Source organism: Schistocerca nitens, chromosome 5 (assembly GCF_023898315.1).
Source record: "Schistocerca nitens isolate TAMUIC-IGC-003100 chromosome 5, iqSchNite1.1, whole genome shotgun sequence".
Taxonomy (NCBI): Eukaryota; Metazoa; Arthropoda; class Insecta; order Orthoptera; family Acrididae; genus Schistocerca; species Schistocerca nitens.
Window position 1 is genome coordinate 32,306,592 of NC_064618.1, and position 60,948 is coordinate 32,367,539.

Genomic DNA, 60,948 nt, shown 5'->3' on the forward strand with positions numbered 1-60,948 from the left:
TATAAGAACGGACCCTGAATGCATTTTACTGAGAGCCTTGATTTCCCCGAAGATGTCCTCGATGTGCTGGACAAAGAACATGGGCTTGGAGGTGGCAAACGTCCCCCCATCGGTCCGAGAACAGACTAAATAGCGGGGGAAGTATATCGCCCCAAGCCGGCAGGCCTGACCTTCCTCCCAGGGAGTGGCCAAGGGGGAAAGGGTAGGAGAACCAGAACCAGAGACAGTACCTTTCTTTTGAAAAGACTGGGCCACAGATCGACCTGATACATTTTGACATTTCATCTGCAAAACTTCCGCCCCAATACGACCCACTCCAACCAGGGGCTCTCCCCACGGGTGCCACCCAGCCTCAGCAAGGGCCACCTGGCAGGATGACCGTTGCCGGGAGTCCTGATGCCCCAAGGAGACGGGCATCTACTCCTTGGCTGACATGGGGTGGGTGCAGTTCAGGTATCGGCAGTACGATCCCTGTGTTGTCAGGGGGCTACAACCTAGAGGGTACATGACGACCCCACCACAACGAGCTGCCTACCGTGCTGGATTTTGGGTGCCATGGAAAGTCCATCATGATCATAGGTGCAGATGGGGACGCACTATGGGCATAACTTGTGCAACCCATCAGGCGTTTAGGCCAAATTTGAGGAATAGTGGGTGTGGTTACAACACAGTTACAATGCTGAGTGCCAAGGTCTTAGTGCACTGAGGACCAGTGATACACCACATAAGGTGTCCTTCCCCACAAGGCTCGTACTTCTGTAGAATTTGGAAAATGGAGGTCAAACCCCAAGGGGGACCATCACATGGAAGGCCGAAAGGGTTGAAACTCCTTTTAGTCGCCTCTTACGACAGGCAGGAATACCTCGGGCCTATTCATACCCCACACCCACAGGGGGAAGACTACTTGATTGTGGGGAGTTATTACTATGTGCAGTAGCACACCAGATGTCATTCAGATTCTGGGCAGAGAGAGATTTTGCATAGATCCGCACATCCACAGTTGGAATAATGAAAGGAAATGGCAGTAAGTATCTGCTTCTCTAGCCAAACGGTCAGCCAGTCCATTCCCTGGATTGCTGAAATGACTTGGGACCCAGAGAAAGACATCTGAACAGGTGGCACACTCGTGGGCCTAGAGAAGGGCACGTATAGCAGAGACCAAAGGATGAGGTCGATGGCCAGCAGGCTGCTCGTTAGATCTGAACAGATTAAAACACTGTGGAGGGAGGCCTGAGACAAAAAAGGAGGGCTCTGTGAATTTCCAGAAACTCTGCTGTGAACACACTAATTGATCCTGGCAAAAAATGGTGTTCTAAGCAGTAGGAGACATGAAAGTGTATCCCACCTTATCTACTGCCTTAGAACTATCAGTGTGAAAAATTGTGGCACCCAAGAACACTCCAAGGATGGCACATACAAGACGGTGGAGAATTAAAGAGTTGACACGAATCTTAGGACCCTGGAATAGATCAGTCATAATTCATGGTCTAGTTACCATCCATGGGTGGGAGGAGTATGGGAGGAAAGATGTGAAGTACATTACAGCGAGTGGAGATGGGGATCCCGACATAAGGAAGTGATACGCATGCCAATCGGCAACCCCACACAAGAACGGGTGTCAGGAGGGAGACAGTCCTCAATGGCGAAGAGTGCAGGATACATCGGATGGTCAGGGAATTGGCGAATGATGACTGATTAAGAAAGTAGTAGTTTGCTCAGTCATGTGTGTAGAGGGGAATCCCCACTTCTGTGAGGAGACTATCAGTGGGACTACTGAGAAAGCCACCAATAGCCAGATGAACCCCACAATGGTGAAGAGGGTCAAGCAGTTTCAAAGTGGAAGGAGCTGCTGAGCCATAAACCTGACCACCACAACAGTCTGGAGAAGACCAGGCCACAGTAAAGATGGAGAAAAGTGACACAGTCTGCACCCCAAGATGCAAGGGCCAGGAGGTGGAGAGCATTAAGCTTCCATATACATACAGTATTTAGGTGGCAAATGAAGGGCAGCCATGTCAGCTGGTTATCAAAAGTAAGGCCCAAGAAACAGGACTGTGCTACAACATCAAGAAGTTGTTCACCTAAATAAAATTCTGAGTTGGGGTGTACTGTGAATCAGCGATAAAAGTGCATTACGCACATTTTTGAGGGAGAAACCTGGAAGCAATAGGAAGTGGCCCATGCAGAGGCCCAGGGGATGGCATCTTGGAGCAGACACTCACCAGATGCTACTTAGTGGGGGCTGCATCAGATGCAAAAATCATCGACGTACAATGCCAGAGTAACCAGAGGCCCAACAGAGGTCACAAGCCCATGGACTGTAAGGAGGAAGAGTGTGACACTTACCACAGAACCATGTGGGATACCATTCTGCAGAATTCCAGGGGTGCTGAGGGAAGTTCCAACTTGAAACCAGAAGAGCCGCTCAGAGGAAAACTCATGGATAAAAATCTGAAGGGGCACATGGAAGTCTCAGTCATGGTTGGTAACTAAAATGTGATGGCACCAAGCCATGTTGTGTGCCCCATGTAGGTAAAAAGAAGACCACAACTAGGCGCTGGTGGTGAGTAAAAGCCTGTTGCGTAACTTTTTTCAACCCAAGTAAATGATCAGAGTTGGAGATCATTTCACTTGGAAGCCACAGAGATACAGGGACAAAAGGCCCGGAGATTCTAGTACCTAACATAGTGTGTAGCTAACTATCCTCTCGAAAAGTTTACGTAGTACATTTGTCAGGTTAATTGGGTGGTAGCTGTCGAGGCCATTGGGTTCTTCTGGCCTTAAGGACAGGGAGAACTATACTGTTTCATCATTGTGACAGAAAAGCAGCTGTGAACCTAATGCAGTTGAAGATAATAGACCTACTGGTTGCGGACAGAATATGGGCCAGCTGCCATGTCCCATGAAGAGGTAAGAGCCTGCTTGACTATAGCACACAGTGTTATGTGTTATGAATAGATTGGTTTGGTGGGGGGGGGGGGGGGCATAGTGAACACTGCATTTCTGCTGGAGAAATGTAGGAGGACAGAAAGATTATGCCAATACCGTCCCAAAGTGTGCAGCAAGGTGTTCAGCGAGGACCGATGGATCAGTGCACAAATCACCATTAAGGTTAAGGCTATGGAATACTGACTGTCGCTGGCAGCCAAGAACAGTACGGAGCTTGGACCGAACTTGCAATGAAGAGACGTATTTCCCTGGAGAGGCACGTAGTGCTCCCAGCATTCCTTTTTACACTGCTTAATAAGGTAATGAGCCTTCGCATGAACACACTTAAAAGCGAAGAGGTTCGTCTTTGAAATGTGTTGCTTAAAATGCTGCAGTGCATGTCAGCAGTTATAGACAGTGACTGTGACATCCTTGGCCCACCAAAGTACCCATCAACGATGAGGGGCATGTTGATGGGGGGGGGGGGGGGGGCGGCAGCAGTGTGAAGAATAGTGGCAGAGATGCCTTGCAGACTGCATCAATGCAATTCGACAGGGAGGTGTAGAGGTGCACAGCAGATGTATACAAAGGGCAATTGGCCCTGCGGAATTCGTAACTTGGGGGCCTGTCTTCCTGGTGGCGGCAGGGGAACAATAGAACTCTGGAAAGTGGTCACTGTCACAAACATCATCATGGGCTGACAAATGTAGGGAAGCAATGAGAGCAGGAGAGGTGATCGTGAGATTGATAGTGGTAAAGGTGCCATTAAGAGCATTGAATTGGGTAGGGGAACCCTCATTGAGGAGACACAAATTCAGGTCCGTAATAAGGTGGTCAATTAGGAGACCCCTACCCATTGAAGTGTCACTCTCCCACACTGGGTGGTGGCTATTGAAGTCCCAAGGATGAGAAACGGGTTGTGAATTGCTGGATTAAGGTAGACAGTGCAAAGTAAGGAATTACTGTACCTGGAGGGAGGTCGACACTGCAAATGGTGATTGCCAGAGACATTTACACTCTAACCACTATAGCTTCCATGTAGGTACTTAGTGGGATCCGGTCACTACGACATTGGAGTGAACCAAAGTGCAGATCCCACCAGATGCTTCCCTGGGGCCAGTACAGTTCCGACAGAAGGTTGCATTTCTGGTAGGTGATGATAGTAACTTTGGCAATTTAAGTGGATGACTGTGTGGCCAGAATCAAGATTACATAAAAAAAATGAGGATACCATGTCACTTGGTCAGTAGCCTTCGCCTACAAGGGTGAGGTGACATCTGTAAATAAGATAAGATCTCAGGCACAGGTTGCAAGGCAGGAGATGGCATTACTGGGGACAGCAGATGGGGGGGGGGGGGGGGGGAGGGGCACCTTGTCTTAGGATTTATGTTTCTTCCTGTCCGTTTTCTCCTCCTCCTCCTCCTCCTCCTCCTGTTTCAGAGCTGGAGGAGGGTAGAGCACAGAGGGAGTACAGGTGACTGAAAGAGAGCGGGTGACCTTCGGATGAACAAACGCACTGTCTGAGTGATGGTAGGAGTCTTCCAGCCTGAGCTGAGCTGGGCAAAGGGGCCTTGTGAGGGAGCCCAATCACTGGCAGGTGCCAAAGAAGGGGCGCACTTCTTCGGCTGGAGAGAGGAAGCAGACCCAGACAGGAGGTTGTGGCAACTGCAGGTGTAGGGGGAGGGAGAGGGGATAGGTGGATGGGGCTGGGCAAGGGAGAGGTAGGAGGAGGAAATGAAGTAAAAGAGAGATAAGTTGAAGATAGTGACACTGGATGGAGTATCTCATACTTTTAGTAACCCTCAGTATAAGACAGGCGATTCGATGACTTGTATTCTTGGATCTCCTGCCCCTCTTTTACGCCGGGCAAATTTGGCAAGTGAGGGGAGTGGCTTTCAGTACATTTGTCACACACAGGTGTCAGAACACAGGGGCTTCCCTCATGGAATGGGTGTCCACAGTGAGTGTACAGAGGGTCTACCATACACCAGGAAAACATATGCCCAAATTGCAGCCACCAGAAGCCCCACATAGGTGGTGGGGTGTATGGCTTCACGTCACAACTTCAGCACATAACCTTGACTTTCTCTGGGAGGGTATCCCCCAGAAAAGCTAGAATGAAGGCACCAGTATGGATGCAGTTGTCTTTGTGGCCCTTCTCCACATGCCAAACCAAATTAATGCACACCTCTCCAGATTAGCCCAGAGTTCCTAATCATTTTGCAGAGTGAGATCCCAATGAAAAATCACACTCTACACCATATTCAGAGATTGGTGAGGGATAAAAGACACTGGCACATTGCCAATATGATCACAGGTGCAAAGAGCTGCCGATTGAGTGGCAGAAGATGCTCTGATCAAGAAAGTTTTCCTCAATATTTTCCACAAAAACAATGGCATTGTGGCAATGAATGTGTCCCCGTCTGTCCTCGTACAGATGAGGTAATGGGGGAAGTGTATCATCCAAAGATGGCTAGCCTGGCCATCCTCCCATGGTGTAGCCAGGGAAGCAGAGGTTGCTGGGTAACATGAAGCACCATTCAATGATTGTTCACCATTCAAAGAAGCAGCCATTTGAGATCAGCCAGATCTTTGCAGCTCCATCCGCTTCATGCATCAAGCATCCCCCAAATAACAGCCATTCTGACCATGGGCTCTCCCGAAGGGTGCCACCCACCCAAACCAAGGGCCATCTAGCACGGTGGCTATAGGTGGGAGTTCTGATGCTCCAAGAAGGCAAGCAACCACTCCTTGGCATACATGGGGAGTGAACAATTCAGGAATCAGGAGAGTGATTCCTGTGTTGTCAGGGATCTCAGCCAGATGGGTACATAACAGACCCATCACACACACTGGCTATGTGTGCTGGTGACCTAGCTGGGTTGAAGGGGGCAACAGGGGGAAGGCAAGAGGAATCCACACCGCAGATGCCAGGGAGCGAGTTGTTCCCCAAACGGCTCACATTAAACAAAAAACAGGAAATTTTGAAGTGAAGGTAAAACTCAATTGGGGACCTAAAAACCAAAAAAGAGACAGAACTGTGTTGGATTATGTATGTGAAGGAGTATCAAATGGTAGAGCACAAAATGTTTTCAAGGTGGCCATTCATATTATGCTTTGTGAAAACTGACACTGACTTTCTTGAACAAACTGTGGAAGACAGAAGGATTAAATCGTGTCTGAGTCGTAGCAACACCTGCACATGTGTGTTGGTTTGGTGGGTCCTGAAGAACAATTGGCCTGTGGGCATGTGGCTGGCAAGTTGTTGCTTTTGGCAGACTCCCACTGTCCGGTGCAGGTCCCGAGATGCTGCTGAAGGTTGAATCAGTCACGTCAAGCTGGGCTGGCTCTGATAAGGCCAGATAGCGGTGAGCTGCATGAAGACATACGGACATTGCAAGCAACCTGATTGGCAAGTAACTGGCTCACTCTACAAGCTTAAATTTTATGGCTCCTCAATGATCACCTGAGTGTGTAGGATGCAATAATACCCTGGCTGGAATCCTGCAATGTATGGCTCCTTCACAACTGAGTGGAGTAAAGTGTTGTTCTTTTATATTTGAGTAAGGTCATGTCTGTGTTATCTAAAATTGCATCTGTTGTATTAATGCACCTATGAGTGACTGAGTGCATGATCATCAGTCAGTGTTATTAATTGCAATTTGTGTTCCAGGTAATATGTCATGCAAGTGTAAGAGTATTCCCTGTTGTAAGTCTCATGAAGGGAATCAATTGTAATGTGATCTATGTCAGAGGCAAAGTGATCTTGGTACATGTGTACACTTGAGTTATTTTATCAGCAGGTGCTGATATTTTCAATTCTGAATAACAGAAAGTTTAAACAGTGTTAATTACATTGCTAGTCACTTGTGCGTTTTGTTCACATTTTCTACTTCCTGCCCCTTCTTGTGTGAAGCTTTATTTGTGCAGAATTCTGTTCCCATTGGTGTGTGTTGGCAGGGTAGCTTTGGCAGGAAATGATGTGTTCTTGTTCCCTGTGCCCAGAGCAGAGGCATGTTTGCCTTTTGCCATGGTGGCACCTCTGTCGTCGCACGGTGTCTGAGTTGACTGGCAGTCTGCTGCCCCTACCAGTCGCTCGAGTGAAGCGAAGTTGCTCATCTGACATGCTCCATGGCAGAGTGCCACAATTTGGGCAGGAACCAGTAGTCTGCTCTATTCGGTGAATTTATTGAGCTCAGGAGGATAAGGTACATTTACCAAGCCTGAGGTTCCTGCTCATTATAACTAACTACACGCTTAAATGTTGCATCCTTATTACCAATTCTAAATACATTAAGTTTAAAACCTGTTAGTTACCAGTGTAAACTGTCGACATTTACCTTGGTGCATAGTCATTAGCTAACTCCACTTGGGGAATTTGGCTGCTCATTCCTAGTTGACTGTGATAGCTCTCTGCTCTAGCTCTCAGCCTGCTCTGAATTTTTGACAAATGTATGTTTATTAAATGTCTTTTACTTCTCACAGCACAACCTGTGATATATGAGCTATCAAATATGACGTTAGGTTTATTGAATTACTAAGCAACACAAGTTAAACATATGATACCCAAAGACAAGAAGACCTCTCTATGAAGTGCACGAAAAATCTATTTAAGGGTTCGGATAGTATTCTAATAAGATTTTTTTCAAGTTCATCTGGCTATGATAATAGCAAGAAGAGTGACTCCATTATAGGTTTAAAAAGGTAATTGGCATGTAATTGCAATAACTAAATATTTTAGACAACTGTAGGTGGTAATTATCATGTTTACTGAATATCAACTGTGGTGTAACCTATCTCTTGGGTAATGTTACATATTACCCAATGTCTATAGTACCAATGAATGATGGTTGCTGCCAGAAAGTCATATTCCAGTTGAAATAGTGGGTTTAAACTTTTATTCACTTTCAGAATTTTTTCTCTTGCATGAAATCTGCTGCAAATATATGAACAGTTTCAGCAGAGTGTGACAATGATAGTTCCTTCATCAGGCTTCAATGTACCTGCTGATTTGAGTGGTTCATTCCATGCTATCTCATTCTTCCTCAGTGAAGTGCCATGCCCTAGATCTGTTGCACCCATTACTGTCATTAGCCAGTATGCGAGTATTCTTTGATAAATTTTTGTGACTGTTCAGTAGGTAATTACATTGTAATAATCGACTTGAGTTACCAGTGCAAATGGAGTTAAGAAGGTTGTGGTGTCAGGAAAGATTTGAGTGAAAAAAATAGTAAGTATGAAGTGAAGATATATAGGATATTTAGAAAGGAGTTGATTAATTAAAATGGGGTGTGCAGGGCAGCCCACAGAAGGGCTAAAAACGATGGGCTAATGAAAACTGTGAGCACCCTGGAAGGAGGCCAGGAAACAGAGGGGGGGTGGGGGGGTTTCATTACATGCCAAAAAGCCAAACTTCTTTGCTGCTGGTGAAACTCACCCTCTCTGACAGTCTCAGGGGTGCTTCCTCTACTTTCACTCACCTGAGCTATAGGACATAGGGCTTCGTCGACAACAGGGCCTGATTGACAAAAAAGGAAATTGTGTGTTAATATAAAAAATACTTAATCTGCAAAAGTCAAACAAACAGTTGAGAAATGAAGACTGTTTAAACATGACATTCTAAAGAACACAATCAATTATTTCAATCTTTTAGAGTGCCTAGTGATCAATGAATAACTGAGCATCTAATCTAGTCAATTATGTACAACAGTGAACATTACTAACCGAGTTCCACAAAGCCGGAACTTTATTCCAGTTGCAAGCTGGCTATCTGAATACTGCCAGGGGCAAATAAACTTTTATTGTCAACATTTCAAATAATTATTGACGAAATTTTATGATGTAAAATCCTGTAGTAATCTGCTTATTAAAACATACAATTTTATGTTACAGGGTTAACTCACTGTGGCAAGTTTAACAGTTAGGAACTGTGTGTATGACTGTATATGCAGCCTCACTCACTGCAAGCATATGCTGACATTCTATTCATCCAGTATTTGACAATGAGAGCACTTGGTGACTTGCAGAAATCTTCACCAAGAATTTCAAATTATCATCAACTTTTCTCAGGGGTACCCCACATAAGGTAATAGCAAAAATGTTATCACTTACCACATTTTTGCTGTTCATGCAGTAAAATTGCACATCAAACACATACAATGTAATCCTCCTTTCTTTTCTTACAGATTGATACACATAGCCAGGAGCCTGTGTATCAGATGATGTGGGTTGTTTCTCAGGTGCATTCTTCGTAAAGGTGAGGCAGGAAGAAATTTTATGAGTATGGGAACAGGATGGAGTAGAAGACATCATAGGAATGAGGTGGAAGTGTACCATATGACTGGTACCTTACAATGCTGTCTTGTGACATTCAACAGAGCGCTGCCCATTGCTGGCATGTTAATAAACCTGAAACAAACTCGGAGCAGATCATCTTGCCCATGACAGCCATTGCATAGTTTCTGTATAGGGACCACATGACACTGGACAATTTTCCAGTATTCCTGTGCTCTTCACAGCCTTCATAGACCACTGCACAATGGCTCACAAGCCAACCCTAGTCCCAGACTTGCCATCGTCTATCTAATTCCGAGTGCCATGTCTATATTAGTAAGAATGCAGCCCACAATATTGGCATCATTAGTGCAACCTACTCTTTAGATACCTACAGCAGTGCCTCTCAGTTGTTACAAACAGAGTGCTGAACTGGAGTTTCAAGAATAGTTCTCATATTATCAAACATCTTTCATTGGATCAGGGCATTCTTTACCTTGCCTTGCTATAACATTCACAACTATTCCTCTGAGCACAACAACATTGGAACCTAGGAAATCACCAGTGTAGCATGTAATGCTCAGCTTAGCTCATATTAGTGACAACCTTACAGCATAACAGGACTATTGTCATGTTTTTTTTTGCACTAGGAAGCCATTTAACATGCCCAACATTATAATGTGCTTTCTGTGTTGCAATGAAGTTCTGATGTTCATGACAACCTGAGCACATTTCTCATCTTGTGCATGGATCATCCACAATAGGTGGGATGAATGACCATGAGAGTGGGTGGCAGATGGGGCAATGCAGCTCCCTACTGGACTCCCTGTAGAGAAGTGAGGCAGGAAGACAAACACATTGGTTTGGGAACAGACTGTAGTGAAAGTCTTAATGGGAAATATATTAATAGCAAAGGAACAGTGATACCGTACGTACATTATCTTCGGATACTTATTAGAAATTCTCTCCTAATGTGTGTGCACATTCCTCCTATGTGTTTCAGTTGTTTCTACTACACTATTTACTCCTAGCCTCTTCATTTCAGAGGTAATCAGCTCTCTTGTGTCTTAAGTAAAGCATAGAAACCTTATTCTTGCTGACTATTCTTCATAAATCCCCCTCTCCCCCAGTATTCAAAACACAGCTCCATAAATAATTGTAAACACTTAAATTATGCGAAGAAACTACTAAGACAGCCAAGACAAAATAAGGAAAACAATGCAATTGTCTCCAGTACACTATCTCATGAGGAGGAAGAAAAATAGTACATCGAAAAACAGTATCTGTACATTTGTGATGGCTAATCTCCAACTACAGTCAGGATTTTGACAGAGTCAGGATTAATAGATACATGCATTAATTAGCAAAGCTGTTTTGTAAGCTCTATTACTGCAATGCCAGTCATGTCATCCAGCCATAGATATTTAGCCTTAGCTGTGGTAGCTATTATAAAAGTAGAAACTTCGCTTTGAATATGGAAGGAGTGATCAAAACACTAATTTTTCTGAACACACTAGTTACAAGACACAGACATCACTTCTCTTCAAGAATAAGTTATCAGTAAAAATATATGTCTAATAGTATATACCTAGCAAATAATGTCAAAGATAAATAATATCTTCACTGACTTTGCCATCCACAAAAAAGCAAAATCCTGGAAGTTCTTTCTACAAAAGGAGTTCAGAAGATTTCTTGTGTTGGTGATATGAGGGCAATGTAGCACTCGAATGGAGACAGGGAAGGGTCTGAATGGGTGAGAAATTTGACTAATCAAGGTTGAAGCAAGGAGGGTTATAGGAACAATGGATATACTGCAGGGAGAGTTCCTGGCCACAGTTTATCACTGGTCATTCATGCAGACAGACAGCTTGTTGCTTGTCATTCCCATGCTGAAATCAGCAAATTGGTTGCAGCTCAGCTTGTATATCACATGACTGGTTTCCCACATATCCCTGCCTTTGGTGGGATATAATATGTTTGTGACCAGACTGGAGTGGATGGTGGTGGAAGGATGTATGGGACAGGTCTTGCATTTACTTCTATTACAGTGATATGAGCCGTGAAGTAAGGGTTTGTGAGCAGGGATTGCGCTGGGATGGACGAGTATATTGTGTAGGTTTGGTGGACAGAGGAATACCACTGTGGGATGGGTGTGAAGGATAGTAGGCAGGACATTTCTGATTTCAGAGCACAATGACAGTTTGTAAGAACCCTGGCAGAGGATGTAATTCAGTTGTTCCAGTCCTGGGTGGTACTGAGTTACGAGGGGAATAATCCTCTGTGGCCAGATTGTGCGACTTTGTGGGTCATGGGAAACTGCAAAGATAAGGCACTGAAGATTTGTTTTTGTACAAGGTTTGGAGGATAATTATTGTCTGAACACTTCATTGAGTCCCCCAGTATATTTCGAGGAGGGCCCCTCATCACTGCAGATGTGGCAACCATGGGTGGATAGGCTGTATGGGAGGGACTTCTTGGTATGGACTGGGTGGTAGTTGTCAAAATGGAGGTATTACTTGTAGTTAGTTTGATATAGGCACAAACAGTGATGTAGCCATCTTTGAAGTGTACATCAACACCTACGAAGGTGGCTTGTTGGCTTGAGAAGGTCCTGGTGAAGCAAAGGAGGAGAAGCTGTTGAGGTGAGGGGTTTTAGGATTCTGGGTGTTTAGGAAGAACTTTTAACCCATACTTAATCACTCATATCCCTGTAATAGACCTAGATGCAAGACCTGTCCCATACATCCTACCACCACCACCACCACCCACCCACCACCACCACCACCACCACCACCACCACCACCACCACCACCACCACCACCACCACCACCACCAGCCTGGTCACAAAGATCACTTATCCCATTGAAGGCATCGCTACCTGTGAAACCAGTCATGTGCTATATAAGCTAAGATGCAGCCATTGTGCTGCATTATATGTGGGCATGACAACAAACAAACTGACTGTCCACATAAATGGCCACATACAAACTGTGGCAAGAAACAAGTTGATACCCTGCTGCTAAGCATGCTGCCCAACTCGACATCCTTCATTTCAACTCTACTATATAGTGAGTAGCGACTCTGTTTCATAATATTCTTTGTTTCAATTCAGTTTTATGAGTCATTCACCTCAGTTGCGTCTGATTCTATTTCATGTTTAATTTTAAATGAGCTATTTCTTCTTTACAATTTAATTATTTGATAGATTAAAAAATCTACTTGCCAAGCAGCAGCAGAAACACACACACACACACACACACACACACACACACACACACACACACACACACACACACACACACACACACACACACACAAAAGAATGTGATGGGTGATTTGATTAGATGTTTTTATCTATCCAATTAAATTACACTAGGAATGTTTCCCTCTATTATATTACAATTAAATTACACTGTTTGACAAGAGTGTGAACTTAGCAAGGGCTCATCACATGGGCATGCTACTGTTTTCTTGCTGTGAAATTATCATAATTAATTACAGTGGAAATTGCGAATACATTTAAATGTTATTCAAATCTGTAGATAATAGCAAAATCTAATTCTGACTGAAAATGTGTGTTGGTACCAGTAGCATGGATTCAGAAAATGTGCTTTGAAAAAAAGAAAAAAAAAATACCTATTGGAGGCAGCAAATTTAGTTTTCAGTGTCAGTTCTGTAATTAGGAAGCCTGTCTTTCCATACTATGAAAAGAAAGTTGCTACTCACCATGTAGCGGAGATGCTGAGTTGCAGAGAGACTATTGTTGATGAAGGTCTTAATGGCAGTCTTTTTGTTGTGCCTATCTGCAACTCAGCATCTCTGCTATATGGTGAGTAGCAACCTCCCTTCCCATAATACTGTTACATTCCATCCTGGATTTTTGACTTTCCACACTCTCATAGAAAAACACTTATGCATTTTTATGCCTGAAATGAAATAAGAAAATTTTACACAAGATACTAATTTACCTGATGCTTTGTTCCTGTGGGAAGAAATACAGATGAAGCAAAAGCATCTAAAATCAGAGTGATGAACATTACCTTTTGTACAGAAAATGAAGCATTAGCAGACACTGTATTACTGATAAGTAATGTTTATTACATCCCTGTCCTCTACTCAATGAGAAGATTATGCACTTCAGTGTCCACATGTTCCACAATACAGGTTAACTTTCCATGCAACATGCAACCGAAGGTAGTGCACTCAATAGTGGCTCGACAATATGCTTTTTTAAACTACCACATTCTCTGATTCAACCTACTACATCACCAACAACAAAAAAACAAACTCTAGTTCCACCAGCAGTATCTCATGCAACACATAGTACCATAGGGCAAACAACTGGTAAAATGCCCCTATTGGAGCACATGAAAGATGAATATGTTCCTCTTTAAAATACTGACAGTAGAGTGAGGAACCAGCTGCCCCAGTCTACATTTTGCTTTGCTCACCAAACGTTTTTGCAATGTGAACATATTCCCACTGTTTTAACACGCAATCACCTAAATTCATTCATCTGGTCTCTCCCTCTAGTGAAGCCTTCATACTCAGCACCTCCCCGTCACTGTCTATGTATATGGCTCTCCCCCACTGTCATTTTTCTCCTACTGATTTACAGTATATCCCACTAACAATGACACCTCTCTCAATTACACTGTCTGTTTTTGTCTTTCTTTGATAAGCTCACTGACTCCACAACTCCTTAACAGCTCAAAAATAATTCTGGGGCATCCAAGTTAGTTGTTTTTCCTTATACACTAGAGTGTAAGACCTCAGACCAAAATTTTCTCTCTCCTACACTTATGTGTTCATGTATACCAAGAAGCTGATTTATGGTGTCCCTAAGTCTTCCTTTTTGGCTACACAGGCTCCTATCTCTTTTCCTTCCACTGATTCTATCTTCACAAATCTCTCCTCCTCTTTTACTAACACTGTCTCACTGACTACCAGTATCTCATTTACCTTTCTTTTTAAAGAAATTTCCGTGATTTGAATATTACTTGTTCATTTGTTTACACAGTCATGATTTCAGCTTTATACCCATTCTGAAGATCATGTTGAAATATTAAGATTGTTTGACCAGTCTGTGAGTTACCGAAAAAATATATTTTTGGTCTTGTAAGGTGTGTTCTATTGCAGGATATGAGTATGTGTGAAAGATATGTGATGTGGCTGATATTGTGCACAGTTGAAAACTACAAATGGGTCTATAAAGTTAGAAACATGTTTTTTTTCCAATAACAGAACAACACAGCATGACATACATATTAACATTTCAACAGGCATTCAAGAATGGCTATGAAGCCAATGGCATTATTGTGCAAAATAAAAGCACACTCTTAAGTCAATTGATGGAAATTGGTTTTAAAACATCCCCCACCCCCGCGATTGTGTCCCTCATGCTCATTCCCTCATTGTGGAGCATTTGAATGCAATGGAGATGGTTCAACAATGAAGAATATGAGAACCACAAGCCAAATCAGAAAAATTACTGGTTGGCCTTATGTGCATCATCCACTTGCTTATCATCGATTAGTGTGTGAACACCACTGATCATTCCTATCCTGCACCATTACTGATGACTAGAAAATGTGTCTTTGTGCTAATGCAAGGGAAGGAATAGAATGGAATGCTTTTGTCTAAACAAGGCAGCAATGCTACAAAACCACATGATTTCTACTGTTGTGGATTCAGAAAGTTACCCCAACATTGGCAGACTGCAGTGATTAGTGGAGCAGATTATATTATTTATGACGACTTAAGTCTCCATTATGTATAGTGTGTGTTTTTTGAACTTACAGAAAACATTACAGTCTTATGCACCAGCCTAAGATGTTCTGTTTGTCATGTTACTATGGAAATAAGTAGTGAAAGGCTAAGCCTTGAATAACATTTGCCACACTCTGTCCCTTTCTCAATCAGATAGATTTTCTTAAACCTGCAGGACAACTGTGTGAGGTGTTGTGGTGGACAGATTGAGTGAGAATGTCAGTGAGGGGATGGGGTAGCACAGGATGTAATATAGGAGGCACAGGGACAGATACGGGGATATGGACGGAGCTATGCTTGAGGAAGGGCAGCACACGGGTAATGAGTAATGAGGGAAGGAGTATTGTGGAACTTACGGATGAGTTAAGGGGAACTCCCATATGTTTAAATTAGGGAAGCTGATACGGGAGTGGACGGGGTGACATAATTGGAGATGGGTATCGAGAATGCAGTACACAGGTTGTGAAGCTACAACCAAGTCAGGCATTTTGTACTCAGTAGCATATTGGCAGGCGAGGGATAACTGAGGCATCCAGGCTATTTCACACGTCACATCAGTGAGGTTGCAAAATACTGCTTCAGGAGAGGAGGAGGATTACAGGGACAATATTCTTCATTTTGAGACATGATGATGAGGTTTCAAATCACTGGATGTGGTTAACTTGATCCAGTCCCCAATAACATTGGCAATTTTTCTCTTTAAGAAGCTCAACTATGCTGAGTGATTGTTTTATACATAAATATATTTATCTCAAGGTGATTATTTTAATATGAGCCACGACTACGGAATAAGGGGACTGTGATCTTAACATTACTACTTATCGTAGTGTGCCAATTTGTAATGTTAGCTCACCTTTACAATGACTTATTTTAAAATGTCAATTTGGTACTTAGAAATTTGTCTTCTTTCTCTTTCATCACATACATTTTAAACACAACTGCACATTTGTGACCAATCTTTTGTAGTTGCAAAGGCACTGCCAATTTTCAGTATGAATTATGTACCATGTAATTAACATCGAGTGTCAAATTCAAGTATAAAATTTTGAACAACTGTTTCACTGAAATACTTTAGCAAGAAAAATATGGAAAAAAATACCACATAAGAAAATATTAAAGTGATCACTTTAGCATGTAATTAAGCTACTGAAGAAAGCAAAAATCTCACCTGCCAGTACCTCCTCTGGGTATACCTCTTCCTGCTCCTGCAAAAAAAAATTAAAAAGCTGAATAACTTTACATGAACTGAATTTAAGCATAAATCAAACACCTTCAAATGTGTCAGTGGTATGTTATCTCACTGCACATGCTCATCTCAGTGTTAGTAAGTTGGTAAATTATATAATGACAGATTACGAATCAGGTGCAGTGACAAGTAGATACATGTGAAATTTTATTAAAGTGCAATTGACAAAAACTTCATAATAATATAAATGAAGAATCACAAAATATTTCTATTTCAATTGAGCGTAACTGTCTGAATTCACTAGAGCTGCCAGCTGCCACATACAGCAACCGTCACAGAGCAGGACAAAGAAGCCCACAAAACACAAGTCAACATGGTGGGAATGTAGACTACAGTTGCTAGATTCATGAAGGCTGGTGTAAGGATAATGCCAGTGACTGAAATAGAAGTACAGCATGGTTTGCTGGAATGAACACCCCTCAACTATGACCTGGTGGAGTAGTCTAAAGCAGCATGGAAGGGTTGGGTTATTTGGGGAAGGAGACCAGACAGCAAGGTCATCAGTCTCATCGGATTAGGGAAGGATGGGGAAATAAGTCGGCCGTGCCCTTTGAGAGGAACCATCCCATCATGGAAGGGGAAATGAACAACAGACCATTATAAAATTACAGATTATAGAGATAGTGATAGGGTCCATTATGACTGCATCTGCTGCTACCAGGGCAGAAATTTGAAAATGATTTTCGGTCCCAGAGAGCCACCTGAGGTTGGCCCACACAACAGAAGAGGGAGTGGAACAGTTAAAAGAACTAGTTAATTTAATCCAACCAATTTCTTGCTATCCTGAAGGGGGTGACGACACTGTTCAAGCAACAGTTTGCAATGTCTGCAGTTTGCTTTCATAGAATGTTAAAAACATGTAGAGCACATCTCTGCATATGAGTTGAGTCACAACATGGCTCAGTCAGACAAGGGTCTGGGACACAGCACGGTAAAGATGAAGTGCGAGAATGGAACATTGTGTGGTGGTAATGATAGAATTTTTAAGATTTTCTACTTGGGCATCACAACTGGGGAAACAATGTTTTCTGAAGGGTGCCAGGGAACAGCAAATCTCTAGAAATCCTTAGAGAGCTGCCATTTGGGTGGGCACATAGGTGGGGTAGGAGTCAGAAAATGGATAGCTAATGGGAAATGGTCGCTTGAGTGCATAACAAAGACAATGATGAGTTGATGGGTAAATTGGGCAGTGCACGAGAGGTCCAGATGGTGGTAGGAGTGCATGGAGTGTGAAAGGCAGGTGGGTACTCCAACAATAAAGCAAATGAGGTTATGGTGACTGAGAAGGTCAGCCAAGATGCACCTCTCCAACAGGTTCTGGGAGAGTCCCAAAGGGAATGGTGTGCATTACAGTCAACGAGCAGCCAAAAGGGGTGAGGGAGTTGGCCAGTAAGCATGAAGAAGAATGTCCAGTGACACAGAATGAGTGAGGTATGCAAACAGTACATATGGAAAAGTTTAGGATAGGAAGTAAAATGCGGACTGGAATAGCTTGAAGCTGGGTTTCCAAGAAGACTATGAACATCATCCTTGATGAGCAGCATCACTCCACCCAATTACATTGAATCGGTCCTTGGATGATGCTGTGAGGTTGGGAGGATGTCACAGACTGGAAATACATGCGAGAGCTCAAAGCAGGTCATGAGGATTCAATTTTGTTTCCTGGAGGCAGAGAACAAGCAGAGGCTGTGATTACAACAGCAGCCATAAATCCTCTTTGTTGGATCAAAGGCAGCAAACATTCCATTGGTGGATTGTCATGATTAGGAGAGGGGAGAAGGGAAAAATGCAGGGGTGTCGCCTCAATGACTATTGAGTGGCAGCTTTTGAAGGCTCACTGCTACAGGGCAGAAGGGCTGGAGAATCAGCCTCTGTAAGATCTACAGAGGTGTTGGCATTCTCATTCTGTCTGTCCTTGAGGTCCAGAGCAGAAAGACGCCTGGAGATGCATACCAGCTACAAGGTGGTCAGTCAGCAAAGGGTATCATTTGGACACACTATCGAGGAGGAACTGTGAGCCAATACAGAAGCACATTGTTTGCCTTTGTTTGATTTCTTGGATTCTTTATGGTTGGCATAGGAAGACTGAAATCTTTGTTGGCTGAAGGGACATAGAAAGTCTTTGTGGGAGTATTCATTCCATCCCTCCTGGGCTTTCAGTTGTGTAGCAGGTGACGTTGTCCCATGAGACCAAAGTTTGAGGCTTCTTGCACAGCTGGAGTAGTAGTACTAGTAGGAAGAGTAGGGGTAGGGGTAGGAAGAGTAGGGGTAGGGGTAGGAAGAGTAGGGGTAGGGGTAGGAAGAGTAGGGGTGGTAGGAAGAGTAGGGGTAGTAGGAGTAGTAGGAGTAGTAGGGGTAGTAGGAGTAGTAGGGGTAGTAGGAGTAGTAGGGGTAGTAGGAGTAGTAGGGGTAGTAGGGGTAGTAGGGGTAGTAGGGGTAGTAGGAGTAGTAGGGGTAGTAGGAGTAGTAGTGGTAGTAGGAGTAGTAGTGGTAGTAGGAGTAGTAGTGGTAGTGGTAGTAGGAGTAGTAGTGGTAGTAGGAGTAGTAGTGGTAGTAGGAGTAGTAGTGGTAGTAGGAGTAGTAGTGGTAGTAGGAGTAGTAGTGGTGGTGGGAGTAGTAGTGGTGGTGGGAGTAGTAGTGGTGGTGGGAGTAGTAGTGGTGGTGGGAGTAGTAGTGGTGGTGGGAGTAGTAGTGGTGGTGGGAGTAGTAGTGGTGGTGGGAGTAGTAGTGGTGGTGGGAGTAGTAGTGGTGGTGGGAGTGGTAGTGGGAGTAGTAGTGGTAGTGGGAGTAGTAGTGGTAGTGGGAGTAGTAGTGGTAGTGGGAGTAGTAGTGGTAGTGGGAGTAGTAGTGGTAGTAGGAGTAGTAGTGGTAGTAGGAGTAGTAGTGGTAGTAGGAGTAGTAGTGGTAGTAGGAGTAGTAGTGGTAGTAGGAGTAGTAGTGGTAGTAGGAGTAGTAGTGGTAGTAGGAGTAGTAGTGGTAGTAGGAGTAGTAGTGGTAGTAGGAGTAGTAGTGGTAGTAGGAGTAGTAGTGGTAGTAGGAGTAGTAGTGGTAGTAGGAGTAGTAGTGGTAGTAGGAGTAGTAGTGGTAGTAGGAGTAGTAGTGGTAGTAGGAGTAGTAGTGGTAGTTGGAGTAGTAGTAGTAGTTGGAGTAGTAGTAGTAGTTGGAGTAGTAGTAGTAGTAGTAGTTGGAGTAGTAGTAGTAGTAGTAGTTGGAGTAGTAGTAGTAGTAGTAGTTGGAGTAGTAGTAGTAGTAGTAGTTGGAGTAGTAGTAGTAGTAGTAGTTGGAGTAGTAGTAGTAGTAGTAGTTGAAGTAGTAGTAGTAGTTGAAGTAGTAGTAGTAGTTGAAGTAGTAGTAGTAGTTGAAGTAGTAGTAGTAGTTGAAGTAGTAGTAGTAGTTGAAGTAGTAGTAGTAGTTGAAGTAGTAGTAGTAGTTGAAGTAGTAGTAGTAGTTGAAGTAGTAGTAGTAGTTGAAGTAGTAGGAGTAGGAGTAGTAGGAGTAGGAGTAGTAGGAGTAGGAGTAGGAGGAGTAGGAGTAGGAGGAGTAGGAGTAGTAGGAGTAGTAGGAGTAGTAGGAGTAGTAGGAGTAGGAGTAGTAGAAGTAGACCTATTGATTTGGTAAATTGTTTACCTCACCATGTCTATAGTACTGATGAATAGTGGTCACCACCATAAAGTCTTTTTAGTTCAAATGGTGGCTTTAAACTTTTATACACTTTAGGAGCTTTCTGTGCTGCACATGAGAACTGGTGCAGATTGATGTAGGATTTCTGCAGGGTGAGATAACAATAGTTGCTTTGTCATTCTTCACAGTACATGATGATTTGAGTGGTTTACTCCATACTGATGATATCTCTCATTGGGTTGATTCCTTGCTGTTTCATTCTGGTTCAGCATTGTGGATTCCCCCTAAATCTGTGAGCACCGTGACAACTACCATTACACAGGAGAACAAAGATGAAGTTGAGCTGTCATTAAGATTCTGCATACTAACCAATGACACACAACTTGACATTAATTATTAAAGAGAGTTACTTGTTTTAAATTAAGAGCCAGTATATGATTGGTCTTTGAGAAATGTTTTGGATCATTCAGCAGATAATTTAGACTTGAGTTAGCATTTCAGTTTCCATTGGAAAAGAAGTTGTGATGTTTGTAAGTGTGTAGAGTGCATGGTAGTACAGAAGAGGAGGAAGTATTGTAATGGCTAAAAGCCCAAATGTAATGATCTTTGTGAGCACCTGATAGGAGGCCAGGAAGTAGTGTGGTGTTAATTACAGGCCACAAAATCAAACTTTCTGCTACTGGCGAAACATACCATGGCTCCATCAGTTGTACCGGTGCTCTTTCCACTTTCACTCTCCTCAGCAATAGGAGATAGATCGCTTTGAATTGTACCTGATTGACAGAAAACATTTTGAGTTAATATAAAAAACTCAATCTGCAAAAGTAAAACAAATAATTGATTAACTAATAGTGTTTCAACATGGCATGATAAAGAACAGAATCAATTATTTCAGTCTTGTAGAGTGCCTACTAATCAGTGAATAACTGAGCATCTAATCTACTCAACTATGTACAACAGTGAACATTAATAAAACCCTGTCTTCCTGGAACTCAGTGAAGTTGCAGGCTGCTATCTGAAGACAATCAGGGGAAAATAAACTTTCATTGTCAACACTTCACATAATTGCTGATCAAAATTTAAAATGCTGTAATAATCTGCTACTTAAAACATATAATCTTATGTTACATGGTTAACACACTGTGGCAAGTTTAACAGTTAGGAACTGTGTCTATGCCTGTGTATGCAGCTTCACTCATTGCAGGCATATACCGACATTATATTCATCTGATATTTGACAATGAGAGCACTTAGTGACTTCCAAAAAACTTCACCCATAATTTCAAATTATCATGAATTTTTCTCAGAGAGAGCCCACAGAAAGCAATAGCAAAAATGCTTACCAATTACTATATTTTCATTGTTCTACATTAAAATTGCCACATCACATGCATACAATGTAACACGCCTTTCTTTACTTACAGATGGGTACAAGTAGCCAGGAGAATGAGTGGCAGATGAGGTGGGGTACTTCTCAGGAGGATTCTTTGTTGAGGTGAGTCAGAAAGGAAAGATGATGAGTATGGCAACAGGATGGAGAAGGAGACATAACAGGAATGAGGTTGAAATGTGTGGTGTAGCATCTGGCTGGTGCTTCACAATCCCACCTTATGCCCCACAATGGAGGGCTTTCAGTTGCTGGCATGCTAACAGGGCTGAAACTGAAACTCACACTCAGTGCAGCTCATCTTTCCCATGACAGCCACTGCATAGTTTCCACATTTGAGCCATGTGACACTGGGCTTTACAGCATTTCTCCATTCCACAGACTTTGTAGGTCAATTCACAGTGGCTCACTTGCCATTCAAAGTTCCAGACTCGATATCAACTATCTGCTTCTGAGTGCCATGACTATATTAATAAGAATGCAGTCCACAATATTGGCATTGCCAGTCCAACCTACACTGTAGGTGCCTACAGGAGTGTTTGTGACTTATTACAGACAGAGGGCTCAAGTGAAAGCTTAAAGAATAGTTTTTGTATTAGCGACATCTTTTAGTGGATCAGGGCATTCTCTACCTTGCCTTCACCAGAGAGCTGTTTCATTTGCTGCATGTTGGCTTGAGCAATCTGTGTCGCAATTAAAGACTATTCATTTTGGCTATTCAGGAACATATCTCTTTTTGGCTTTTTTTAATTACTTTTTTGTCTCTGGAAACTTCTTACCAGTGTCTTGTGTTTCATTAGGTAGAATTCATCTCTGTGTTCAAGTGCTTCTTGACAGTGGTCGAATGGTTTTGCTCTGTGTTCAAAACACATTCTTCACATTTCCTTTGGGTTGCAGATGACTCTGCACAATTGTTTTCCCATGTTCTGTGATTATTTGCCTTATAATTACTTGTTCTAACTTGTCTCTGTCTTGTGTCACTTCATTCCTTCATTCTCATGTTTTTCTGCCTGCACCATTCCACCACACCGTTCCTCCCTAATGATGTCCTGGCCATTTCCTGTATTTTTCTTCCAGGTCTATGCCTCCTGGATGGCATTGCTATCTCCTCCATGGGGATGAGAGTTGTCATATTTTTGCTGTTGTTACAGTATCAATTTTTCCTCTGAGTGCAACATCATTGGAATCTAGGACATCACCAGCGTAGCTTGCAGTGCTCAACTCACACCTTACAGAGTGGGTCTCATATTAGTGAGAACCTGAAAGTGTATCAGCACTGTTTCTAGGTTGCTTTCACTGGAAATCTGTTGCACTTGCCCAACATTATCATGCGTCTTCTTTGTAGCAATGAGGTTCTTATATTTGTGACAAACTCAGCACATTTCTCTCCTTGTGCATAGATCATCCACAATAGGTGAGATGTATGACCACGAGTGTGGGTGGTAGACGGGGCAAGGGAGTTCCCCGCTGGACTCCCTGTAAAGAGGTGAGGCAGGAACACAAACAGATTGGTCTGGGAACAGACTGTAGTGAAAGTCCTGATGGGAAATATTTTATGAGCAAGGCACTGGCACCAGAGATAAATCAAGAGAACAAGATGTTAAGATAAGTTTAGTGTTTAGTAAGAAATTACATTTACTCTACATTCTATCTCAATGAGTATTTTTTCTGTATCACCAATAATTCCTGACTATGCTATGTTTCATATCAAACTTTCTGTAAGATAAAAATTAAATTGAATTAGTATAACAACAAAAAATAATCCATTTTTACAACATAATGTAATTGGATAGGAAAAAATCTACTCACCAAGCAGTTTTGATTTGTTTGTTTCATTTGGCTTTCGGACACAAAAAACAACTGGGGTCATACGCACCCAAGTCAAGACTATGGACCATGAACACAGAGAGGAGTTAAACAACTTCACATCTGTCCCAATTGGCAGAATAGGAGACAGCTAAAACCAGGCACATGGAAACAGGGCAAAAAATACAGAAATGGAGGTCCGAAACTAAAAATCTAAAAATTAATTGGCCTTCGCCATAGTGCTTCGGCGGATGAAAAGTAAAACGCAGTTGACAGCTCTCGCATCATTCTCTAAAATGGCTGACAAATCAGATGGCAAACCCAGGCTGGAATATAAATTGTTAAAAAGGGCATTCCAGCAGGACGTGGTGGACAGTTAAAATTTGGGGGTGATGAGTACAAAGTGGTGGGGTAGCTCCACTTAGCAAATGACAATGGCTAAAAAGGCAGTGCCCAATATGCAGCCCAATTAAAATAATCTCCACCTGGTGGGAGGCGGCCATTCAAGGCACTGGCAGAGGCTTAATAAGCAAAAGCTTATTCTTGTGAAGGGAGGAACACTGGCGATGCCAAAGGGACAGCACCTCCTGACAGGTGGCAATACAGAGATCATTGGAAAGAATATAGGTAATTGCAGGCTGAGGTACAAGGACTGCAACCTTGGCAGCAGCATCAGCAGCCTTGTTTCCTGGCAGACTGACATGACCAGGGACCCACAGGAACATGACACTGCTTCCACCAATAGTGATCAAGTGACAGTTTACCTGGAACTGCTGCACTAAGAGATGAGCAGTGTACAGTGCACATAGACTTTGGAAGGCAGTGAGTGAGTCTGAGCGAGGGACACAATTGTGAAGGCTGTGTCCCCTATGTACTCCGTGGCCTGATACAAGGCGAAAAGTTTGGCTGTAAATACTGAGGAGTGTGCCGGCAGCCGATATCAAAAGACACGGGTGCCAATGATGAAGGCATACCTGACCCCACGATTAGTCAGACCCATCAGTGTATACAAAAGTACTATAGCGACATTCCATTCAAAGGTCATGAAACTGAAGGCAACAGATCAAGGCTGGAGTAGTGTTCTTTGGAAATGAAGGAAGGCCAAGATTAACATGGGCCACTTTGCAAAGGAAAGGTGATTAACAGTTCATACCTACCAGGAAAGTTGCCGGTAGTGTGAAGTTAAATCGCCATAGCATGTGGCGAAAGTGGACTCCAGGAGGTAACAGAAGGGGACGAGTCCCGTACTGATGATCAAAGGTATCATCGAAGAAGGATGCATAGGCAGAGTGGCCATGCTTGGCAGACAAATGGCATGCGTAATTGCCGAGGAGAAAGTAATGACAGTAGGACAGTTGTAGTTCAGCAGTGTCAGCATACAGACCCTAAACTGGGCTGGTGTAAAAGGTGTCCTTGGCCAAACAGATGCCATGATGGTGGATAGTGTTGAGACAGCATAAGAGGGATGGGTGTGCAAACTCCTAAACAAAGCACCCATAGTCGAGTTTCGAATGGACAAGGGTCTGCAACAAACTGAGGAGAGTGGTTTGATCGGCACCCCACGAAGTATCATTGAGGACATGTAGGAGATTGGGGAACCTCATACAGCTGTGGGCTGCCAGGTAAGACAAATGGGAGGACCAATAGAGTTTCCTATTGATCATGAGCCCCAAAAATTTCGTAGTTTCAATGAATGGAAGAGCAACAGGACGAAGGTTAGAGATGGTGGGAGAAATCATTTTTGCCGCCAGAAATTCATACAGATGGTTTTATCAGGGGAAAAGCGTAAGCCATTGTCAATGCTCCAGTAGTAAAGACTATCAAGACAGTGCTGAAGACACTGCTCAGTGAGACAGGTCTATGGAGAACTGCAATAGATGGCAAAGTCGTCTACAAAAAGAGAACCGGAGATGCCTGGCGGGATACGGGCCATTGCAGGGTTAATGGCGATAAGAAAGAGGATGACACTCAGGGTGGGATCCTGAGGCACACCATTTTCCTGGATAAAGATGTCCAACAAGGCAGAACCCACATGCAACTTGAAGACTCGGTCTTGTAAAAATACCTGAAGAAATCAGGGTTGGTGCCTATGGAAGCCCAACATTTTATGAGTACAGAGGATACCACTTCTCTAGCAGGTGTTTTAGGCCTTCTCCAAATCAAAAAACACAGCCCAGTCTAGAATTTTCACAGAAAACCATTCATAAAATGGGTGGACAACGTAATGAGATGGTCAACTGCAGAACGCCACACTCTAAATCCACATTGAGCATCCATCAGTAAATTGTGAGATTCAAGCCACCACACCAGCCAGTCATGAATCATACAAATTCCATCACCTTGCAAATGCATCTGGTAAGATATATGGGGAGGGGGGGGGGGGGGGGTAGCCAGAAGGGATGTTTTTAGTGGAAAGCACTTGCCCACAAGAGAAAGGTGCTGCAACATCTGAATGTGGATGGTGTGTGGCCCTGAGGCGGAGGATCAGGATGAGCTGAGAGTATGATCTAGCTCTGTCATAGTGAAGACAGGTTTGTAGCAGTCATGATTCAGAGAAGGGAAGGGTCTCACCTGAGCCCCCTCAACTTGTTTCTGATGAAGGAAGGTAGGGTGGTGGTAGGAAGAGCTGGAAACTTCTGCAAAATGGCATCCCAAGGTGTTGAAGATAGCAACAGCATCCACAATGAGTTCATCAGCTACTGTCAAACCAGAAAACTGGGAATGGATCTTTGTTCCAGAGAGCCATCAGATTTTTTTTTTTTTGGGCGCAAAACTGCTATGGTCATTAGCGCCCAGCCCGTGACTTAGGAAACAGTAAAAAAACCGAAATTGAAAACCAGCAGCAATGGGAACAAAGTCATAAAATTGGAGAAACTAAAAGCAGAAGGAAGGCTTAAAAATCCACTACAGAAAGGGGTTGGTTGTCCCCAAAAAAAGCTTCAAATGACTGACGTCATTGCACTGGCACTAATAAACTGGAGAACGCGGTCTGCTGAGCGCGTGTCATCTGCTAAAATCGAAGACAGATCAGGCAATAAGTATTTAGACGGGCGCGTAACGGATTAAAATAGGGGCATTCAACTAATAGGTGTCTTACCGTCCACAGCTGAGAGCAGTGGGGACAGAGTGGGGGAGGATCGCCGCTTAAAAGATGTCGATGGCTAAAAAGACAGTGCCCTATCCGGAGTCAAGTAAAATTACCTCCTCCCGACGACGCGTTCGGGAGGAAGAAGTCAGAGCGCAAGGAAGAGCTATCACTTCCCGCAATTTATTATTGGGAAGTGTTGACCAATGCGCGTGCCATAAATGAACAACACGACGACATAAAACGCTCCGTAGATCGCAGAAAGGAATCGATGGAATAGCTGGCCGAGGAAGAGAGACGGCAGCCTTGGCTGCAATATCGGCCGCCTCATTTCCACAGATACCAACGTGTCCCGGGAGCCAGAGGAATGCCACTGAGACGCCCCCCAGGTGGAGCAAGCGCAGACAGTCCTGAATCCGGTGGACCAGAGGGTGCACAGGATAAAGAGCTTGGAGACTGAGGAGAGAGCTGAGAGAATCGAAGAAGATAACGTACTGTATCCGCCGATGGCGGCGGATGTAGTGGACAGCCTGGAGAACAGCGTAAAGCTCCGCACTATACACCGAACACTGGTCGGGAAGCCGAAATTGATTTGGGGTGTCGCCAACAATATAGGCACTCCCTACACCTAACGATGTTTTCGAGCCGTTGGTGTAAATAAATGTGGCGTCCGTCATTTGTGCACATAGAGCAGCAAATGCCCGACGATAAACAAGTGTAGGGGTACCATCCTTGGGAAATCGACAAAGGTCACGGAGCAGGCAGATCCGGGGACGGAGCCGAGGCGGTGCTGTACCCCAAGTTGTCAAGAAGGTTTTAGGAAAGCAGAAGGAAAGAGAATGGAGCAGCTGACGGAAGCGGACTCCCGGGGGTAGTAGGGAGGAGGAGCGGCCTGCATACCCTACATCAAAGCAGGCGTCGAAAAAAAGGTCATGGGCTGGATTAGCAGGCATGGAAGACAGATGGCTAGCGTAACGACTCAGAAGGACTGCTCGCCGATTGGACAGTGGAGGATCAGCAGTCTCAGCATAAAGGCTTTCCACAGGGCTAGTGTAAAAAGCTCCAGACACTAAACGTAATCCACGGTGGTGGATAGAGTCGAGACGCCGAAGAATAGACGGCCGAGCAGAGGAGTAGACAATGCTTCCATAATCCAATTTCGAGCGCACTAAGGCGCGATAGAGGCAGAGAAGGACCACTCGGTCCGCTCCCCAGGAGGTACCATTCAGGACACGGAGGGTGTTAAGCGATCGCAGACAGCGAGCCGAAAGATAGGAAACGTGGGAGGACCAGCACAGTTTTCTGTCACACATAAGACCCAAGAATTTAGCGACGTCTGAAAACGGAAGATTGACAGGACCTAGATGTAAGGAGGGCGGAAGAAACTCCTTACGTCGCCAAAACTTAACACAAACGGTCTTACTGGGAGAGAAACGGAAGCCGGTTTCGATGCTCCAAGAGTGGAGGCGATCGAGACATCCTTGAAGACGTCGTTCAAGAAGGCTGGTCCGTTGAGAGCTGTAGTAGATCGCACAATCGTCCACAAAGAGGGAGCCCGAGACATCAGGAAGGAGACAATCCATAATTGGATTTATAGCGATGGCAAACAGTACAACACTCAGCACGGAGCCCTGGGGTACCCCGTTTTCTTGGGAGAAAGTGCGGGAGAGAGTAGTGTTCACCCGCACCCTAAATGTGCGCTCTGCCATAAATTCGCGAAGAAAAAGGGGCAGCCGGCCTCGAAAGCCCCAAGAGAACAGTGTGCGGAGGATGCCTGTCCTCCAACAGGTATCGTATGCTCTCTCCAGATCAAAAAATATTGCTACCATTTGGCGTTTTTGGAGAAAATTGTTCATGATATAAGTGGAGAGAGCAACAAGATGGTCAACTGCAGAACGATGCTTTCGGAATCCGCATTGGGCAGGTGTTGAAAGACTGCGGGATTCCAGCCACCAAGCTAACCGGTAATTCACCATACGCTCCAAAACCATACAGACACTACTCTTGAGAGAAATGGGGCGATAGCTAGAGGGGAGATGTTTGTCCTTTCCAGGTTTCGGAACGGAAACGACGATAGCTTCCCGCCATCGTCTGGTAAAAGTACTGTCGGTCCAAATTCGATTATAAAGGCGAAGGAGGTAACGCAGACTATGGGTTGATAAATGCAGCAACATTTGGACATGGATACCATCCGGTCCTGGGGCGGAGGAGCGAGAAGAAGAGAGTGCATGTTGGAGTTCCCGCACGGAGAAAACAGTATTGCAGCTTTCGTGATTTTGAAAGGAGAAAGCAAGAGATCGCACTTCCGCTGCACGTTTCTTCGGGAGAAACGCTGGCGGGTAATTTGAAGAGCTTGAAATCTCAGCAAAGTGCTGACCCAATGAGTTAGAAATTGCGACGGGGTCCACTAAGGTATCATGCGCAACAGTGAGCCCAGAGACCGGGGAGAAACTAGGCGCGCCTGAGAACCGTCTAAGCCGACTCCAAACTTCCGAGGAGGGAGTGAAGTTGTTAAATGAGCTAGTAAAGAATTTCCAGCTTGCCTTCTTGCTATCGCGGATGACGCGACGGCATCACGCACGGAGCTGCTTATAGCGGATATAGTTGGCCAAAGTAGGATGGTGACGGAAAATGCGAAGAGCACGTCGCCGCTCACGTATTGCGTCACAGCATGCCTCGTTCCACCAAGGAACTGGGGGGCGCCTGGGCAATTCGGAGGTGAGTGGTATTGAACGTTCCGCAGCTGTAAGAATAACGTCGGTAATATGTGTGACCTCATCGTCGACGCTGGGAAAGTGACGGTCATCGAATGTCGCTAGAGACGAAAAAAGAGTCCAATCAGCTTGGGCAAACTTCCAGCGTCGCGGGCGCATATATGGCAGTTGAGGCTGCAGTCTAAGGACACATGGAAAGTGGTCACTCGAGTGTGTATCATCAAGGGCGAACCATTCGAAGCGCCGAGCGAGCGGAACAGTACCGATCGCAAGGTCCAAATGAGATAAATTTGTCGTGGAGGCAGACAAAAACGTGGGGACCCCAGTGTTGAGGCAAACTAGATCCGCTTGGTGGAATACGTCTAGCAATAGGGAGCCACGTGGACAAGGATGTGGAGCTCCCCAAAGCGGGTGGTGGGCATTGAAGTCCCCAACCAGCAAATAGGGGGGTGGAAGCTGACGAAGAAGATGAAGGAGATCAGCTCGTGCCATTGGTGTGGACGATGGAATGTATACAGTAAAAAGAGAGAACGTGTATCCGGAAAGGGAAAGACGGACGGCGACAGCTTGGAAGGAACTGTCGAAGGGGATTGGATGATAATGGAGAGTATCATGGAGAAGAATCATGAGTCCTCCATGGGCTGGAGTGCCTTCAACAGAGGGGAGGTCATATCGGACGGACTGAAAATGAGGGAGAACAAAGCGGTCATGGGGATGAAGCTTTGTTTCCTGAAGACAGAAGATGACCGGCGAGTAGGATCGTAAGAGGATCGACAATTCATCCTGATTGGCTCGAATGCCGTGGATATTCCAGTCGATAATAGACATAGGGTGAACAGAAAATGGAGGATTGTGACCAAGTGCTGTCAACTCAACGACTGCTCAGAGCTTGCGACCGACAGCATGGAATGACATTCAGCCGAAGGCAGAAGATCCTGATCCATAGGTTGTTCAGGAGCAGCTCCTGCCACCAGCGATCGGCCGGTTGACCGGCCACCAGCAGTGCGCCACGGCGACACAGAAGACGGCTGAGGGCGATTTCCGCCAGGTGGCGCTGTAGGTGGGACACGCCTCGGCGGAGAAGGAGAGGAACTGGGTTTCTTTGTAGCCTTCTTGGAAGTATGATGTTTAGATGAAGGAGGAACCGATGGTTGTGAAATTGCGGTACGTAAAAACTCTTCACGAGTATGCTCTTTTTTCGAAGTCTTGGTGTCTGACTTTTGGGCTCGAGATTTAGCAGAACCCGACGAAGGGTGAGCCATAGAGTGGGCAGGCGAAAGTGGTGAGGTTGAACGGGCGATCTTTGCGCTGGCCGATCTGACGACCGTGGCACTAAACGTGAGGTCGCAAGTCTGCGTGGCCGCCTCCTTTGTTGGCCGAGGAGAAGCAAGGACAGTGCTGTATTTGCCTGTCTGAGGCACGGTGGGCTGTCGACTGGCGAATAATTTTCGAGCAGCAAAGGTCGACACCTTTTCCTTCACTCTTATTTCCTGGATGAGCTTTTCGTCCTTAAAAACGGGGCAATCTCGAGAGGAAGCAGCGTGGTCACCCATACAGTTGATGCAGCGAGGGGATGGAGGTGGACAAGCACCCTCATGGGCATCCTTGCCACACGTAACACATTTGGCCGGATTGGAACAGGACTGGCTGGTGTGATTAAACCGCTGAAATCGATAGCAACGCGTAGGGTTTGGGACGTAAGGGCGAACGGAAATTATCTCATAGCCTGCTTTGATTTTCGATGGGAGTTGAACTTTGTCAAATGTCAAGAAGACAGTGCGGGTTGGAATGATGTTCGTGTCAACCCTTTTCATAACTCTATGAACAGCCGTTACGCCCTGGTCAGACAGGTAGTGCTGAATTTCTTCGTCAGACAATCCATCGAAGGAGCGTGTATAAACGACTCCACGCGAGGAATTTAAGGTACGGTGTGGTTCCACCCGGACAGGGAAGGTGTGGAGCAGAGAAGTACGCGGCAATTTTTGTGCCTGGAGGGCACTGACCGTTTCTAACAACAGGGTGCCATTCCGTAATCTGGAACAAGACTTTACAGGACCTGCAATTGCGTCGACACCTTTCTGAATAATGAAAGGGTTGACCGTGGAGAAGTCGTGACCTTCGTCAGACCGAGAAACAACAAGGAACTGTGGCAACAATGGAAGATCTGTCTGTGGCTGAGACTCAGTGAACTTACGTTTGTGAGCAGACATAGTAGAAGGTGAGGAAACCATTGCAGAAGAATCCCCCATGATTACCGGCGTCTCCGATGGCGCGCTCCTCCCTTGTGGGGGCCCTCACTGAGGGCACTCCCACCTTAGGTGATTGTTCACACCTCAGGTCACACCTCCCGACAAACGGACGGAGGGACCAATCGGCACTTTCAGAAGGTATCAGCTCGGGTAATCACCCCTCCCTGGGCCTGGTCGTTACCAGGGGTACGTACGTGTCCTACCTGTCTACCCGGGGCGGGGAATTACGCGTTACCCTGTCACCGGCTACGCATGGAAGTGCGTGGGTCGGCCTTCAGACATGCACAGGGAGGAAAGAAGAGAAAGGGAAAGGAAAGAAGAGGGGTCTCAAACGCTGCAGCGGAGAAAAGGGCAAGGAGAAGAGGGAACGAAAAGAGAAGGACAGAGGAAGGACGAAGACTTGCAAGTGTTGAAAGCAAGGAATTTGTAACAGTTTCAAGCGTCCGTCTCCAGACGTAGGCACAAACCATACTCCCAGAGGGGGAGAAAGGGAAGGAAAGAACCAGCGGCGAGGGGGGGGGGGGGGGGGGGCGAAGATGAGGGACGGGGAAGGATGCGGAAAGGGAAGGTATGCAGCCCGGAAGGGAAGGAGGGCCACACTAGCTCGGGGTCCCGTGCTCGCTACGCACGTGTCCAGAAAAGAGTTGTGGACCCCCTGGGGGGGAGAGAGAGCCGTCTGATGTTGGCCCACATGACAGAGCAATGTGTGGTACTGATAAAAGAACTAGTGAATGAAATCCAGCTAGCTCTTTTGCTATCCTGAAGAACAAGATGACTCTTTGCACGCATGTGTTTATAATGAATGAAGTTTTCCAGACTAGGGTGGGGGTAAAAAATGTGGAGAGCACATCTGCATGTGCAAATTGCATCGCAGCATGCCTCAGTCCATTAAGGGACTGGGACATGACATGGTAGAGAGGAAGTGTGGGGGATGGAACGTTCTTCAGCAGTAAGGATAACATATCCCAGTAAGGATAACATATCCCACAAATGTGGGATATTCGACCTAGTCATCACCACTGGGAAATCTCATTCTTTGAAGGTCGCCAGGGAGGAAGGGAGGAGTAAAGCTGGCAGTTAGCCCTAGAAAGCTGTGATGGGCAAGCTGGGCAGTGTAGAAGGATAGGTCCAAATGGGAATAGGTGCACGAGGAGTTGGACAGGGAAGTGGGTGCTCCAGTATTAAGGCACAGGAGAGGTTAAGTTCGTTAAGCCGATCAGCCAAGATGGCACCTCTCTGACAGGTCCTGGGGGAACCCCAAAAGGGATGATTTGCATTAAAGTCACCAAGCAGCAAAAAATGGGGAAGGTAGCGGCAATAGTGACATACCGTATCATGTATTTCAGTGCCTGCCTCTCACTCAATGAAGCAGTCCGATATTCGCCTAAGTCTCTCAATATCTGGCTTACAGACATCACGTTTACTTGGCTTACTTCCATGTACCAGTGAACATTGTTGATTTTGTGAGGTTTTCACTTGTGACCCCGTTGCTTATTGCTTGTTGTTCTTGGTGTCTTTCTCGGTCATCTGTCGTCATGCTTGTCCTTCCTGTCCCGTTCCTCCATTTTGTTTGTTCACGGGCTGCTCCCTTTCAGTTCCACTGCACTTTCCTTCACAGCCAATGCCACAACCACCCTCATGAGTTGTGGTGACCCAGCCAACAGAGGCCAGTTCTGTTGGGACTCCTCTTTGCCTGATGTGTCTATGGCATCTGCGTCTCCAGTCGCCGGTCGGGCGGTCCACTTCCATCTTGCCCACAGTCCTTTACCACACATTCTCGAGCTGAATGTCCCGACCGCTCAAAAACGTGTATGCTGTGTGACAACGAGGGCCACATCCAATCGGCTTGTCGCAGTTGCTTGACTCGCTTCAGTCCTGCCCCTCCTGGGCCTCAAGATACCATACATGCTCTGCAATCGATTGTCCCACTGGATGACCCATCGGTGCGGTAGCTTTTAGCTTTTCCTCACATTCAGCCTTTTCACGGAGGATGACAGTTTCCAGGTCAACACTGGGGCCACTGTCTCCCTGATTAATATGGCAACATACATGCGACTGGGTTCTCTTGAGTTATCACCTACCTCTCGGCAGTTGGTCACCTCCAGAGATGGTTCAATTCCCCTTCATGGGCAGTTCATTGTCCAGGCAATTTACAAACACGTTCCCCAGCTCCTTACCCTATTTGTCGTCTACTATCCATTGGCTTCGAATATTGTTGACCTGGATGCATTTCAACTGTTTAACTTCTCAATTTCTGATGAAGTTGAGGTCGTTTCCACAGCTGTTCCTTTTCAGGACCTGGGCAATCTGTGCTCAGCTTCTGTGTCATTGTTTGTCACAGATCTTGGATGTGATTCAGATTTTCAGGCACACATCACACTTCAGCTGGAAGTGCAGCCTCACTTTTTCTGGGCCCCACCCCTTCCGGTCAAGCAGGAACTGTATCGGCTCCAGGTTACTGGCATTCTGGAGCCTGTGACTTGTAGTGCCTGGGCGAAACCTTTGGTGGTCATACAGAAACCCAATGGGTCCCTTCAGCTGAGTGGGGACATTGCGCTACTGTCAATGCTCAGTCCCTCATAGACACTTACCCCATTCCCTGACAGGAAGACCAACTCACCAAGCTTGCCGAGGGAGAGAACTTCTCAAAGATTGACCTGGCTGAGGCATACCACCAGTTACCCTCAGATGCCAATTCCTGGAACATCATCATGATTATCAACATGCCTTTCTGATTGTACAAGTACAAGCACCTACCATTTGGTGACTATTCGGTGCCAGCCATTTTCCAGCAGTTCCTGGAGCAGCTTAGGCAGCCCTGCAGGAATTGTCAATGACGTCTTGGGTACAGGTCATTCCCGCCAGGAACACTTGCAAAACCTCAGTGCCTTACTTCACACTCAGCAGTCTGCAGGTTTACGCTGTCAGCTAGACATGTGATGTTTTTCTTTCAACCAGAAGTGGAATACTTAGGCCACTGGCTTAGCAAAGATGGCATTTGCCCTTCAGGTCATAATGTTGTGGCCATTGAAGGCCCCCCTCATCCCAAGGACTTATCTGAACTCCAGGTGTTTTTGGGCAAGGTTACTTATCACTTGAAGCTCTTACCCCAGACTACCTCTGTAGCTCAACCCCTAATTCACTTGTGTCACAAAGGGGTACCTTTTGATTGTGACCAGGCTTTTCTCTGTTTAAAGGTGATGCTTAACTCTGCCCCTTGCCTTCCTTCCTTCTTTACGGACCACCCCTTGGTTGTGGCAGCTGATGCATCAGCATACGGCATTGGGGCCCTCCTCATGCATCAGAATGTCAATGGCTCTGAACAGCCCATCACTTACGATTCTAAGATTTTTACCCCAGCACAACAGAACTACTCCCAGATTGGAAGGAGGCCCTGGCAATAGTGTTCGGCGTCCAAAAGTTTCACAACTATCTCTTTGGAGCAAAGTTCACTTTCCTGACAGACCATAAACCCTTAGTTATGCTTTTTGGGCTCCACTCCCACATTCCAGACTGGACGGCTCATCATATCCAGCACTGGCATTATTTTTATGGAATTACACTTACACCATCCAGTATAAGCCAACCGCCTATGATGCTAATGCAGACGCTTTGTCACATCTCCCAGCAGGTCCCGAAACTGTGTTTGACGAACAGATGGTCCTCTGTTTCCACATTGATTCCACCCACCAGGACACGCTGAATGCTCTGCTTCTTATGGCTGCTCACATTGCCACGGCTACATGCCGAGACCCTGTCTTGTGGCAGGTCCTCCGCTATGTGGTCCACTGGTAGCCCATCTTTATTAATCGTTGGATGTGGACCAACTTCAGCCCCTGGCACCCACTGTACCACAGTCTCTCCATGGTCGATGATGTCCTTCTGTTAGCCATGGAGTCTCATCCCATCAGGTGGACATCCCTCCAGATTTGTGGCATCAAGTGCTCAGTTTGTTACACTGTGGGCACTGGGGTATGTCCCACACGAAATTTTTGGCTCGTTCGCACATGCATTGGCCAGACATCAATGATGATGTTGACCGGCTCATCCGTGGGTGCACTTTGTGTGCGCGTCACCAGGCAAGCCCCTCCTCAGTCATTTGCACCCTGGCTTGTACCTCACCAGCCATGGTATCGCACCCATCTTGATTCTGAGTGCCCGTTTTTGGGGTCTGTGTGGTTACTTATCATTGACACCTACTCCAAATACCCATATGTTGACCGTGTGGTGGCCACCACCAAGGAGGCCACACTCGTGGCCCTGGCCCAGGTTCTCACCAGTGAGGGCCTGCTTCACACATTGGTCTACCATAATGGCCCACCAATTCCATTCATGGTGTCCTTCCATGACTTCTGTCTGGCCAATGGTGTCAAACATATCCTCCAATGGCACAGCAGAGAGGCTTGGCCACACGTTTATACAGCTGACAAAGGCAGTCTGAACATCTCCAACCACATCGGCCCTCACCCTGTTCTTGAGCACCTATCACACCACGCCAATTGACAGACGTAGTTCAGAGGAAATACTCCATGGGTGACAGCCACAGACCCTGCTGCATTTGCTGATGCCATCCTCTTCCTGCTCCCGCTCTTGGCCCTCTCAGCATTACGGCCCCAGCACGGTAGTGTGGGCCCACGTTTACTGGAGCAAGGCGGGTTGGACACCTGCCAGTCATCGCAACCAATGGGTGGCATGTGACATCAGTGCACACGCTGAAAGGGTTGGAGTGCCGCCATCATAACCAGCTCCGCCCACGTTCCCCTGCGGGACTCCCGCACCAACTCCTCAACCACTACCTCCTTCAGGTACACATGTGGTCCTTGAGTCACCGCCACTGCCCCAATTGTTGCCTCCCTGCCAGCCCGACACCAGCCCTCCCTGCCCCCTGATTGATTGGCAGCTCCCTCAGCTGCCATGGCCTCTGGGTTGTCCATCATGAACACCTCAGACGTCCTTTCCATGTATGAGTGGCCTTTGTCGATTTTGAGGTTTTCACTTGTGACCCCGTTGCTTATTGCTTGTTGTTGGTCTTTGTGTCTCAGTATCTTGCTCAGTCACCTGTCGTTGCATCTGTTTTTCCTTTCCTGTTCATCTGTCTTGTTTGTTCGCGGACTGCTCCCATTCAGTACCACTGCACTTTCATTGACAGCATACCTGCAGCCATTCTGGTCATGGTTACAACAGGGAAGATCAAAGCAAATCAGTAAGAAATTTGAAAGTTCAAAGCTGTCATGAGGGCACAATTTAGTTTCCTGAAAGCAGAGTACAAGGGGGTGCTTCAACACTAAAAGCAGTCGCAAATCCTCATTGTGGGACCGAAGGTGGTGAATGTTTCATTGGAGAACAGTCATGATGAACAGACGTTGGGGTGTCACCTCGGCAGATGCTGAGTGACAGCCTAGGAAGAGGTGCTACTACAGAGTGCAGACACAGGAGGATCCTGCTCCATGGAGTCAGACAGAAACATCAGATCACTTGTGCGGGCTGTCTGTGGAGTCCAGTGCTGAAAAACAGTTTTTAGTTAACATTGGCATCATGGAGGCTGGCCGGGCTAAGGTATTACGTGCCGACACCATCAAAGAGGATCTTCAGGGTGGCAAAAGGAGGACTGTTAGCCTTTGGAGGACTTCTTCGAGCCCTCCCAGTTGATGACTCAAGTGTTGTTTGGCTGGAGGGATGGAATAAGTCTTCATGGGAGTACTCCTTCTGGCCTTTCCGGCCTACCGGTTGTGTAGCTGGTTGCTTGGGCCCTTGAGGAAAGAGTTCGACGGTTTCTTGCAAAGCAGGACAGAGGGATGGCGATGCTACCTTGACACTGGGCAATTTCATGTCCTTGGAGTTGAATTGGAGGTTGTATGTCTGCCTGGCCACGTCTTTCATGGAGTAAGGGGTAACAAAAACAGAAATAGATGCCAGACAGGAGAACACAGGGTTTGTGACTACCCAGTAACTGGATAAGGCACCTTTTCCTTTAACTGGATCTCTTGAACAACGTGCACACCAAGATACACTGGTCACTCCTAAGATGAATTCGCATGGCCGCATTTGCAGTTGATACAGCAGGGAGATAGAGTTGGACGATCGCCCTCGTGCACATCCCTACCACAGGTGACATGTGGCTGGGTGTTGACAAAATGTTCTAGAGTGGTTAAAATGATGGCATTGGTAGCAGCACATTGGGTTTGGAATGTATGGCAATTTGGAAAGTTTACTGCTCAAGCACACACCCCAACCTGAGACTGGCCTACAGCAGAAGGAACGAGAGAATCCGACCTGTCAACACGGGGCTGGGAATTATGAGTCACCCAGTTACCTGTTATGCGCAGATGCATGGGCCAGCCTTTAGGAGCACACAGGGAGCAAGAAGAGAAAAAGAGGACCCTCAAACGCAGAAGCGGAGGAACGAGAGAAGGGAAACAGAGAAAGGAAAATGGAGCGGAAGACAAAGGTGAGATTGTTTGTACATCAGTGACAGAATGCTGGACATTCCCAAGAATACCCGAGACGTGTTCCCCAGGGGGAAAAAGAACAGCAAGATGATTCACATACAACACAAAAGGGAAAAGGTGCTGCAAAGCCTGGGGCGCCATGGTAGCCAAGAATGAACCCACCAAGGAATGGCGTGCCCCCGAAGGGGGGGGGGGGGGGGCGGTGTTACCAAGCTACCAAGTGGTGGCATGAGAAAAACACACACACACACACACACACACACACACACACACACACACACAAACACACACACACACACACACACACACACACACACACACACACACGTACGTACGTTTAACTTATACAAACATTTGGAGCCACTCCACTTACATTACATTGCTAATAAAATTGGTTTGCTATATTTTTAGGTGGGGCTCATGTGTCTTGCCCCATGGCCACCCCTCACTCTCCGCAGTCCTGGTTGCAATGGCTGAGCAGTTTCTCAAAACCGCACACTCCTGTTGTCAACACTAAACAATACTGAAGGTCACGTAATGAGCAATGTCCACTGGACAGTGGAAAACTGGAAGCAGGGGACTAGGAGTGAAGTGACAAATCATTCTATATTCCACGGCAATGTGACCGAAGGATTTGGGTTAGCTGAATGCTGGCTGAACTTTACCTGCCATCATCTTTAGTACCAACAATCATGTGAAGAGGAGGCAGCGTTACAGTATGCAATTCCTCATCGTTAACTTGTTGTCCTCTCATTGCACTTTAGAAAATGCTAAATTCAGAAGGATAATTATGTATTTGATGGTAGTGTACTGTCTACAGCAGAGGAAGTGTTCAGACATAAAGACTGACAATCAGCTCAACAATGCCACCTGTCACTGAGCAGCATTGTGAGGCGAAGGTTTATGGACAATGACATTCCTGAAGTGAACTTGCGTGCCAATGTTCCAACCTGAAAGCAATGGATCATCTTCGGGATGAGTCATAATGGTGACATCATTCCAAACCTGATGTCCAACATATCTACCTTCTTTGGGTTTAGCTCTCGAGGAAGAATGGGCTGCCATTCCTTCACAGAGGTTCAGACGTCTCAATGAAAGTACAAACAGAAGAGTTCAAGCCACCATAAAGGAGAAGGGTGGACACACTCCATCTTAATGTCCACTAATAGTTGTCCTGATACATTTGATTCACAAGCCTCCCACTGTGGGCTCTCACTACTACTCACCCACTGAGTGCCTGGCACCTCCAGCTCTCGCTTCTTTACCGGGTACGGCATCTTCCTCGAGTTGCCACCGTCTTCCAGCAGCTGCAACTGTACACACAGAGAGGAAAGCATCTCTTAATAACTTTATTTATTGCTTTAGTGATGTGCTCCTTCTACTATTCCCACATTATGGCTGCAATGACTGGAACATATGTTAATTTTAACACACACTGTTGCCATACTGAGCCTCTAATCAATCTCAGAAGACATTACGAAGAAACAGAAAGCCACATTCATGGTCTGTGTAAAAAGGAAACTTTTAGACAGTGTCAATTAGCATACAACTTTCATGGAATATGCTTGTACATACCACTTCAAAGGAGTGATGCCTTCTTAATGAATGACACTTTAAAAAAATGCCATTAATACAGTATGAAAATAATAAAATAAAACAACCTGTCATATTGTTCATTAGATTTATTTTCATTTTTTATATGGTGAATTTTCGACATGGAACAATATGCACCTTCAGCACTGGAGAGTTTTAACAGCAGCTGTCAGTGAGAAACTATGTGCTTGGCTGTGGAAATAGGTACTCCGTGGGTCACCACACTGTCCTGCTGATGCATAGGCTTCCAAAGGGCAGTTATTTCAATAAATTATACATGCAGTGAGACACAGAAGAGGAATGTTGGAATTATAACAATTCTCTCGTTTATACTGAATGAATGAAAGTGGTCTTTTAGGGTGTGTGTGTGTGTGTGTGTGTGTGTGTTCTATGACTGTTAAACAACAACAACAACAACAACAACAACAACAACAACAACAACAACTACTACTACTACTACTACTACTACTACAATACCAATAATGTCTGCAGGAACGATGAGTTGGAGAATCTTTGTAATCCTTCCAAACTCTGTGTCAGACATTTAAAAATCATATAAAGGGCTGCCATGCTCCAATGTATTTACATCACAGATGAAAATGGTAAAATAGGTCCAAACAATAACCACACCTGTAAATTACTAATAAAGTACTTTTATCAACTCTTGAACTGTAAACAACTAAATTGTTCCATCATCTTTCGGGCGTGACTTGGGACAGCGACTATTCTTCTTGTAATATTTCAGCTAGAAACCTCCCAGCAATCTTCAAGGCGAGTCGGAGACTGAGTTCATAGCATTTGCGCATGCCTACTTATATGGAGAGTCATGTGATAAAAAGCTGCTGAGGATTAAAAGCGCATGCGTCAAAGATATCAAAGTCGCCACTACTGCACTAGTCATAGTTAAGATTCATATAGCAAAGATAAACATATAAGCGCAGAGTGCAAACAAAATAGTGCTGCTGCAAATCCACTGTGCTTGTAAATAAATAATTAATCTTTAAAAGAGGTAACATCTGTCAGAAGTGAAGATGCAGAAATTCTTTCTGAATGAAGGTGTGAAATAAGTGGTTTCCAAGCATTGTCAAGATGAAATCCTTTGTCATGGTTTAGCAGGTTGTCAGCTAGTTGTATTTCCACAGCTTCCTTAACAACTGAGTCCCAGAAAGATGAAGCAGTAGTTAAAATCTTAACATCTATATAATCCATGGCATGGCCAGTAGAAATGCAAAGTTCAGCAACTGCTGATTTGTTGGACTGAAGAAGACGTGTGTACCGCTGGTGTTCGACGCATCGTTCCTGTACAGTGCACGTGGTTTGCCCTATGTAACATTTTCCACACTCACAAGGGATTTCATAAACTACCGCCTTTTGCAAGAGCAGATCATCCACAACAGATCCCAACAAGGCTGCAGTCTTAGCGGGTGGGTGGAATATCAAATCCACTTAATGTTTCTTCAAGATTCCAGCAATTTTAGAAGAAATATCACCCACGTATGGGAGAAAGGCTGTAGATTTCACTTCACTTTCCACTTCCTCATCCTTTTCCTGTGATTTTTCTGCAGCTTTTTTTTGCAGGGCTTTCTTAATCTGCTGTTGCGAATAGAAATTTCTCTGAGATATCACAAGAAGAATTGTTGAGCTGTGGTCATCCAACAATCTTCACAATTTTAAACCCATATCTGAACCAAAACAAATTTAAATAGGTGTTCCTCAGGGCAGCATTCTGGGCCCGTTGTTGTTTCTAATTTATATCAATGATATACAGGCTCCAGACAGCTCAGCCAAAATTCTACTATTTGCAGATGACACGAGTATCATAATTAGTGATAAAAAAGAATCACTGTGTACTACAGCAGAAAAAATGCTCTCATACATACAGTCATGGTTTTATTCAAAAAGGGCTATCATGCTCCAATGCATTTACATCAGAGACGAAAATGGTAAAATAGGTCTAAGCAATAACCACACATGTAAATTACTAAGAAAGTACTTTGATCAACTCTTGAACTGTAGATAACTGAATTGTTAGCTAGAATTTCCAGATATTTGATGAAAACATGGAAGCAGATCTACCACCTACAGCAAACAAACAAAAAAAACCCCTGAAAAACTACAAAGTCAGTGGAGAAGAAATAAAATCATCTCAACCATAACTGGTGTCAAGCAGAAATGACAACTAACCTTCAGATTATGTCTGAAGAAATATGGGAAACTGAAAAGATTCCAGAAGACTGGAAAATGGCTCCTATCCATCCTGTGCACAAAAAAGTCATAGGCATTATCTAAATAATTGCACAGGTATATATCTGTTGCCAGTGGGCTGTATTATATTTTTAACAATATTACTAAACAAGGTAGAAGTAACACTTGACAGCCATTTGGGAGAATATCAGAGTGGATTTAGAAAGATCAAATCTGGCTCAGAACAGAATTTCAACTTTATGTCCATATGAATTTTAAGACATAGTTTTAACATTTACAGGTTTTAGAAAATCATTTGATTGACAGGTAAACAGTGGGTAAAGTGACTCGAGAACTTGGCATTACACTAAACTAGCAAACCTTATTCGTGAAACACCCACACACTGAAGCATAAGTAAAGTTTTGGTGTGAAACACCTAAGCCACTCAAAATAACAGGTGAAATGCAGGGTGACAACATGTTTCCACACCACCTCAACTGCATCTTAGAGGAAATAGTAAGATAATTGAAACAAAAGGCAAAGAACATAAGCTGTCACAATGAGACTGGAGACTTCAGGAAAAAGAGATACTGAAATTCAGTGTCTAGTATTTGCAAATGATTATGCCATTCTTTATAAAAATATAACAAATTCAGAAATACAAATCAACCTCTTAGAAGGAATACCTAACAAAGCAGCTTTAAAAGTTTCTGTAGAAAAAAATTTTTAGGACAAACATAAAAAAATGACCCAGAATTCCTAGTAACAGATAATGAACAGATAAAGAGGGTTTATAAATTTAAATATTTGGGAGGAAAGATTCAAGGCAATGGCTTCAAAAATATTTGCTGTAGACAAAAGAGTATGTAAAATGGAGAAAGCATATGACATAAACATGAACATTTACAACAAGATGTGTGTGTCCAAAAATTTGAAAATACAGCACTACAGCACAGTAGTACAACCAGAATGTCTCTATGCAAGTGAATGTTTAATGTTGAATTATGAATTATACAAACTTCAAGTCCTAGAATTAAGAATCATTTGAAAAATACTCAGACTGCTAGGAAATCCATAAGTATGAATATTAAGAAGTAATGAAGTATATTGCAGCATGGGAAAAACAATTGAAATGCTGCAGAAGAGCTGACTATTATTTTTTGGACATTTATACAGAGTGAACAGCAACAGGTTAACCAAACAGATTGTTAAGCATCTTTGGGACAAGATGTCAACAACAGGACAGATTCAAGTAGTTAGGAAAGATTTGGAAAGAAATACAAGAAAAAGACCCAGCAGAATGACAGGATTTCAAGAAGAAAGTGTTGCAAATGGAAGCATTCCAAGGCAGGAAGAAGAAGAAGAAGAAGAAGAAGAAGAAGAAGAGGAAGACAGGGTCAGAATGGTCTGAGGAAGAAAAAAGGATAGATAGTGAAGACGAAGGAAACCTGGAAGAAGAACAAAGGAGGAAGCATTGAAATTAGTATGTTGTCATTAGATACCCCAAACGGAAAAACAAAAAGAAGAAGAATGTCTGTGATGTCATTAATATAAAACATCAATATCACAGGCCCCACACACTTCCTTGGAGCACATCTACAGTTACATCTACAATGTTCCATATAGTTCTATGCAGTGTCCTATGTACCGATATATCTTCAGCCTTGTCACGAAGCTCATTTCATTTGTACATATTTTTTATGTAAACAACCCATCATCAATGCATTATGATGTTGGTACATCATTAGAACATTAAATGTTGGGAGCAAAAAAAGAGAGACGTCTTAAGTGAACACTGTGCACTGTGTTATTGTTACTTATGCAGCCGATACCAATAATGTAACAGTGAGCACACAATGTATGCTTTAAGTCAGCCTTTCCCATCATTGTGTTTTGTGTTGTTGGGGGCATTACATGTGATCTAAGACAAGTTCATATGCCTAGGGATCAAAGGATACAGTTGTCTTTTCCACCATTTTTACAAAGTACATTACCTTGTTCTCACTTAATGTGGACACATTCTTTTAGGTAAATTGTCATTCTATGAATATTATGTTGACACAAAGCACTGCTACATTTTAATTTAAAATGGCTAAGTGGGCAAAATGAGAACAGTGGTGTTTACGAATATGTGGTTTCAATGGTAACGTTTTCACCATGTATGGGGATAATGCCATGGGACAGAGCATGGCAAGGAAAGATTTTCTAATTTAAAGGATGATTGTTTTGACATTATTGACCCTCCATTTTCAGAAAGACCTTCAGCATTTGATGAAGATCATCTGAATGCATTAATCCACGATGAGGCACATCATTGCACTCAAGAACCAGAAAATGTGATGAAGTATGACCATTCCGTCACTGTGCAGCATTTGAATACAAAGGAGAAGGTTCAACAATAAAGCATATGGGTACCACATGCCAAACCATATAAATCAGTGGTTGGCTGTATGTACATTACCCTCTTGCTTGTTCTTGATTAGCGGGTGAATATCACTGACCATTTCTAACCTGTATTGTTACTGATGACTAGAAATTTTGTTTTTATGCTAATGTAAGAGAAAGAACGGAAAGGAATGCTTTAGTCCAAACAAAGCAGCAGTGCCACATAGACTTTTGAGCATCCACACAAGATAATGTTATGGATATTGTTGAGAGGTCCGGTGTTAGAATATTGCTGCGGGGTGTGGGAGCCTTACCAGGTGGGATTGACGGAGGACATCGAAAGGGTGCAAAAACGGGCAGCTCGTTTTGTATTATCACGTAATAGGGGAGAGAGTGTAGCAGATATGATATGCGAGTTGGGATGGAAGTCATTAAAACAAAGACTTTTTCATTGCGGCGAGATCTATTTACGAAATTTCAATCACCAACTTTCTCTTCTGAATGCGAAAATATTTTGTTGAGACCAATCTACATAGGTAGGAATGATCATCAAAATAAAATAAGAGAAATCAGAGCTCCAACAGAAAGGTTTAGGTGTTCGTTTTTCCCATGCGCTGTTCGGGAGTGGAATGGTAGAGAGATAGTGTGATTGTGGTTGGATGAACCCTCTGCCAAGCACTTAAATGTGAATTGCAGAGTAATCATGTAGATGTAGATGTAGGTGACCATGTGGTGTACTACGAGTTGCTTGCATGAGGTGTAACTTTCCTGTTGGTATTTATTGTCAACAACAGACATCTTGCAGATATAGTCCCAGAAAAACATCCAGGAAGACTGTGTGAAGTGGTGCTATTCCACAGTAACAGTCACCAGCATTCTGCTAGACTGGCAACAAACACTATAGAACAACTGGGTTGAGAAGTCTTTTTGCACCCACCTTTTTCATCTGATCTTGCACCCTCAGATTTCATCTTCTCTGCTCTCTGTTCAATGATCTTGACATACTTCCTTTGGTGTGAAAATACACTTTGAACATGGCTCTTTGCTACAAAATCACGTGATTTCTACAGTTGTGGATTCAGAAAGTTATCCCAACAGATTGAAGTGAACAGCGAAACAAATTATATTATTTATGATGATTTAAGTCTCCAGTATGTATAGTCTGAGTTTTTTAACTTCTAGGAAACACTACAGTGTTATGCATCAGCCTAAGATGTTCGATTGGCCACGAAAGGGTTAATCTGGAAATAAGCAGTAAAAGGCTAAGCCTAGAATAACATTTGTTTCGTTCTGTCCCTCTGCCAATCAGATAAATTGTCATAAACCTGCAGGCCAACTGCGTGAGGAGTTGTGGTGGACAGATTTAATGCAAATCTCATAGAGGGGATGGGGTGGCAGAGGGTGTAACATAGGAGGTACAGGGACAGGTACAGGTACAGAGCTAGGCATGGGAAAGGGCAGTGTAGTGGTAGCTAGTACTGAGGGAAGGATTGTGAAACTTAAGTTAAGGGTACCTCCAAAATTTTCAAATTAGGGAAGCTGGTATGGGAGTAGAGGGGTGAGAGGAGTATGAGATGGGACTCGAGAGTGCAGTACACAAGTTGTGAAGCCACAAATAAGTCAGCCACCTGGTACTCAGTAGCATGTTGTCACCGGGTAGTCGATAACAATCTCGGCAGGTGAGGGATTGAGAGTAACTGTGGCACCCAGATGGGTCAGGCTATTTCACACATCAGTCAGGTGGCAAAATTCATTACTACTTATCGTAGTGTGCTTATTTGTAATGTTTGCTTAACATTACAATGACAAATTTCTAAATGTCAATTTGGTACTTAAAAATTTGTCTTTTTTCTCTTTGACCACATTTCCTTCACAATCTACCACAGTACACATTTTCAATGCAACTGCACATTTGTAACCAATCTTTCGTAGTTAAAATAACACCGCCAATTTTCAGTATGAATTATGTATGACATAATTAACATCCAGTGTTAAGTTATAGTATAGAATTTTGAAAAACTGTTTCACAAAAATTATTTAGCACACCACCAATGGAATATTAATGCCAAAGAAAAAGATGAAAAATAAAGTACCACATAATAAAATATTAAAGTCATAACTTTAATGTGTAATTAAGCTACTGAAGAAAGCAAATATCTCACCTGCCAACAGCTCCTCCATCCTTAACTTCTGCGGCATCTGCAAAAATATTAAGAAGCTGAATAACTTTACATCAACAGAATTTGAGTGTAAATCAAACATCTTGATATGTGGCAGTGGTTGTCTTCTCACTGCACATGCTCATTTTAATGTCAAGAAGTTGCTAAACTAAAATAGTGATGGAGATTAGGAATCAGGTGCTGTGGCAAGTACATACATGTGAAATTTTATAAAAGTGAGATTGATGAAAACTGCATAATGATCCAAGTGAAGAACCACAAAATATTTTTATTTTAATTGTCTGAATTCATTACAGCTGCCATATACAGCCACTGTCACAGAGAAGGACAAAGGTGCCCACAAAAAGCAAGTCGACATTGGTGTTTGGAGGCTGGTGTAAGGACACTGCCAGTGACCGAAATAAAGGTACAGCATAGTTTGCTGGAATGAACACCCCTCATGAAAGGGGAAAGGAATAACAGACCATTATAAAATTACAGACTGTCACAGTTAGGAGATAGAGAAATTATGTCATGTACAATTCTGATAGTGTCTCCATTGGATTTCAAGTTACTGAGAACCAGCAGACCCCAAAGTGTTGAGCCACAGCAGTTCACGTGGCACACGTCGCAAATGCCGTGCCGTGTAGTGTAGCAGAGTTGTGGCAGCTTACAACTATGTGACTCACTTTCTTTTGTATTAGTAGTGTGATGTTGATAGGAAGCCATAAAGGCCACACGAATACCAACAATCCTGATTGAAACACTTTAAACTATCTGCAAGTACTGTAATGACTGCATACCTACAGAGCTGGAGGACACTGGCCTCAACAATAAATTACGATTTTATGAGCTTTGTCTATTTAGGGGTGTACTAACCTGTTCCAGAGTGTTGTTGTGTTAGAGTAATTCTTCATCAAAGTTCATATTTTGGATTCCAACATGCTAATAGCTGCCCCAGAGGTAAGGAAGTTTAATGTTTTGAGGGTATGCCCACAGATACTTAACATGCGTGGCCAGCACATAAGTTTTCATTTCAATTGAGTCACACTACCCTGTTAGGGAACTTCTTACAGATGCAAGCAGTTTGTTCAAGGTACATTGTTGGTTAGGGTTTGGATAGTTATTTTATATGTGAATTATGTATTTCGTGTTGATTAGCACATGCTCAGTTAGCCCCCAAACTACACTCAATAGCTCTTGTTGTTCACACTGCTACAGCAGACTGCAATGTGATTGAAATATAGCACTGTAGGCATCCAAATCGAAATTTCAAAACTGAAGTCTTTAAAGTAATCTGTAAGAGCACAGTTTGACAGAACTACAGGCAATGCATCATTATCCCATTTTGGTATATAAGAGCATTTAATTGGGAAGCTGTTAGAGCAGTTGCTGTGGACAATTTTGAAGCAACTTTGTATTTTGGCCATGCATATCTCTGTGGTCATGCCTAACAGGGATGGAAGCTGATATTATGACAGCAGCAACACAATGTGACTAATGTGAACACATCCAATAGAGAGGAAACTGCAAATAAGAATTTTTTGTCAAGTAGTGACTTGAGCAGGAGCATAATTGGACTGGGGCAGCCCAACAACTAGGGTCCCAATGGCAGTCAAAACAAAGGAAATACAAGAAATTAAAATGGAAACAAAAAGTGGAAAAATAGGTAAAAACATCTGACTAAACACGTCCACAAATGTCCATAGCTCATTGAGGGGCTACAGCAGTGGTCTGGAATTAGTCCTCTGAAAGTGAACTAAATGGATTTTGGTCCACTCAGCTTGTGTCAGTTGCTAACAGGATGCAGCTTAACTTCCAGCACTGCAGTACCTCATGAGAAACAAGTACTTTTATTCACTCTGTGAAGGCAGTACAGAATTCTCTGACCAGTCATTTGCACAGAAGTTGGTGGCGGTGACTGCACTGAAGTCATTCCATGTGGTACTGTGTTACAATCATTACTGTATGCCTCCTACCAGATTTCAACACATGATAATGAATTTAATAATGGTTACCGAGAGCCAAGGATGCTTGCACAAGGTAGACCAGAGTGGAGAACTGCATCAAACCCCATTCGGACTGACAATAACAATAACAAGAACAACTGCAGTCCATAAACTGGGTGAGTATGAGCCTAATACCAAGTGGTGCTTAAATTACAAACAGATTTTCTGCTACATCGGTTCCATACTGACTTCCCTCCTACCTCCCTCCCACCCACCCTACCTCCCTCCCTCCTTTCGCACTGCAGTTCTGCAAGTATGAAGTGTCTGGGATGAGTGGCAGTATAGTTACTTCCCACTCACCAAATCTATCACTCTTACTGAAGGGTGCAGTGATGTAAGACACATTGTGATTTAGTAAGCAAATTGAGTGCACGGTCTTGCTATAGTTAGGTAGCACTGATTGGGACAAAAGACCGACAGTCGAGATCAGATGGCCTCTAACAAAGCTGTGTTTAGTCTGGCTGTGGAGGATGCATGGGGAAATTACATAATGCAGTGTCCACAGTTGCATTTTTCCTCCATTACATAAAGGAAGAACAAGCTCTGGACAAAGTTCATTGCTGTAGCCCAGGATTCAGACAAGAAATAAACACGTTTTGTCCAACAGAAATTAAATGTCATATTGTTTCTTATTCTACATACAGCATGAGGAAACACATGTACTCCATCAAATAAATGCAGCATACAGACCAATTTCTATATATAAACACCATTTAGAAACTACTAATTATCCTACTGCCCTGTTTGCTTATATGGTCATGAGATACTTTCCAATTTGTAATTTGCCTATGCGCGCGTGTGTGTGTGTGTGTGTGTGTGTGTGTGTGTGTGTGTGTGTGTGTGTGTGTGTGAGTGAGTGAGTGAGTGAGTGAGTGAGTGAGTGAGTGAGTGAGTGAGAGAGAGAGAGAGAGAGAGAGAGAGAAGATATATTTTGCACATTTTTGGCCGAGTCTGATGGGTGGCAATAGAGTGGGAGAGAGATGAATTTGACATAACAAAAAATAGTCCTAAAAAGGGGCACTCTTGATTTATTCATTTCATATATGTAGGCAGAGAGCAAGTAAAGAGAATGTAATACTCAAAGTATTAAATTAAAATAAATTTATTTCAGGTACAAGGATAATGCCAACTAGAACTAGCTCAAATTTGATTCTCTCATCTTTGATATTTTTCCGACATCAAGAGATTTTGTGCTGGCTCTCACTGACAGAACACTGCACAGCAGAACAAGGAAAGAAAGTAAAATGTTCTTAGTCCATAACATTTTATCCAGAATGCCCCATTATTTCTGACTTCAGTCATGCACCCTGGCACTGAATCTGTGAGGCATTGGACCCATTTGTCAGAAGAGGCAACCCCACCGAGGCTTCAAAAAAAGCAGTCCAAAAGAGCATCACCTATAAATGGTGTGTTTCACAGCCAGTTCTCTGTGTGTTCGTGCTACTTACACACACATAATTTATATTGTGTTCATGTGAGCAGTCTCTCACAGCAAGTCCATTACATTAATGTTTATGTTAGACAGCTGCAGTTGAATGAGCAGACCTATACACAAGTGAATATTCTTCATGTAGCATGAGATCCCCTCCACAATATAGCATTCACACTAAATGCAGCACCACTTTCTTCAAAATGTGGGCATACGGCCTGCTACTGAGGAAGGCTTCCTGCTCCTCTCACAGAAATCCAACGTCCCCAACGGGGAAACCAGCGCCCCCAACGGGGAAACCAGCGCCCCCAACGGGGAAACCAACGCCCCCAACGGGGAAACCAGCGCCCCCAACGGGGAAACCAGCGCCCCCAACGGGGAAACCAGCGCCCCCAACGGGGAAACCAGCGCCCCCAACGGGGAAACCAGCGCCCCCAACGGGGAAACCAGCGCCCCCAACGGGGAAACCAGCGCCCCCAACGGGGAAACCAGCGCCCCCAACGGGGAAACCAGCGCCCCCAACGGGGAAACCAGCGCCCCCAACGGGGAAACCAGCGCCCCCAACGGGGAAACCAGCGCCCCCAACGGGGAAACCAGCGCCCCCAACGGGGAAACCAGCGCCCCCAGGAAACTGACAATCGGCTAGTACTACCTGTTGTCACCACTTATTCCCCATTATGTCTGGACCCTCGCGGCTGCTGATCTACTGTTTGGTAAGACAACTTATCTGTGAAAAGTACAGTTTTCCACATTGCATTCAGATGGAGCTCTGTGGCTGCCAGCCAGTGTAACACATTTCCTCACTGAGTTCCTGTTTTATAGTGGATCATTGTGCATGCAGTACAGCTTTCCTTGGCCCTCAGTGAACTGCATCATTGGAACTGGGAAGTTGGTCACTCACTACAACTGCTTCGTATCTAGGGGAGGGATTAGTTGGCTCTTACAGGCAAGCTATGTGTTATCCTGCTGTGTGCTCAGTATCTTGAGCCAGGCATTCTGCTGATAGTGCCTCCTTCAACAAAATTCTTTAAAATTCTGTTTACAGTAGGGGTAGACTTCTGACATTCCAAAGATTCATCAATCACACAGGTTGATATTTTATCCAAAGTTCCCAATACTCAGGCAACTTCCATTCCCATAGTCACCCTTGGGGTGAATTTGTATAGCTTTAAAAATGCACGTTACTACCCCTTAATATTTGTCATGTCAATACAGGATACATAGAAATTCATGACTCTGCCAGATATGTGACAAGCATGGATGGAAAGCCAAATCATCTGCATACTGCAGACGTTTGCTTAACCTTGCACAGCTTACACTGAGGACAGGCCACATATTTGAACAAAATTTCCTTAAACATTTTTGTCATTTATCAGCATGACAAGAGAGAAATCAGCATTGGACTAATATGCCATTTATGTAGACTAACACCTCTGACAATACGTCAGTTACAGCCATCCACCCATAAGCAGCACCACAGGAATATCACAGTCAAGCAAACATTAATGGTTTGAGTTGGAGCCAGGGCATGGGTAACGACAACCAAAGGTGTATTCATTTATTTCTTATGTCTGTTACTTGTAATTAGGGTCTCAGTGATGTTCTAAGGCCTTCCATGACATCTTCCACTGATCTGTGCCCGCAACTATTGTTGCTATGATGGTCTAACACAAGACTGCAACTCACCTCGCCATCATCTTCCTTATCTTCCCCATCTCCCTGTTCCCTTTTTCGAGCACGATATGCAGTACACTAGGACTCCCATACAAGAAAAACATCCTGTGATGAAAACCTGAATAGTATTGTAAACCCCGTGAAGAAATTTGATCTCTTTTTTGCTGTAGAAATGTTTGTGGAAGTGCACTTCACAATGTTGATATTGTGCTGGACTATACACAAGCACTGTAATGGAAAGTGAAGTTATAGTTTGGCACATGTGACAGATGAGATCTGATGGAATATGATCAAATGTTTTGTTGCAACACTTGGCTTACCTAGGCCTGCAACTGGATGATACTGTGAATCATTATTTTTACTGTTTCTATTCTTTGCCATGAGGTCTGGTTTGTGTTCAAATAGCTGTATCAAACTTGGCACCCATTCTACATCTACATCAGTAAAGGCACATAAGTGAGTACTTAAGATGCCAGCATCCGAGTTCAAATGCATCTGGAAGCTTTTAATTGTTGGCATTCTTTTTTCTGGTAGTTCATAATAGATCTAACAGATTATACTTAATATTCTCTGACAAGTAGCTGACCCAGTAATGTTGATAACTAATTTGATAATGCTGTCTGCCCATTCATTAGAGCTTTAATGGCTGTATGTAGGTGCACAAGTACATCATTATTTGTTCACACATTGTCAAAGTACTCTGGGAAATTTTAACCACTGCTTTTAACATTTAAGGATGGTAAGTATTAAGTGTGGTTGTAGTAGTGTGTAACATTTCTTATCATGAACTGTTAAAGGTTTCATGTTTCATTCTGTCTTTTAAGAAGAGCTCTTCAAATGTTGCTTTTGTTGTTGGTTATTTTCTCTATCATAAAACATTATAACTTTAATGACTTTAGCTACAGGTACTTTAATAAATGTATCTGAAACAGAGTGAAGCCCATACGCAACAAGAGCAGCTATTTCATTAATCAGACACACAATTCCATTATTTGCATAAATGTCCAAAAAATCTGTCTCTCTTTCTAGTGAATTTGCAAAAACAATTAAAAAATGGAAATGTGTAGCTTTGAACTCTGCACCTTCAGGTTACCGTGCAATGCTTCTATCATTTCACCATGGAGAATGGATTTGGGAAGAGCAGGTAATTTTGAGGCCTTAACCTTCATTCCAAAACATGCAGAGATATATTTTCAAGCTGCAAAATGAAGAATATGAGTGGCAGTGGAATACAAAAAACTTGTTGGTAAAACTGGTCTTCCATTCTTAGTTGCTTGAATGGTAGGCAGTGAGCACTTAGAACCTTAATGCCAATAAATATACTAAGGCTAAGAGTGTGCTTATGTCAGTGATTTGAACCTTCTGAGAGTCAGGTCCATAACCTATGCAGTTAAGTAAGCGATCACTAGCATATGGGGCATACATGAATACTGAGTTAGTATCAGACACCTCACATTTACCACACCAATGACACTCATCTCCCTGAGATCAATCTCTGGTCTGGTTTTTACGGCACTATTGCCAAATGGTCTGATCTTTCCTGGCTTTTGTCTAATAAGGCACAATTGTTTGTTTGCTGATGAGTGTACACTGACCCCTACCTCAGCACCTCAATGCCTCGAGCCATCACAATTCTTCAGAAATGAATTTAACAATACCATGGAAGGCACACAGGCACGACAAAAAAAAAAAAAAAAAATAAATAAAGAAAAAAAAACTGTAAGAAAGTGAGCTCTCAGTGAACAAGGCCTCTATTATATATAGATAACATACACTCACATACTCACGCAAATGCAACTCTCACACACGTGATCACACTCTCTGGCAGCTGAAGCCAGGCTGCGAGCAGTTGCACATGATGAGACAGGCAATCATGTGGGGGTAAGGAGGAGGCTGGGACAGGGTGTGGGAGGGTAACAGGGTAGGGGTGGGCAACAGTAGACTGCTGGAGATGACCTGCAGGAGACAGGACATAATAAGGTTAAAGGCAATAGCAAAGAGGGTCACACTCAAAACAGTACCCTGAGGCACACCAACTTCCTGATAAAGGTGTCTGACAAGGCAGTACCAACATTCCTTGAAAAATCAATACTTTAAAAATACCTGAAGGACATGGGGCATGTGGCCTCAGAAGTGCCACATGTAGAGAGATCAAGAATACCCATCCTTCAGAAGGTGTTTTAGGCTTTCTGCAAATTTAAAAACACTGCCAGTGTCTGATATATCCACAGAAAACCATTCGCGACACACGCTGACAAAGTGATGAGATGGTCAGCTGCAGGACGGCCTGCTCAAAATCCGCACGGTACAGTGGTCAGTGAATTGCCACACTCTAGTCACTATACCAGCCAGGCATGAATTACATGTTTCATCAGTTTGCAAACACAGCTTGTGGGAGAAATGGGGCAGTAACTAGAAGGAAGGTAGTTTTCCTTACTGGGCTTGGGTATGGGTATGGGAATGACAGTGTCTTTATGCTGGCATCTGGCAAACGGCGCCCTCTGCCCAGATGCAGTTGTACATAAGAAAGAGCAAGTGCTTGCCCACATAAGAAAGGTTTAGCAACATCTGAATGCAAACATCATCCAGCACTGTGTTGGAGGATCGATATGAAGTGAGAGCAAGCTCTCACCCCCTCATACTAAAGGCAGCTTGTAGCACTCTCTAATCTGCCAAAATAAGGGTACTACCCAAGCCTCCTCCACTTGTTTCTGGTGGAGGAAGGCAGAATGATAGTGGGTGGAGCTTGAAATCTCCGCAGAATAGCAGCCCAATGGATCTTGGTCCTGCAGGGCCCATACAACAGATGAGGTGGTGGAACTGTTAGAAGAACTAGTTAAGGAAATCTAGCTAGATTTTTGCTATCCTGAAGGGTGCAACGACACTGTGCATGCAACTGTTCATAATGAATGCAGTTTGCCATCATAGAATGACGGTTAAAAACATGGAGAACACATCTCTGCATGTGAGTTGAGTCACAACACAGCTCAGTCAATCAAGGCACTGGGACATGGCACAGTAAAGATGAAGTGCGAGAATGGAATATTGTGTGGTGGTAATGATAGCATTTGTAAGATATTCTACCTGGCCATCACAACTGGAGAAATTATGTTACTCAAAGGGTGCCATGGAACAGTAAATCTCCAGTCATCCCTAGAAAGTTGCCATTTGGGTGTGCATATATGTGGGGTAGGAGTCAGAAAATGGATAGCAAATGGTAAATGGTAAATGGTTGCTCGAGTACGTACTAGAGACAGTGATCAGATGATAGGCAAATTGGGCAGTGCAGGAGATTTCCAGATATGGGTAGGAGTGGATGTAGTATAAAAGGAAGATGGGTACTCCCACGATAAGGCAAATGAGGTTAAGGTGACTGAGAAATTCAGCCTAGAGGGCACCTCTCTGTCCGGTTCTGGGAGATTTCCAAAGGGAATGGTGTGCATTACAGTCAACGAGCAGCAGAAAGGGGTGAGGGAGTTGGCCAGTAAGCTGGATGAAGAGTGTCCATGACACCGAATGACTGAGGGATGTAAACAGTACATATGGAAAAATTCAGGAGAGGAAGTAAAATGCGGACAGGAATAGCTTCAAGCTGGGTAGTCAGGGAGAAGGGTTGACTTTGAACGTCCTTCCATATGAGCAGCATGACTCCCCTCTCTCCTCCTACGATATGGAATGCCATCTTTGGAGAGAGGGAGTCAAAGCAGACTGGGAAGAAATACAAAAGCTCAAATCAGTCTTGAGGATGCAATTTTGTTTCCTGCAGACAGAGAACTAGCAGAGGCTGCGATTCCAAGAGCAGCCGCAAGTCATCTTTTTGGATTGAAGGCCACCAATATTCCATTGGAATAATGTCATGATTAGGAAAGAGGAGGAGGGAAGAAATGGAGAGGTGGCACCTCAGCGGCCATTCCTGTGTTACATTATTGACTGCATTTACATAAACTTATGGCTCCTCTTTTTTGGTTTCTTAAACATTTTATTTTATCTTCACATTCCATGACCTTTAAGATTTGTGCCACATATTGGTCCTAAACAACAAGATGTATGAAAAAGAAACCACTTACTGGATAAAGGACTGTTTGCCATGGTCATGGGAGCTGGCAAGTAAGTCAATGCAAGATCTGAAAGATCACAAGAATGATCATTCGATTCTGTTTAATGTACCAGAGACCTATATTAATATTACTGAAAGCAAATCCCTAATGACAAAAGTAACTAAACAGTTAGTTTGAAATCACACTGCACAATTTGTGATGCACGTGCTTAAGTACACTAAGGTAGTTTTATTGAATTACTAATCAACACGTGTCAAACATAACAAACACTATGACAAGTATAACTCTCAAAGTAGTTCACTTGGTAGTTATTTCACAAGCAGGAAAGTATTTTCAGAAGAGTTTAGGAAGTTTGACAGGCCATGAATGTATGGAGGAGAATGAGTCTGATATCATTCTAGAAAGGTACTTTGAAACGTGTTTGCGATTGCGAGTACCTGTCATTTGTGTTTGTGATATTTGCTCAAAAATGGGGAAATCTCAGTTCCCAACTGCAATCAGTAAGCATTTTAGACAACAGTAAGTGGTAAGTGTCGATTTCAAGGAATATTTATTGTCATGTTTAATGAGTATCAACTATGGTGTAACACATCGCTTTGGTAAAGGTGTACATCTCACAATGTCTATAGTACCGATGAACAATGGTCACCACCACAAAGTGATTTTTTTTTTTTTTAATTCAAATGGTGGCTTTAAACTTTTATACCCTTCTCTGTTGTGCATAATGTGGTGTCACCGCCATACACCACACTTGCTAGGTGGTAGCCTTTAAATCGGCCGCGGTCCGGTAGTATACATCGGACCCGCGTGTCGCCACTATCAGTGATTGCAGACCGAGCGCCACCACACGGCAGGTCTAGAGAGACTTCCTAGCACTCGCCCCAGCTGTACAACCGTCTTTGTAGTGATGGTTCACTGACAAAATACGCTCTCATTTGCCGAGACGATAGTTTAGCATAGCCTTCAGCTACTTCATTTGCTATGACCTAGCAAGGCGCCCATATCAGTTACTATTGATATTGTGAATCATGTTCCATCAAGACAGATGTTCATCATTAATGGATTAAAGTTAAGTATTCCACCAGCTATGTCCGTTTTTCTAAATTCTAATTTCCTTGTCCTGTTCCAGACCTCACAGCAGCCTGCGTGAGTTAAAACGCATGCATTTTGGCCTCCTCTAGTAACACCTGCCAACCACAACACACAAAATCTAGTGGAGATTGATGTAGCATATCTGCTGGGTGGGATAACGATAATTAGTTTATCGTTCTTCACAGTTCATGATGATTTCAGTGTTTTATTCTATCATCATGATGATGATACCTGGTTAGGGGGCACTCAATGGCGTGGTTATCAGCATCCACACGAATTCCCAAGTTTTACATGGTCCAGCCATGCCACTTTCACAAATGATGATGGCAACACAAACAACCAGTCCATGGGTTTATTCCTTGCTGTCTCATTCTTGTTCAGCAATGTGCCTTCCCCCTAGAACAGTCAGCATCATGACAACTGCCATTACATCAGGAGAATGGAGATGAAGTTGAGCTGTCAGTAAGATTCTGTACACTAACCAATGACACATGACTTGACATTAATAATTAAAGAGAGTTACTTGTTTTAAATTAAGAGCCAGTATATGAGTGGTCTTTGAGATATTTTTGGGTCATTTAGCAGGTAATTTAGACTTGAGATAGCATTTCAGTTAACAGTGCTAAAGAAGTTGCAAAGTTTGCGATGTCAGGAAACAGACTGCCACGGGAGACGCAATGAGACTGAAATGGAGATGAATAGGATATTAATAAAGGAGTTTATTTGATTAAGCAAGTGGGTAGTGTGCAGAGTAGCTCAGAATAGGAGGAAGTATTTTAACGGTTCAATGCCGCGAGCTGATGAAATATGTCCTCACCCAGGGAGGAGGACAGGAAGCAGTGTGGGGTTCATTACATGCCACAGAACCAAACTATATGCTACTGGTGAAAATCACACTTGCTCTGCCAGTCTCATACGTGCATCCACTACTTTCACTCACCTGAACGATGGGACGCGTGCCTTCCTCCTCAGCAGGGCCTGATTGACAAAAAAAGAATTTGCGTGTTAATATAAAAAATACTTTATCTGCACAAGTAAAACAAACTAGTGATAAACTAAGTGTGTTTCAACATGACCTGATAAAGAACAGAATCAATTGTTTCTATCTTTTAGAAAACCTACGGATCAGTGTATAATTGAGCATCTAATCTACTCAATTATAAATAACCATCAATATTACCGAGTTCCAGAAAGCCTGAACTTTATTCCAGTTGCACGCTTGCTATCTGAAGACTGGCAGGGACAAATAAATGTTTTTTGTCATCATTTCACATAATTATTGCTAAAAATTTTAAAATTTAAAATCCTGTACTTATCTGCTTAATAAAACATACAATCTTATGTTTCACAGTTAACACACTGTGTCACGTTTAACATTTAGGAACTGTGTGTAAGCTTGTTTATGCACCTTCACTAATTGCATTCATTTACCGACATTATATTCATCCAGTATTTGGCAGTGAGAGCACTTAGTGTTTTGCAGAAAACTTCACCAATAATTTTAAATTATCATGAATTTCTCTCACAGATACCCCACAGAAAGTAATAGCAAAAATGTTTATCACATTCAATGTAAAACTCCTTTCTTTACTTACAGATGGGTGAGGAGAATGAGTGGTAGGTGAGGCAGATTATTTCTCAGGTGGATTTTTTTGTAGAGGTGAGACAGAAAGAAAATCTGATGCGTATGGGAACAGGATGGATTAGGAGACATAATAGGAGTGAGGTGGAAGTGGGTGGTGTAGCATCTGGCTGGTGCTTTACAATCCTGCCTTATGCCACACAACAGAGGTATGTCAGTTGCTGGCATCTTTACGGGCTTGAAACTGAAACTCACCCTCAGTGCAGCGGATCTTGCCAATGACAGCCACTGCATGGTTTCCACCCTGGAGCCATGCGACACTGGTCAACTTAACAGTATTTCTCCACTACATAGCCTTTGTAGGGGAATGTACAGTGGCTCACCAGCCAACCCAAGTTCCAGACTCGACATCAACTATCTACTTTTTCATATTAGTGGCAATCTTTTCATGCATCAGGGCATTCTCTACCTTGCCTTCATCAGAAAGTTGTTTCATTTGCTTCATGTTGGCATGTACCATCTGTGCCGCAATGAAACACTCTTCCTCTTGGCCACTCAGGAATATCTCTCTTCTTGTGCTTTTATAATTCCTTTTTGTCTCTGTAAGCTTTTTACCAGTGTCTTGTGATCCATTAGGTAGCCTTCATCTCTGTGTTCAAGTGCTTCTGCATAGTGTTTGAATTGTTTTGCTCTGTGTTCAAATGCCTTGTGCCACACCTTTCTTTCATCCTGGTATCTTTCTGCCTGCACCATTCCACATCATCATCCCTCCTTACTGATGTCTTGGCCCAATTTCTGTATTTTTCTTCCAGGTGTGTGCCTCATGGATGGCACTGCCATCTCCTCCATGGGGATGACAGTTCATACTTTTGGCTGCTGTTACAGTCAAAACTTTTCCTCTGAGCACAGCAACATTTGAATCTAGGACATCATCAGTGCAGCTTGCAGTGCTCAGCTTAGCTCATATTAATGACAACCTTACAGCATATCAGGAGTATTTTTATGTTGCTTGCACTAGGAAGCTGTTTCACTTGCCCAACATTATCATGTGCTTTCGGTGTTGCAATGAAGTTCTAATGTTCATGGCTACCTGTGCACATCTCTCTCCTTGTGCATGGATCATCAACATTAGGTGGGACATATGACCACGAGTGTGGGTGGCAGATTGGGCAAGGCAGCTCCCTGCTGGACTCCCTGTAGAGAGGTGAGGCAGAAAGACGAACAGATTGGTCTGGGATCAAACTGTAGTGAAAGTCTTGATGGGAAATACTTTATGAACAAAGGTAGTGGCACCAGAGACAAATCTAGTGAACAGGAAGTGATACTGTATTATCAGCCATTCTCTCCAAAAGCATTGACACATTCATCCCACATGCTTCAGTTGTTTCCACTCTACTATACACTCCCAGCACCTTCATTTCAGAGGTGATCAGCTTTCATATGTTATAAAGTAGATCATAGAAACCTTATTTCTGCTGACTGTATTCTTCATAACCACCCTACCCATAATTCAAAAGACAGCTCCATAAATAATTGTAAACAATTAATTCCAAGAAACTACTGAGACATTCAAGACAAAATAAGGAAAAGAAAACAAATGTCTCCAGTACACTATCTCATGAGAAAGAAGAAAAACAGTACCTCAAAAGAACAGTATCTGTACATTTGTGGTGGTAGATTTCCAACTACAGTCACGATTTTGATATGATTTTCATTAATAAAGACATGCATTAATTTTAATTACAAGACACAGACATCAGTTTTCTTCAAGAATGAGTTATCAGTGAAAATATATGTCAAATAGTATATACCTAGCAAATAATGTAACAAAGATAAATAATATCTACACTGTCTTTGCCATCCACAACTAAGCCAAAGATAGGAAGCTCCTTCTACAAAACATACTGTACTCACTTCTGTACCAACAAAGAAACAAACACATTCTAGCATCACCTGTCAGCTTCTGGGTTCTAATTGTACATAAACTGAACAACAGATCACAGTACACAATGAAATGGGACATTCCTATGGTTGTGCAGATTCTGAAACAAACATTTTGGCAGGACCTTTATGTCTGATTGACCACAGAAAGGTTAAGGGAGCCCCTGAAAATGTTAGTATCAAATAACTTATGGTAGTGCTGAACGCATCAGCTATAACCATTTATAAACTAGATTCACACCCCAATATTTCCATTTAAGTTACTACCCTAATAGGTTGTACAAAAACGTTCAGTTTTGAAATACAAATCATCCTCAGTTTCTTCTACTCACATCATTCATTCATTCATTCATTCATTCATTGGAGTCCCACTGTTTGATTAAGCCTCTTCCCTGGCTTCTCCTGGTATTCTGGTCTCAAGCTACAGGCATTGCAGCTTGTAGTCCATGTAGCCTGATATCCACTCAATGCCTCTCACCAGACTGTCACCTCAATGATCCCCCCACTCACCTCTCTAGGATAGGAGCATGTAATTGTCTTATCCTATCTGTCACTCACTCCATCACTACATGTATCACTCATCTCCACTACCTCCCCACTACGTCTCCAACTCCTGCCTGTTCCCTGTCCATTTTTCTGTTCCCTTTTCCCTCCCAGTAATTCTCAGCACACATATTTCCACAGCTATATAGGCAAACTTTGTATTTCTGTAAGTCAGTAAATACTCGCCGCAAATCAAAGTCCTCAATATTCAAAAACATAAATATAGTAAAATATATTGTGATTTCTGGATTCTAATTCAATTGTCTATGGTGGACTGACTAAGGGGTTGCAGAAATCACATAGATAAGAACTATAAACACACTATCCAATCAAAATACCTGGGCACCCTTATGTAACGGGCAACTGAGCACTTTAATTCAATGAGAGGTGGAGCTACTATTATAGGAAGTGAAATGATAATTAAATGGAGACCCTAGCTGCAAACAGGCGGTGATGTACTTCATTGGGGAAATGTTGAAAATGTGTGCCCCGACCGGGACTCGAACCTGGGATCTCCTGCTTACATGGCATACGCTCCATCCATTTAATTATCATTTCATTTCTAGCAAAGCTGCATGGTCATCCACGGTAATTGTTTTTCGGGAACAGATACTACCGTCATATATAGTTAAAATACGGCTTCCCGGCCATTGACCTTCTTGTGCGAACGCACACGCTATGCCCAAACTCGTACGGGACTTGGTAGATTAATCTGCCACGAGTAATGAGTATGATCGGCAAACATCTTTTAGGCACACTACGAATGTAGTG

The 60,948-nt window shown here is 43.7% G+C and overlaps 1 protein-coding gene across 1 annotated transcript; it reads left to right on the top strand.

Annotated features, from left to right (window-relative positions):
• Positions 1-37,508: 37,508 nt before the first annotated feature.
• LOC126259623 (paternally-expressed gene 3 protein-like) lies at positions 37,509-58,550 on the top strand. The gene is made up of 3 exons (XM_049956542.1): positions 37,509-37,526; positions 49,541-49,906; positions 58,506-58,550. The coding sequence occupies exons 1-3, from the start codon at positions 37,509-37,511 to the stop codon at positions 58,548-58,550; spliced, it is 429 nt and encodes a 142-aa protein (XP_049812499.1).
• Positions 58,551-60,948: the final 2,398 nt, after the last annotated feature.

Excerpts from the sequence above, each read along its gene's own strand:
- LOC126259623 (XM_049956542.1), top strand. Across the intron at positions 49,907-58,505 it reads CCCCCAACGGGGAAACCAGC|GTGTGTGCCTCATGGATGGC; the intron begins GCCCCCAGGAAA and ends TTTTTCTTCCAG.